A 60948-nucleotide genomic window follows, 5' to 3' on the forward strand; every position below is an offset into this window, starting at 1 on the left:
AACAAAATTACTAAAAGTTGAAAATTTGTTTTCCTTCTTGGTCATGTCAATTTCGTCCATTACTTTTAATGTTTTTTTTTTAACAGAAGTGTCAGTGTCATCAGATACGGTTCGTTTTCTCTTGGTCCTTTGTGGTGCTTCAGGTACAGGGCGAAAAAAGCTGTCACTGACCAACGTAGCGTATTTTCATCAAAAGTTCTTTTACCAGCTTCACTGTCTTCATCAGCGCCGTCTACAGACTTCTTCTTTTGTTTAAAATTGACTTTGCCTGCAGGTGTGTGAATTGTCGAACTTTCATGATTTTCTACTTAACTTCCTTCAAAATGATTACAATCTCATAATTTGGGTCTGCCAATTGAACGTTTTTTGGTATATTCATAATTTTATTTTGAAATTGAAAAATTGGAATTACCAAGAAGCCCGTTGATAATGAAAACTTCCCAGTGATTGGGTGTGACTGGATATTTGCCATTTCGTTTACTTTCGAGACTTATTTAGTGACGTCATAATTACGGCAAAAAACCTTTTTTCGTAGCTGTGGGTTTGGACAATTTAGAATGAAACGTCTTGCTGATTTCCAATGCTAAGGGCCAGTTTCATAATCTAATTTAAAGTAACTAAATATACCAAGCAGCGCAAACCTCCGCCATGTTTGGGTTTTTAAGCGCGCCAATTTTAAATTTAGCAATGTCTTATAATAGTTATACAGAACGAAACAGAGGTCAACTAAAATTGACCCGCTTTTTTTGAAAATCTACGGGTAAGTGTCTCTGTTTCGTTTTCGTTGACCTACCCTGTATAATAATTTGAAGCTCTTCTTGGTTTTACTAATGGTGGCCCAGTCAACAAAGACATTGAAATCGACATAATTCCAGAAGTTTGAAATTTTTGTGTAAGATTTTTTTTTCAAACAGCCTTTGCATTATCCGAGTTTTTTTTATCACAGCAGGGGCTGGTTAACCCTTATTGAACCCTTCACTGTCTTCTGTTGTTGAAATAGGTCGCTTTCTTGGGGCAATGCGAGTAAAATCTGAATCGCTATCAGAGGTTCTGAAGAAAATATTTACATACTATTATTTACATTATCCATTTTGTTAATATAATTATTTACATACCTGCCATCATCTGATGAAGATGGTAACTTTCCTCGAATTTCTTGTTTTAAAGTGCTATTTGAACTACTAAAATTTCAGAGTTAGAACAGATTTTTTGATTCACAAAATGTTCCCTGTTAGGTAGACTTTGTACTCGTCCCTCAACAAATACATCGCCCTGGTATTCTTTCTTACCGAAAACAGGAACCTACCTAGCGTAGTTTGGTGGAATGATTGTTGTCTCAACAGCGCATAAGGTTACATTATTCTCCTTTGGAGGGAATGCGTTAAGGGTTTCCACCCTGTTGGTGTTAATGAAAGACTGACCAATAAGGATGGGAATACTTTGGGTGTCATTCTTCATGACGTAGACGTCGACATCGTCTTCGGCTTGGTCGAGTTTAAGGTGAACTTTAAATTTGTCGAAAGATTCGCGTTGATCCATATTAAAGGTGCTACCTGGTTTATCAAACAAATTATATTTGTATTTTTCAAAAGAATATAAAAATCATCAACTTCTTTTCTGTTCAATCCTTGTGCCCTAAATTCATTACCATATTTTTCAAAGTAAGTGGAATATATGACAAATTAAGTCTTTTTTCAATTTTAACCCTTTGGGTACTGAATTATTTAAAGAGTATCATACATCTGAAACGTATTTAATTTGTTGCTATCTGAAGTAGTATGATAATGCAATATTTTGTATGTAACAAATTGTTTATTTTAATTTAATACATAGTTTAAATAAGATATAAGTTTATAATAATTACAGAATAATAATGATAAATAAAACAAACAAAAATAATAACAAGTAGTTTTCAACTAACAACTAAATATATCAAAAAGAAAATTACTAATAATTTTGCAAAGTGTGATATTTTTCGAAACATGTTGGTAAATGCAGAGGTACTTGGCATTGTTTGCACTGCCAGGTAGTTTCACTTCTAATTTTGTTTTTATAACAAACTCGGCATCTTTTTGTAGGGTGTTGTTTGGACTCTGTTGATGGAATATTCTCTGGAAAGTGTGCCCAGGTTTTTGCCTGTAAACGGTATGGTGTATCACTATGCGAAGGACGACCACGGCAATTATAATTTGGCAGTGACACTTGCTCTAATAGTTCTTCTGCAATATTCAGCCGATATGATACAATGCCAGAGGTTTTTGTGCTGTTTATTTTAGAATATATGATGTGTGCATTATAAATAGCCATGTCTAATAGATAAAATGCCATTTTCTTATATCCCTTTACACACTTTCTCATAACAGGGAAGCACGCCTAGCATTTGGTCATGTTTATCAACACCTCCCATGCCTTTATTATAATCAACAATGCATGAAGGTTTGATAATATTTTCAAAATTGCCATCCTTTAGTTTTCGCCTTTTGCCTGTATCTACCATTCCAACATTTGCATGTTTTGTGCTAAGCATATACACGTCTTTTCTGTCTTTCCATTTCAATGCCAATAAACCACGACAGGATAACATTTTATATTCCCCTTTCTTCAATTTGAATGAAGCAAGCTGTTTTGGCATATGCTTTCTGTTTTTTCGGACAGTTCCAACGACATTTGTATTTTGGCTTTGTAAAACAGAAAATAATTGTGGCGATGAATACCAATTGTCCATGTATAATGTGTAGCCTTTATTTAGAATTGGTTGCGCCACTTCCATGACTACACTCTCTGAAGCAGGTATATCAACACCCTGTACTTTATCTTTGCCTACGTATATTTTGAAACGCATGCAGTAGCCAGATGAAGATTCACAAAGTTTATATATTTTGATGCCAAATCGAGCTCGTTTTGATGGGTTGAATTGAATATAACTCAATCGTCCCTTGAACTTCATCAGAGATTCATCAATAGATACTTCATTATTAGGAGTATATAGATTAGAGAATGTATTATTGAGATAATCTACTAAATTTCTAATTTTTCTTATTCTGTCATTTTTACTTATTATTTCATTATCTGTAAAATGCAGAAAACTTGAAATGTCAAAAAACCTATCCCGAGGCATTGTGTTTGCGAAAATTGGTGTATTTATAATATTTCGTTTAGACCAATACATATGTAACTTTGATTTCTTTACTTGGGACATCAAAATGCATAACGCAATATATGCTTTCATTTCATCAGATCTTACAGGAAACCATCTTTGATTCCTTTTCTTGGCAAAACCTTCTTTTTCTATTTTTTGTCTAGCATACCTATTTGTTTCTTCTGTTATAATATCCCAAAAACTTTGAGTGAGCACTTGGTGTAAGACATTCAATGGCGAAGGACTATCACTTACTCTTCGCAGGCAAATAGGGTTGATTCCAGCAATATCGGAAAATTGTTTTATATTAGGTATATTTTCTGTTTCATTCCAAACCCATTCCTCCTGAAATGGTTGATCAGATGACTCACTATCACTACTCGATAAGAGTCTGTTGCGTCTTCGTCGTATGGGTTGTATGTCGCTATCACTATCATCTTCCAATTCGTTATTGTCTTCACTTTCCATTTCACTAATTGACGCATCTCTATCAAATTCTTCATTAAATTCTCGTTCATTATCACTTTCGAATAATGCAGTTTCAATATCTGACATTATGGAAGAGATAAAATATAACTAAATATCGTCAAACAATCTCAGTTTTTTACTCGCAAAGCAATAGGGTTAGGTGCTAGTGACAACTAACAAAAACAAAACCAAAAACAAAAAACAATCACAAATTAGCGCACGGCAAACTCAAATCGTTTTTACAGCCGTATTGCGCATGCGCCGCGCGCTCCCCGGCACCCGTTTAGCTTGCGTTATTTGAAATGACGAGTCGGACTCGTCAAATGTTATTACGCCAAAATTTCCGCATGACGAGCGTGGGCCGTCAAATGTACCCAAAGGGTTAATAATCAAATCATCATAAATTTTTGTAGTTTATTCTTAGCAATCATCCCAGATACATAGGCCGTGGCGACATCAACTGGTTATACCGGATTTGGAATCTCCACCAAGTTGCAAACTTGCTCTATCCGATGTTCAATAAAATTTTTGAGAGTCGAAACAATTGGAGCCAACGGAAAGGGGAGAAACAAGACTGTTAATAAGTAACGATTTGAATATAGAAGAAAAAGCAGAACAAATGGGTTTTCGATTGGGTCCGGCGTGGCTACTCACACAAGAAACAAAAATTTCAATTGGATCCTGATTGAAGGAACGGGGAATTAGATATTTAAAACCCTTTGCAGACAATTGATTCCATGTAACTGAAGCTTCGCAGGGTAAAACCCCATTTGAAAAAGAAGGAATGCGAATACGTTTAGAAGAAGAAGAGTCAGTATAGTACATAGATTCAAGAATGGGAATTGATTTAAACCAAAGATCATGGTGTTTAGAATTGGCAGAAATTGCGTAACGAAGTGATTGGATATTTGGAGGCCTCAGTCGACTACCAATCACGATATCAAAAAGATTATTAAAAAACATTAATATATCGCTTATATCCACTGCAGAAAGATCCAAATAGGTCTCGAATTCTGGGCATTGATGCCCTTGTCTCCATTGTGGAAGCAACTGTGCGACTAAAAACTTGTGTGCAATGTCGTACACTCATTTTTCGAATTCTAGTCGGCATAATAATTTCATCCGTTAACTTTACGAATTGACTATATTTATTTTTCCCATCAATTCTATACAATTCCATCACATGGTTCCAAGAGGCTCGTTTTTCTTTGCCATCTTGAGAGAAAAACTTGAAAACTTGAACATTTGTTCCACAAAGAAAATCCAAACCATTCAACAAACGCCGTTTTATTGGATGGCAAACTGAACAAACAGTCTTTGAAGGAGCCTATAGCCCTTCTTACTCTGCTTCATTAATGACAAAGCCAAAATTTTATCATCAAGTGTGAATCTCCTGCCTCTAGACTTTCAAAAGTTTCAAAAAATTTCAAAGTGGTTTTATCTAAATTTTCAAATGAACTTAACATTTGTGGATTATTTTGCAACAAGCGACTTTTTACTTCTCTGAAGATATCTGGCTTTTACCTTCAATTTCCGGATTGTCCCTTGTATAACCCTGAAGCTGAAGAGATGTAACAACTTATTTTATTGGAAATATATTCAGAGTGATAGGGCGAGCGCCCTCTTCGAGTCTGAAACTAAGAACTTAACATTTGTGGATTATTTTGCAACATTCTCAATTTTTGGACAAGCGACTTTTTACTTTTTTACTTTTTACCTTCAATTTCCGGATTGTCCTCTGCATAACCCTTTCATTCACCCTCCCTATCTTAACCCTAATCGGCCGAGTTTTCTTTCCGTGATGTATTCCTAAAAAATAATAATTCATTATATTAACCTTTTCGCTGCTCCTCATGTTTTTAAGAATTGTTCTGCAGTGCGCCGTTCGCAAGCTCGTACGTGATTATACGTTCAGAGCAGTTCACGGCTGTTTTGCTTGAACGTATATTTACGTTCCGAGCAGTGAATTGATCAAGTAATTTCGTAGATGGTCACAGTGGTTTATATTTTTCACGACGTCAACCAATTAGGCAAGATAAAGGAATATATTAAAAAGAGAACAAGAGTTATTACTAATTTAATACCTTTTCAAAGTATGAAATTTTTCGAAACATGGAAGTATACATAAGGGTGCATCACATTGTTGACACATATAACGTGTCTCACGTCTTATTTTGTTTTTAGAACAAACCACACATCGTTTGGTAGGATTCTTTCTTTTGGTGGTATTTGGCACGTGCCCTGGGAAATGCCGATCCGAAAGACGAATAGGGTTGTCAGCATCATTAGATCGTCGGCCTGCAGTTCCAGGATTATTATTTTGGGATATTGGCTGATGGTACTTTTCTAGTAACTGCCGAATGAGTTCTTTTTGGAAAGTACTTGAAGATATATTGTTTCCAGAAGCTGTTTTATACAGTATGTATGCGTTTAGCAAGGATAAGTCTAAAAAGTGGAAAAACACCTTTTTATACCACTTTATGGTTTTTCTTACTGATTCCAATGAACTTAGTATTAAATCAGATTTATCTACAGCACCCATATATTTGTTGTATTCAATGATACACAGTGGTTTTTTGATAGGTTCATTTGTTTCGTGGTCTCTTTTTTCCGTTTCTGTTATTTCGTTTTGATGAGAAGTAGTCAACATGCGAACATCACGCTTATCACGCCATTTCAAAGCCATCATATTTTTGGTTGCTTTGACATCTACTTCACCTTTCTTTAGTTTTTGGTCTAGACTTGGCAAATATTTTCTGTTGCTTTTGACAGTGCCACAGGCATTTGTGGCTCTGTCATGGAGAAAATTAAATAGCGTGGGACTGGTATACCAGTTATCTACGAAAAGACTATGGCCCTTTCCAAGATAGCGTTCCAGCATAGTGAGTACAATTTGTCCCGATTTTCCAAGTCCTTCTTCGTCAAATCCAGTATTTATCTCTGTTGTACTACCAGTATATATTATAAAATCGAGGATGTAACCCGTCTCACAATCGCATAGCAGAAAAAATTTGATTCCAAACCTGTGTCTTTTTGAAGGAATAAATTGCTTAAAAAACACACGCCCAGGTAAAAAGCAATAAACTTTCGTCTATGCAAACGTTTTGAAAAGGGTAAAACGAATTTTGAAATGTTGTCTTCATGTGGTCCACAATTTTTCTAATTTTTCTTAGAGAATCGTTTTGAATTATAGGCTCGTTCAAATCCATGAAGTGAAGGCAACGAAGAAGTACCAAGTACCTATCCCAGCTCATAATTTGAGAAAATATAGGGGTTCTTATTAAAAAATCGGTAGACCAGTAATCGTTAATATTTTTCTTGCGTACTTGAGACATCAACATGGTGACTGCAAAAAAGCAATACATCTCTTCCATATTGGCGTTTTTCCATCGCTGTAGACGCGAATCTTCGGTAGCACCTTCCAACAAATGTGTAGCATACTTGTTGGTCTCAGAAACAATGAAATTTACTATTTCTTGAGTAAAGAATACTTCAAAACATTCCAGTTCTGTAGGGGATGTATCAAAATCAACTAAAATACCAGAGTTTTGATGTCCCGTAAAATCATAAACGACCGGATTGAAATTATCGCTTTTCCAGTTAAAAGGATTTGGCAATTTTCCAATTTTTTTTCTCTTTGGTGTTGGTTGAGATTCTAAGTCGACCTCGTCCTCAGTATCTTCTTCAATCGCTCCTTCTGTTTCTTTTTCAATCTCTTCGTCGCTTTCATTACATTCTTTTGGATCGTCTGGATCTTCTGCATCCAAATCATCATCTGAGTCATTACAGATAAAATCTTCATTTTCACTGTCACTATTGGCCAAAAGTTCAGCTAATTCAGCTTCGGTTAAAGATTTCTTTTTGCACCATTGTTTCGCCATCTTAATAAATCAAATCTGCATTCAGACTAACAAGTAAATGACTTGGGCAAAAACGTGTCCAAACAAGTGCGTAGGTACCAAAACATGTGCAGTAGCGCTTGGAGTGCATTTTAGCCGCATGCGGAAATATCTGGCTTGAGCAGTCAGGGCGTAGAAACAAAAAAAAATTAAATTCGACACAACTTGTAAATTCGCACTCCTTAATGGTAGGTAATCCTATATACATGTCCATAAAAATACGCTTTGAGCAGTTTACTGCCTCTCAAGCCATGCGAACATATCCGCTTTGAGCAGTCTGAAAAAATTTCCGTTTTGCGTATTTTGGAGCAGCGAAAAGGTTAAATGTCTCACAAAAACATTAGAAATTGGACGGTAACTGCTGGTAATATGACCACACTAGTTTATACTAATTAATAAATTATTATTTTTGCTTTGCTTCATGACGTTAACAATGTGGCCATTAGACCTTCTTTTACCGTAAGAATCCACACATCAAGTTTACCATCAAATCTGATAGGAGAAAACCATAACCCTCAACAACCGCAGAAATAATTTATATTGAAACCTCCATCAAAACGCCATGCTACAAAGTTAATAATGATGTTTACCGTCTTTGATTATGAATCTAAGATATTGCTTAACTGCTTTGTAAATAATTAGCATTTTTTTGTAACTAAATGTCTTCTTCTAAGAATGTAAAATTATTATAAATAATATTTTTTGCTTACGCGATGTTTTAGTGAAGTTAGTTAGTTCTAGACCTGACAGGGACGGATCCAGGTTCATCCAGGAATGACATGGGCTGAACACCTAAAAATAATTATATTAATTTTCGTTGTAATTGGCCAATAGCAATAACAATGATTCAAAAGAAAAAAATTAATTCCCTTCGTCAAATGCCGTAGATGTTTGAGGCTTAAGGATCCACAAATACCTTCGCCTTTGATTTTCTCTCGTCAGACCTTGTTTTTGAGGTTAACGTTGAAGGTTGAGAATTCTCAAACAGTCTGGCCCTAGGCTCATACATCTTTGATGTGAGGTCCTTTTCGCCGCCATCCGAAGAGCTTCTGTAAAACATGCAAAAATTAATAAGAGAACTATTTTAATGTTAATATTTTATATTACACTCGAAGTTCTTTGGCGTAACCAATGTGACTTCTGGCGGAGAAAAAGAAAAGCAATTCTCTGCTGTGGAGTCCAATGTAAATCTTTTAATTCACTATTAATATCTTTAAATTTTATAAATAACATACAATTAATCAGGTAAATTTAGACTTGGCAAGTTTTTTTTTTTAAGCCTTCTAGCTCGGTGTCGATCTCGCACTAGGTCTCGAATGTCTGGCGGCAAGCTGTCACGACGTGTTCTTAGAGACACTGTGGTCGTAGCGTCAGTTTTCGCCTCTCGGACGCAGTTCTCGAGGTTTTCGATAGCTAGATCGATATCCTCCTTCTCCCAAATTTGCGGCTTTGAAGAAGAAGTGTAAGTGTCTCCTTACCAGGCGTAAACCATTCATTCGTGCTGGCAAACTTAACATCTTGGATAAATCCAAATGTTACCCTACCATTCTCACTTTCACACCACCTTGTCTGCCATTCATTCCACAAAGCTTTCGGTGAGCCCTGCCAACTCAGGTGTACCATCCTGGATCCCCAGCGTCAGAGGTCCAACTGACCGAATTCCTAGCCCCCGCTTTATCGAGAATGCGACCCCTCTTCGCAGAAACTCCAGATCCCACGGGAGCTCACGTAATAAGACTTGCATGGCATCAGTACTCACCGTTCTACCCATAGAATACTTGCCTTTAACATCTATTCACCATGTCCCTAGCATACCCATATCTCAAAATATCATACCAAACTCCCACACCATATGCCACCATTAACCCTTTATAAAGTGTTTTCAAACCTTTTCCTTTTAGTCCCCATTCATTTTTGAGCACACGTCTCATCATGCCCATGGTCTTTATAACCTTCGTTTTCAGTCCTTCGAGGTGTGGTCTAAACTTCAACCTTTGTCCGACGGTTATTCCCAGATATTTTATTTGATTGACTGTTTTTAGGTTTTGCTTCTCAACTTTGATGGGGACTCATGCAAAGCAGAGTACTGTTTTCCCTTTAGAGATGCTGACTCCTACTTTCTTTCCCCAAGCTGTAATTTCAGCCATAATTTCAGTGCCTTTTTTGCCTAAATCCGACTTGCTATTAGCTTCAACGAGGCAGAGTAGGTCGTCAGGATATGCTATTACTTTTGTGTTTTTTCCTTCAATGGTCTTTAATAGATCGTCCATCATAAGATTCCCGAGAGACGTGGGGTCCAGCGCATTTCACGCACCTGGTGGTAGCGTGACAGCCGCGCTGTGAGTGACCCCACTGCTGGCAACGGCCGTTAGACCGGCGCTTCTTCAGCGGCTCTGTCGACACCTGGAGGCCTTGAATCGTGGTTAGATCGTAGATGTGCCGATGTTCACGCGGAACTTCGACTACGACCATGTCCAGCGGTTTATGACTTTATGTCAGCCATTGAAGAGACTCCTCGTAGGACGACTTTTAACGGTTTTTCAGTTTTCAGCGAAAAGGAGTGGAATGGCAGTACTTGGCTGGATTCGTATTTCACCCACGACCGCTTTTGCCTTGGTGTTCTCGATGGTATTGATCCGAAGAATTGTGGACACCTCATTCCACGACTTCGTTGTTTCGTCCCTGTGGAGAATTACCAGTGGTATTTTCTCCAGACGATCCGAAGTCGTGTTCTAATCGCGAGATTCGGGGACGACCTTTTGAGGCTTTTTAGCCGACTTGAAGTTCCTCGAAAGGGTCTTTGTCGACAATTTTGCCTCGCGTTCGTCGTCCTCGTCGCTCTCGGAAGCAACCATTCCTTGTTTATTGGCCTTTCGGCTTAAAACGGTGGTGAATTGCTCCTCCTCTGGTTCTGATTCCTCCGAAAAGGAGAAAACCAGTTCCATGGATGCATCAGCCTCTGGGACGCCGCCGCCTACTAACACCTCCTCAGAGGTCTTTTCGGGAATTGGTGGCGTCGAGACGTCAGCGGACGTCGATGGTACGGCTGTCTCGGCCGTTTCTATCGGTTCAGGTGATTTCTTCTTGGTTTTTTCAATTTCTTTTTCTTCATCCATTGCTGGAGGAAGGACAGCGGGGAATTGCGGTTGCGCCTGATGAACCGCTTCAATGAGATCGCGACGGATATCTGAAAAGACTCCGTTCACTAGCGTCTCCAGCAGTTTGGCTCGCAATTTTTCCCCCAAGTCCGCGACGGCTTTCGCCACTGTTTCTTCGAGGAACAGCGTCCCAGACTTCTTGGATTTTCGTCTGTCCAGGCAAAGATGCCAAAAGTCAATGTAGACTTGGAGGACATTTTCACCTACAGTATCGGACAAAGTTAAAGCAACTTGACAAAAATCGATTTGTAATTTTTTTGCACACTAAAAGGAAGTGGGTAGCTATAGAATCAAACTGTTTAATAATAAAGCAACATCTACAATACAAAATTATATTTATTCCACTTATTATTTGCCAGAAATTAGAGTAAATGTATTCAACAATAATAATTTTGCGACAAAATTAAAGCAACTTCCCAAAAAATATTCAAAAAAGAGTAATATAGACAAACTGGTCAATATTTAGTCCAATACCCATTATTGGCTATGACGTCACGACATCTCTTGAGCATGGAAGATATTAGATTCGAAACAGTTTCCTGATTGATGCAGGTCCAAGCGGCCTGGACTTCAGTGAATATTTATTTTTTATTGGACATTTGTTTCTGACGAATTTGTCGCTCCACTATCTCCCAAAGATTCTCTATTGGGTTTAAGTCCGGAGACTGCGCTGGCCATTGTAATACATGAATATTATTTTGTTGAAACCACTCTTTTACACATTTCGCCGTGTGTTTAGGATCATTATCCTGTTGGAATATAAACTGTAGCGGCATCTCCCATTCAGCATAAGGTAACATCACAGATTCTAAAATGTTTCTATACACGAAGCGATCCATAATGCCTTCAATTTGATGGACAGGTCCCATACCGTATCCCGAGAAACAACCCCAAACCATGATATTACCTCCTCCGTGTTTAACCGTCGTACCAACATACTTCGGATGCAATCTTTTATTTTGAGGACGGTGAACATAGCGTGCTCCATCACTTCCAAATAGTTGAAACTTAGATTCATCTGAAAATAGCACCTTCTTCCAATCATCTTCCGACCAGTGCAAATGCCTATTCGCAAAACACAGTCTTGCTTCCTTATTTTTTTTTTTTACAGAGCGGTTTTTTTTGCAGGACGTCATCCAGGAAGTCCAAATTCAACTAGTCGACGTTGAACTGTTCTGCAGGATACATTAGCATTATCAATTTCTGCCAGAAGTCTGGGGCAAGAAAGCCAGGGATTGTTGTCGCTCATTTTCTTTATACGACGATCAAGTTTCTTTGTGGTTTTTCGGGGTCGACCTCCTCTTTTAAAGTTCACTACACATTTACGTTGCCGATATTTTTTTATAGTTCTGGAAATTACGCTTTTACAAACACTAAACTGTTCACTTATCAAACGTTGAGATTTTCCCGACTGATAGGTCTCTATTATTTTATGTTGCTCTAACTTTGTCCGATACTGTATGTTGGTGACAGGCAAAGACCCATTGTGGGTGGAGGACGAACTTGTGTTTAAAGCTGGACATGAAATCTTATGCCAGCTAGAACAGTTTGAAGTGTTAAAAATTAAGTGTCCTTATTTTGGTATTATTTTTAAAAGTTTTGTCCATTTTCACTGCTTAAAATTATGATCTTATAGGAAAATCCAACAGTCACGAAGCTCTTGCGAGCAATTGCTATTTTTTAACAATATGTAACGGCACTTGCGTCTTGAAACAAAAACATACTTATTATGCCCAGGTCCAATTCCAATATTAAATTATTATTTTACTGGAGGTAAAGCTAAATGATAAAAAACATCAAAAAACTCACCTGTCAACCCTATTTGTAATTGAAGTTTTGCAAACGCCCGTTTTTCCCTTCTCCCAGTCCAACAAAATTCTTTCCCCAATTTGTTTGTCATTATTCGTGAAAGGCATCTCTTCACACATTCATAAACACTAGTCCCACCAATTTTGGTGATAAATGTTGCCTACGACAATAAATTTAGGTCCTCATGCAATTACAAAAAATAATTTACTGAAAACTTACATATTTTTTAAATTCGATTTCGTGTTTTAAACAAGTTGATGACCAAGTAATATCTGTTCTTATTCAAAATCTAATGCAAATTGTGTTTAAAATGAGAGAAAAACCGCTGGTTCATCAAGTTACTTTTTAAAATTATGGCGGGCAGTGAGTGAGAAACTACACCAAATTTTCACAGGTCACTTGATTCATTTGTATGAAGGTCAGTTTTGACGCGAACGTATTGCACTTTTGGTCACTAGAAATTGTTAATTAACTTTGAAAAACCTGCAAAATAAAAGTCCACAGCATTTTTGACCTCCTCATTTGTTGAAAATCTTTGTGCACCTAGAAAGATTTTGAGTCGAGGGAACAAGTGAAAGTCTAAGGGGGGCATATTTCTTAAAACGGTCTAAACATTCTTGCGAAATTTCATTCGGACACGTTTTTGATCAATTGTGGTTGGTTTAAATAATAATGTTTATTCACTAATTAAATACTAAAACCTCTCGCCTAAAACCTTTTCTTTTTCTTCTCTAGGTGGCGTTTTCGTTGCCGTTGTTGTAAGGTCACTAGATAAAAATTTTCGTTTTATAAGGTACGGCCAATGATTCTGGGTGAGCAACTGAAGAGAGACAGATTGAAATCAGCGACTGCAGAGTAAAAATATTTTTTTAGAATAAAAGAACGCTAACTTGATTTTTGACATTAGCTAAAGTGGTTTTATAACCTCACTAAAGTTCTTGTGCTGCATTGGCTTACAATCAAGTAATACCCATCGTTCTTGCTGCAGTTAATGTGTTTATATCGTGTGATTCATTAAATTTCCATTCTAGGTAGGCCGTGTATTTTGGACGTGCGTTGACTTCTTGTTCGATAACTAGCAAATCTCGCAAATATTAAGTCGAAACTACTGTAATGGTGTTAGTTACGACATGAATTTTTTTCTCAAAGCCAACTGCAAATGGAAATTTAATGAATCACACAATAGTAATATTAGAAGACGCAGATGAAGAAGAAGAAGACGATTATAACGCCATTGAAAAAATAGATAATTATGCAGAAGAGACGGTACCTAGGTTTAGTAATGAACAATTTAAACAACATTTTCGTTTAAATCCTACAACCTTTGAGATCATTTTGCAAAGGATCCATTTAAGTGACAATAATGTTCATGATGGTCTTTGGCGAATTTAACTTGTACTTTTACAAAAAACAGGAGCAAAGCTTTCAGGAGCTGCGTGCCTTTTGGGTGTTACTGATATTGCTGGTTGGATTTAAGAACTTTAATCATTGAAGCAATATTCTGATTTAGAGAATCTAATCTTTGAAGCTTTTCTCGATGTCTTCTTTCTGCTGTTTCTTCCTTTCTTACTCGTTTTTGCGAAAACCTAGTTTGACATGGTTTTGCCTTTTCACTACTTTCACCACTTAATAACCGTTAATAACGAGACCGCTATGAGAACTACAGGTAGCCGGTGGCATTATTTCAGGTTTTCGTGCAAAACAGAATAAAATTCCCAATGTTTCCGCGGCTTTCCTGTGGTATTATTGTTTTCTTTTATGTTTTTTGTACGTATTTAGTAAACTCTTCCACTCTCCTCATTTCCTTCGCGATTTTTTCCCACACATGCTTTTCAACTTTTGAACTAAATTCGTTGTCGTATTTTTTCACGAGGCTAATCAAGACGAGGGTATTTTCTTTTGTCCAAAGTTTAGTTTCACCTGGCGTTTTGTGTACGTTTGCATCATGTTCTCCTGGCGATGACAGTTGATTTGTGATTGCTGTAACGACAATTTCACCAAGAAAGACTTTTGTTACAATCTAAAGCGAATCAAAGGTTAGATGACATTTGTAAGACAAGATGTTGACTTGATAAAACAGCATTTTTCTTTCAAATTTTGAATACATTTGCATTTACGTAAGTCGAGAAAAAATTTGACAGTGGTTTGACATTTGTCATTTGATTTAATTTCAATTGGTTTTCAATACATCATTGATTCTAAAGAGACACACGATACATTTTCTCTTATTTTCATAAAAAAATGAGGTTAAAGCAAAAACAAAATTTCACTCCGATATGACTTATCTCTCTTTCATGGCCTACCCTAAACAAAAATTTTGTTGCGCACATGTCTTTTTTCCTTGCCCTTGCCCTTGATTGACACTGAAAACTGGATTCAGTGAGTTTTCTTCCTCGTGGGGACGATATTTCTGAAATATTTTTCTTACGTTTTGATGGTGCAGTGGTCAAGTTGTTCTCTTTCGACTTCTTGCGAAATATTTCCATCCTAGCACTGTTGACATCGGGTAGATTTTTTAATGCGCACAAATGGCAGATGAAGATTCCATGGTAGGAAATAATTCTTCAATATCATAAGCTTCACATCCCAAGTTTGCAAATGCTTGTTGAAAAGTTGCCATCAAAATGTCTAAAGGCCTTTTTTGCCTCGTCTGTAAAAAGTTGGGTTGCAATCGCATCCCGTTAGCTGGTATATTTAAACTGAAATAACACAACTAAAAGTGGAAATTTAAGTAAATAGGTGCAAAATACAAAAAAGGTTTTTTCGCTCACATTTTTCGCTCATCTAAAATTAATCAGTCTCAGACTCACATTTAAATGTGCCAATTTTTTACAATTTCGGCATTGTAGCCAATCTCCTGTGCTCGATGAAAAGGAACCTGAACATACCAAACAAAAGGTTTCTTCATCAGCAAACCCTGAAGAAACATCTTTGATTACTTTTCTAGCTGGCTTTTTTCCTTGGTTTTGTTTTTCTGATGCACTAATGTTTTCTTCAGCTTTTGGCTAAGGGTGCGCTTCAATAGAACTACCTATATTTTCTTTTTATTTTGCTTTTCTGGGGAATCCGTCAATATTGCCGATTTCAATTTTCGTTTTCCGTCTTTTCTGGGTTTGGTCACTTCTGTTTTAGGTAGCTACTGAAGGTTGTTGGTGATGGAGTTGTGTTCCTAATTATTGCTGATTGTTTTGGTTGACTTTCCGGAGAAGTGATATGTTTTATCAACCCTGTCCTACTTCTAGGATGACTAGTGTGACCCCCAGAGGATGGCCCCGCTTGAGTTTTAAATATTTGTGATAGCGGTCTACATGTCACACTTGATGGGGCATAATCGCAATCATTAAAAATATGTCGATTTAAGGGTCATATGCCAGTGCAAGAAAAACCGGCCAAGATATTTGCTGGGGTAGTGGCCAAAGGAAGCGAGGCTTTTACAATTGAAGGCAAATCGTATATAGTCGATCGTTTGCCAGGGTTGTTTTTCATCCAATGGTCAGCTGCATTATTGAAATATTTTTTAAACGGACCATAAACTCCTCGGTCAAGAGGCTGGAGCTTATGGGACGTATGTGGCAGTAAGGAAAGCAAGGTTATGAAATTGGCTTTGCAATAATCAATTAAACGAATTGAAATATGTGATGAATGGTTATCAAGTTTCACTGGGTTGAACATGTCTAAGAAAATGTTGCATAAATTCAAGGAATTTCTTTTCTTACATCCATCCAGATTTATTTCCGCTACCTATACATCCGATGGGACCGTTTCTAATAAAGTGATCTTTAAAATGTAACCTCGGAAATAAAATCATAGGGGGGACCGTGTTTCTAACAGCATTGATAACTAAACACAATGTGACAAGTTTTCCATGTTCTTGAGATGTTATAGATACCACATGTTTCGTTCCCTTTTTGGCAATCACCTTGGTCGGTTTCTGAACGGTCGAAACGCCTGTTTCGTCAATATTGTATATATTTTGTTTCCATATTTCCGTTTTCATGTGTTACCCTGGAGGAAATTGACTTAGAAGACAAATAGAACTTGTTTTTTATATGTATATCAAAACGATAGTACACAATTAAGCATTTATTTACCTACAATAAATTAATTTTTATTGCAAGGCAAACACAATCATCATGTCATAATATAATATCATAATATGTGATAATATAACGGCTCGTTTTTTTTTTTGCCGTAAGAGACCAAAGTACTTTTTTTGTTGAAAAGCAAAAAAGGAAGCATTTACCGATTTTAAAACGGATGGGAGCAATTCTTGTGAAACAAATCTCTTATTTTTGCGAAGTGTACCGCATTTCATCTTTTTGTCTTCTCTCCATTCTAGTTTTAAAATTATCAAACCTAAGGAATCTTGTCAAAAATTTGAACCTGTCTCTTCTCTTTTTCTATTCAATAAATTTTGAATTTCTCTTTATTTATAGCAAAACCACTGGATATAGTCTGAAGGATAATATAAAATCTTCATCATTGCCAGAAATTTCTGCAGACACTTCAAAATTTTGAAAACATTTTCGGGCTACATTACCATCATTTCTATTTCCGTAGCCTGGTTTCGATTGGTCAACTATAAGTGACATTCCTTTCCTAAATTGGTCATGAAGAAATTTTTTTTGACATTCAACAATGGTTTTGTTCTCTTCATTAACACGTCTTTATGGGTAATTTATAGGCAAGTTGTAACAAAAATTCATAACTTTGTATCCAAGAGTGCAAAACTGAAATTCCAAATGATAATAGTATATTATGAAACGCGTTTCATAATGAACATTTTTTTAAGGCACGACGAGCGCAGCGAGGAGTGTCGTAAAGTAGTAAGTGCGGCAAAATGCATTATGAACAAGTATCATACGCTATTTTTTCTATTTCGCTTTATTTTAAACGAAAAAACTTGATTTCGAAATCTAGGAAATTTTAGGGTAGTTGGCATTTGCAAAATGTTCGGGAAAAAATTTGAAGTAGCCAAATCCAATTTCAGTCAGTTTGACAGGTGTGACGTTTTGAGGTCATTGGAGCGCAAGGGAGCCAAGAGAGCGAAGATGTTGATCATGATCATGATAGTTCTCTTGCATCCAAAGAGTTTTTCTCCGATGGATTATTAAGCCAAGTACAACAAGAAATAATGGTGCATTCATCGATTTATCATGGTTTATCAAAACCAAAATCTAAATTGTCAACGTTGACGGCAGGTTGACGGTTTGTCTGCTGCAAACCTAAGAAAAATATATTCTCTTGGAAATATTGGCACGGGATTGGTCCATTACGATACCGAAATACGCTGAAACGCGTATCGAAATATCTTCAGTATGAACGCGAAATAGAAAAAGTACTATTATTTACAGTTCTCCAGCATTTAAATTATTAAAATCTTTAGACGTGGCACCGCACAAATAGCATCTAATAGGGCTGGGTTTTTCCATCTTTATTTAACTTACAATTTGAATTAACTAATAGTTAACTACCACGTAAGTGTTTTTCCATTGTCGTAAACTAATAGGTCTTACTTAACTCTTAATTTATTTTGACCAGTACATGAAGTTCGAGTTAACTTGTAGTTTAACGGTAATGACATTAATTTACAAATTCTACTTCAAATGTCACAACAGATGATTGTTATGATATAAATGTGTACAGTGATAATGAGGATTATTTACCTATGAGAAAACATCGTTTGTTACAACGAGTAAACTATTTTGAAAAATTGGAGGCAAATGAATTTTTCCAACGTTTCCGTTTCCGTTTGCCACAACTGTGCTAGATATAGCAGACGAAATTGAAGACACTATCAAATATGATTCAGATAAGTTAGAATTTGAATTTAAAAAAGTGCTTTATGCTTTTAAAATTTATATTTTAGAAATTGTGCTCTAACACCAGAAGAACAGCTATTGCTGACCCTAACGTTTTATGCCACTGGTTCTTTTCTGCGGGTAGCAGGGGACTTCTATTTCTTCTTTTTTTGTAGGAAAAGTTCATGTGTTCCTTTCTTACACGCCCATGATTTTCGTTGGCCTAAAAAATTGTACCAATTAATTTAGTGAAATCATTTGATAAAATCATTCAAACTTCTTTTAGATCGCAATTTTCATTAATTGGTCGTTTTAATTTCTTGATACTAAGTTGTGACCAATCTGCGTCTTTAAAACGGTCTTGATCTAAAATTTAGGAAATTTGTAGATACCTCTAGATTCGTTATCAACATTTTTACTTTCATTGGATCATTGGATTCATTTCACTTGAACATGAAGCAGGCTGCATCATCGCATCTTCCATAGGACTATTCTGCACCAGCTCATTTCCACTCGATTCTAGTTCTTCAATTTGAGTGTCTGATTTTAAAACTCAACAACTTATCATGAATGTCTGATAGAAGAAGTTTTGGTTTTCTAAGAATTTTATATTTTACGTAATGTTGAACCAGAAAATTCTTCTGATCTTCTGTTAATTGTATCTAATTCAAAACTTACCGATTTCCTGAGCAGCATTAGCATCGGCATCAAAGACTAACTTATAGCTAATTTTAATTATTAGTTGCAAAACTATAAGTTAACTAAAAGTTGGAAAAACCCAGCCTAAATGAATTATTTTTTTGAGTCACACGCGTATTAATTTAACTCGTGGATTTTTTATAAATTGTTACCATAAAAAAATTGACTTTGAACATGAAAAATGTACTTTTTTGTTTTTGGAAAACTGCCTTTTCAAAAAAAAGACATTTTTTTCGAATATCGAAAGGAAATTTGATTATCTAAGTGTTTGTTCACTTTTAAATTGATATTTATTGATTTGCAAGTTTATCATATTTTCACGTTGTAATTAAATATGTTTTTTTCCAAACGTCCCAAAAAGTCACTATTTTTTAGGCGTTTTTAGACAGTAAAGCAGGCAATTTTGAAAATGAAAGCGCTCGTTGGCATGGAAACACTTTTGCTGCCTAGGCAAAAAAAAATACTCTTTGAAACCAATATTTTTCACAGTAAATGTCATCAATGACAGCTACATGCATAGCCATCCATGTTTATAATTCAACTTGCGTTCACTCATTGTCGGTCGTGGAAGTGAATTTAACATTTGGAGAAAAAGTAGCATTTGTTATTTGGCCGAAAAGTAGGCCTAAAAATTGACTAATAATTGACAACTGGAAGGTTAAATCTTCCAAATTTTCTTCAATATCTTCAGTATTTTGAAAACACGAAACAATTGAGTTGACAGCTGTTGACAGTTCAAGTTACGTCCAATATCGATCAAGTTGTCACAGCGGAATTCATCACAAAAATTATCTAAAGAATAGGAATAAATTGTAAAAATTGCAGAATTGTAAAACTGAACGACTCAGTACAATTTCAAATTATTAGCATTCATTTTAATAAAATTTCCAAAACGCATTAATGCCGGCAAATGGCGGAACTATAGACATCATTAATCGTCCGATTAGATTTTGTTTCAAACGCAACTCGATTACAAATTATTTTGCTCGCTGGATATAAGCGTTAATTGGTCGGTCAAATTTTTTTATTATTTGTCTTTTGTTACCTTAAAATAAGTAAAAAGGAACGTAAGTTTTTATTGAAAACAACTGTATGTAATAACTGCAATTTTTAAACTTGTGAAATTGAAAAAGCCTAGAATTGAATGAGTTTTTTCTTTTTCGGTTTTTGCTGGCGTTCTCTTTTACGGCTATTATCTTTGTGTGGAATGAGCATAATATGGCTAGGCGTGAGTTTATAAACATTTTCAATGCTTGGAGATTATTTAACTTATCCAGTGGAATATTCAGTCTTGTATTGTGTAATTTTGGAAAACATTTTTTTTTGTCTGCTTAGTTGGGATCGGAAGTTTTTTCAAACGTTCGTCGCCAAAACTAAGCTTGCAACAAGATTTACCAGTTGGCGGAGTGCAAATCGTTTTTATGTCAGTGACTACAAGATCTCCATTGGTTCTTCCTGGTCGAATTGAATTGTAGACCATTTTTTCATCAATGGCAAAATTTTTCAAGAAATTGTAGCTTATCATTTTAGATCTGTATGGCATTGACTTTAATCTTTTAGCCCTAGAAAGTACATCAAACTCACTTGGTCGATGCACAGAATCACATTCTATCTGTATTGATTTTTTTTCTAAAATCTTTTGAATGATTAGCACATTTCTCGAGATACTTAGATGTAACAGTGCAATCAATGGACCATTTGTCGACTGTTCATCATGCTTATTCACTTTGTTTTATACAGGGTGTTTAGTAGCAGAGCACCAAACTGTAACAGCAAAGTTATGAAGGTGGTAGTAATTGAAATCTCGAAGAATTTTACTGCAGCACTTCTTATTAGCAGTGGAAGGACGTAAAAGTAACCAATCACGTCACAGTTTGTAGAAAAACAATAAAAAGAAATTTTTCACGAAGACCTCTTTCTGTAAACCACCTGATTCTAAGAGTTGGTGCTTTACTTATCAAACACCCTGTATAACACAGAGCGACAATCAATGGGTCAATTATAAAACTCATGGTCTTTTCTTGTTTTTTTTTTTTAATGTTTAGCAAGTTACTGAAGCACTTTTGTTTTAGTAATTGCTAAATTACTAAGTTCATCAGCAAAAGTTGGCTCCGTTAATAATATGCTGTCTTTTATATTCATGACCAAATTCGCATTTATTAAGATGTAGCTGTTTGCTGTTTTCAGAAAGTAAACAACTGCAAAAGACCTAAAATTCTTCAAAAATCACTAATTTTTATACAACTCAAAAGTTAGGATTTCGGCTCGGATTTCAACCTGCCATCAAAGGCTGTAATAAAGCCATAGCATTCGTGGTATCTTCAAAATTTAATCGGATTCTACCGATTTTGCCAAAATTTTAATGAAACTAAATATTTGTCACATTAACAAATGGGTTTTGTGAAATGTAATTAATGACAAATCGGCAAAACGAGACGGAGCAGAAACATATTCACTGTGAAGACGTTGAAAGCAGATCAAGGTAAAAAATCTCTTCGGCCTTTTCACCAGCTGGTCAGGATTTTAAAGGCTTGCTTATATACTTGTATTATAATATACTTTTAAACAACTACTCTTAAAAGTTTTCTTTTGTGGTCTGAATTTCAAGACATTTATTTAAGTAATTTGTCCTACTGAAAATTGTTTCCGTCATCTTCATTTAAGTCTGCTATATTATGCTGAATACATAAGTTGTGTAAAACAACACATGTATTCACAATATGACCAGCCTGTTGAGGAGAATAGTGTAAAACTCCTATTTTCTAGAACTCTTACACCGTTCAATAATGCTCTTTACATGTTTCTTAGCAGTGTTATAGTTATTTTTTGGAGTATTCGGAGCAGGTTCTTCATCCAGGGGGTTTCAAACAACAAGGTGGCAGATCATAACCAGAATCTCATAAGAAAAAAAAAAAAAACGTACCTAGTAGATAATAAGTACCACGTCTTCTTTCATAAATTCTTCTCGTTACTAGCAGCACATTTGAATTATTCCAAACAAAAGAGTACCAAAGGGGGAAATTACTAGTTTTCAATCGTTCATTAATTTTGCCAAATTGCAATATTGTAGATCGAAGGACACAAATTTTAGAAATTTTTATTTTCAAGGCGAAGCTGAAATATGAAAGATCCTCCTCTAAAATTTGTAACTTTAGTAATTTTAGTGCTACACCTATGAAATTTAGAGAAAGTACTAGTTTTCAGTCGTTTATTAATTAGCATCATAATCGAACTTGGGGGTAATGGCTATTTCATTAATGAGGATACAACAGTGTCATTAATTTTGCTATTCTTATTGTGTATGCCTTCATCAAGGTCTTATCGCTCCACTGAGAACCTTTTGCTGTTTTTCGCCTTAGGTATTGTTCTTGATCGGGATTTAAATAAGGAGAAAGTCCTGTTTCAAGCCTAAATTCTCAGTTCAGCTTTAAGTTCTTCGTTTTCTTTCTTCAATTTCAAGTTTTCTTCTCTTCTTTTCGTGTGTTTACAATCAGTACTTGTACAATCCTTCGCTGACGTATTGAACATAAAGGAGAACTAATTGAGGTCAAACGGAAAGCTTTTGAAGGGCCAGGTTTAGGATAGTTGGAGCTGGGACTTACAAGTGTAGGGAACTTTCACACTGTTAATCAAGGAAGAAATTGGAATTGTTGCAATTTTATGTTTACAATCAGCACTTGTACAAACCGCTGGAGTTCAAAGGAAAAGCTCTTAAAAGATCAGATTTAGGATAGGTAGTGCTGGGATTTAGAAGTTTAACGGACTTATGCACTCTTAAAATTGGATTATCTAGATAAATTTTAATTAATTGTTTAGTTTATGTTTGAAAATCCTTTATTTAGAAAGCCTGCACATTTACAGAAAGCACATAATAAGTAACCTATGTATACAGGCTGTCCCAGAACGCTTGCACTTCCTTTTAATGGAAAATTCTGCATCAAAATGCGGATTGTGGTTGTTACAAAACACAACCTTGGAAGAATTTTAACGGCGATAGTGACAGATAGACGGAATGTCTCAATGTGCTTTCGTTTCAGTTTCTGGTTACATTGTTTTTTAGTATTCCACTGTTTTTCCTAACGCTGTTTCCCCTAGTTTAACTTTGCTAATAGCAATTATGGTCACATCATTGTTATATCAAAGTGTTAAAAAAAGTAACGGCACTCGCGGAGGCCTTTATAGTCTTTTGGTAGGAAAAATTTACGACTTTTCGTATTTCTGCGTTCTCCTTCATTATTTGTTCTTCGTTTTATTGCCACAAGCTGTTACTTCTTTTCACATACCGTGTGAAATTGTTTAAAAGGCGGGTGGAAGATAGCAGATAGTAGTAGTAACTTCAACCTCGATACACCTAGCGGATAAAAGAGAATCAAGAAAAGTCGTCAGAAATCTACATAAAATTGATCATTAATTTAAACAGACTTTAACTTGGAACGGCGCGCGGCATCGCGTATTTTGGCTTTTAGAAAGTTTCCAGGGCGCTCTATTTGGATTTTACGCTGCTTCGTTACAAGACATGTGCTTTCGTTTTGATTGCATTTCTGGTCCAAGCCTTCAGGCTGTCTGCGTAATCTTAGCGCAGTGAAGTGGACAAACATGTCGTTGGCAAAAGTTTAGATAAGAGTAGTTAAAGTTGCAATTTATTAGAATTAGAATTTTGGAAAAATGGTACTATTTGAAAGATTATACTTTCCTATTTAAGAATTTCTTATTCATACCGTCGTGCACTCATTATTCAATAAGTTTTCTGGATTTTTAGTAAAACTTAAACAAAAAGCAAACATGCAGCATTTAAGTACATTTGATTAACCAAAGAATTTTTTCTTTTTAATAACGGGTGCTGCCACCATTAGCCCTAATAACCTCTTCCATACAGTTAGGCATGGGTCTGATCAGTAAAATAACTTTTTCTTGAGGGAAACGGTTCGACTCTTTTTCGATCGCAACTTTCAAACCATACAGTGACTGTGATGCAGGATTTCTGGCTCAAAACCCATTATTTAAATGATCCCATATTTGTTCAATCGGATTCATACTGGTACTCCGTGCCGGCCACTCCAAATCCATAATTTCATCCCTATCAAAGTATTGTCTAATGATTCATTTTCTTCAATTTCGACTCTTTTTTTCATGTAACTATTTAAAATTTTCAGTTCTTCGAATATGTTGTCTAATGTAGAATTTGTTTTGCTTGAAATATCTACAAGTCTGTTTTTTAAAGTTTTTTTTCCGCGCCGTTTTGTCAGATTTCTCTAAGACGTTGGTTGCTTGAGGCTCCGCCGAGACGTTGAATGCTTGAGGCTCCGCCTTTTTGCAACATAAATTCTACCGGTGGAGCAATGATGTTGGGATCACAGATATTCGTTCCTTCTATAAACACAATAACATTTTTCTTCTTAAAATTTATATAAGAGCTCATTTATACCGCTATTTATAACTTCATACGATTATGGCAAACAGTGGCATGAGCATCGATGAGTTGAAACGTCAGGTGGGATGGAAATCTACGAGTGAGGCTAGTGGCTATATTGAAGAATTCACTTCAAAAAAAATAGTTGTCTCCAAACGCATTGCTGGTGTTCTGAACACATCGGTTGCTAAATCAACTTCATCAAGAGCTATGAACGTCCAACAGAAGAATGAAAATGAAAAAGCTTCTACTAGTTATGAATTAGAAGCAACAAACAACAGTAACCAGCGGCGAGCTTTGAAATTTCAAACAATAGTACTTGTTATTTTCATGTTTATTTATATTCTATACTAGAGCTCATCAAGTCCATTTAGTTTTTCTTATAAAAGGCTTCCTTTTTTCCAATGTTCTTCGCAAACATTGCGTCATTGTCGTCGTTTTGAACAAGTTGTTGCCTCGTATTACTCTTATCTGTTATCTTAACTAAAGCAGTAAATTATACCTCAATACTGGAAGGCTGCTCCTCCTCTGTTCCTCCAATAGTCTAATATTTAGAAAGCAGCTCAGTTAAGATCACTTTTTGGTAAAAATTTACAACTATGACACTTTTTTGATTTCAGTAATAACAATTATTTTTCAACAAAAAAGTCCAAAGTAACAGAATGTATCTACATATTTTTTAAGAGACTGGACTATTATTGTTGGAGAGAACAAGACTGGAGTAATGGAAATTTGTGGCGATTGAAATGTGGAAAGCAACAAAGGCTATAAACTAAGACTCTGTCGCTTCAAGCAAAAGAAGCAGAAACTACATATGAGATTTAAACTGATTTTTCGACTTTGCGGTTTGTGGGTAAAATTATTCTTTCTAGATTTGGTTCAGCCGTCGTTGAAAGAATTAATTTACATACTTCACTTCTGTGTTATTCGCACGAGAAAACTTGATTTATGATTAGCCACGGATTAAGATATTTACATATGGACTGACATGGTTTTTCATGTTGTAAATGTGGCAACATTTTGTCAATTATTTCAGCGTTTTTTTAGATTATTGCCACAAAAACATCATTCGGATAAATTAAACCCCCTCATGCAGGGAAATTAGTCGCAAAAGGGGCCCTGGAGTGGTTGTAGACAGTAGAGGAGCTTACGCAGAGATCGCAGTAGAATTGATCTTCTTATTTATATAGGATGATGAAAAAAGCCGCCCATGAGTGGAAGTATCATGTCCTTTAAGTTAAACCATCTTAGAAATCAAAGCAAAATTAATTTAAACCTATTTCTTTTTACAATGAATTTTTTTCAAAGGAAAAACTTGGCAATAATGCTCAACACTGTCTTATAAAATTTTACATTCGGCAGCCTCCGTAACTAAGCAATTAATAATTAAATTTTAATCATTGCTCTGATGATGGTAGCATTGCTATCGAAACGCGCGTCAGCATTTTTTGACGAAATTTGGTATTTGGGAGTAAAAAAATTTTTTGTCTACACCAAAATTTGGTCCAATAAATTTCTTTGGACACCAAAAGGTCTTGAATCTACTCATGTTAGAATTTTCAAAAAAGTTGATCGAATTAGCTTATGACCCATTGTAGAAAACCAAAAAATAAAAAAAAAATTCACCGGTCTGTTGTGTTCTTGCGATTACTCCGAGAATATCTTTATGATCCAATGGACGATCTGGAAAACGCTGAGAAAAAGTTTGTGCAGCCTCTTAAGCGTTTCTTCCACACTCGCCATAAATGATCATCGTTCCCACAATCAGCAGGCTGAAAACATGATTTTTCCGACGATCTAACATTAAAGTGACTTTATTTGCAAGATTTCTTTTGAAAATTAATGTGTTAATGTATCACTTTACCAAGCAGATATGTCATTTGTATTTTACCACATGCAACTGTCAATTCATTTTGATGATGACTCTGATCCCAGCGCTGTACATCGAAATATGTATATGTATACATATATCGAAATCACTCGATCAATTCACAAATTAATCAAAAATGAGTTATCTCTGTACAAATTTTAGTTTTTAAAGCTTATACAAAATTTTTATATTTTTTGATTTATCAAACTGAAAGTTCACCAGAACGATGATACGTAATAAAGTGTATTAAATTTACATCGATTTTCTTTTCGTTATTAAATATACACTTCAATATCGATATAGCCATCTTAATTCTTCTTTGTTATTTAACCTAACCTAACAACCGGCTTCTGTGTGTTTTTCGTTCCGACAACAAAAAAGTGTGTTTTCTTTGTGTTCTCTCGTTTTTAGTGTTTATTTTATAATAATAGATGTCGACACGGACAGTGACAATGAAATCTCAACAACACCACCAGACGTTGCAGAAATGCGAACATCGCAACAACAAATCTCTTGCCGAAAAAATCCAAACCGAAGTATGAAAAAACATATGAAGACTTCATGTTATGGTGCAAAATCAAGAATGTTAAACATTGTTCAGAAAACATTATATTAGCATGTTGAAGTCAACATTAAATATAAAACAAAACATTGATATAAGCAAAAATTATAAAATAATTTCCTTTAAAAAACGTCAAATGGAAGGATATGTTCCAAAAAAATCAAAGGCCTTGGAAAAGCATAAAAATAGAAAAGTCCATTTCTGAAGCTCCAAACTCAAAATTTTTGTTGACTAAGGTATGTTCTTTTTTCATCATAACAAATAGATATAAATATACACATTATTCAGGTGGCGTTAATAATTGAAGTAGCGGCAGCGTGCCGCAAAGACGAATTGTTACATTGGACAGTAGACAGTATTCAAGACCTTAAAACCAAATTACTTATAACAGTACAGAATACTAAAACTAAAACAAACCGTTTATTCACTATTGTGGATTATGAGAACTTGCCAATTTACCTACAGGAAGTATTCTGCCCTGCGTCCTAGACACACTCCTTATAATAGGTTCTTTATTTATTATTGCAAAAATAAATGTTCAACCCAGCCAGTAGGGATAAATACTCTTGGAAAAATTCCCCAGAAGATTGTGACCCACACCAAATTTATATACAAGTCATTTTTTTCGCCGATCTTCTGTTTCCATATTGTCCAATGCAGGGGCCGATTTTGCAACGATCAAGAGACATGGTGGGTGGAAATCGACTTCAGTAGCAGAAGGCTATACAGGGTCCGGCAACACTTGTGTCCACCCCCAAAATCGTCTTTAATTTTAAAGATTAAATTTTGACAATTTGCAAACGCTCAAAGTTGACAAAGTTCTAGAGGCTGACGCAAAAATTTGTTTTTTATCACTAATAATTTTGGCGTCGCGACGCTTTAAAAATGTAATTTATAGTTAATTGTGAGGGTTTGTGATATCAACCCCTAACTTATTTTTTTTTCAATATAAATGTGTTAAAAATATCTCAGTTGTCATTTTAGATTCAATGCAAATTGTCTTCAAAATTTGAGAAAAAAATGCTGTTTTATCAAGTTAGTTTCCAATTTCATTACGTCAAAATTGGGAACTACGTTTACACCCATCTGTCAAGATCTTGTGTCACAAATGACTATCCTATCCTATCCTTTGGCTCGCTTTAGATTGTAACAAAAGTCTTACTTGGTGAAATTGTCGCTCTTAACGATTAATTAAGGATTTCTGGTGTCCATAAAGTGCAACATGCCCGTGTTAATCAAAATGAACCTTTATAAGAGTGAATGAAGTGACTTGTGAAATTTTGGTGTAAACGTAGTTTGCCGCTGCGCTGTCAGAATTTGGAAAACTAACTTAATAAAACAGCGTTATTTTCGCAAATTTTAAAGACAATTTGCATTAGATTTAAAATAAAAACTTAGATATTTGTATCACAGTTATGTTGGAAAAAAATTGAATTCGCGAATATTTCCGCAAAAACTCGAAAATCGCTAAAAATTAAATTTCTTAGACGTCGCGACGTCAACCAAACGGTATAACGCATATAAGCGTATGCAAATTTTCAAAATTGTAACTTTAAAATTAAAGACGATTTTGGGGGTGGACACAAGTGTTGCCGGACCCTGTATAGAAGCATCTATTGAAAATAAGGCTAATGTTGCAAGAACAATATTGGGTGAAGGTGGCAGTAATATGAACACCAGTTTTAATACATCAGGGCCACGATTGCCAGTGGAAAACATGCGTATCAAAGAGGAAACTACAAAATCAGTCCTAAATGTATCTTCTTCTAACTTAGAAAATGTTGATAACATTGATACCAGCAATATGTGTACCTTGAATTCATAATATAATTGGAAACACTGTGAAATCCAAAGACAAATAATAGTATATTACGCAACGTGTGGGGTAAGAAGCCAATTACGCACGAGGGGAAAAATTGTGCGCGAGGCGAAGCCGAGCGCTATAATTCCACGAGAGCGTAATTGATCTTACCCCCGAGTGTCGTACTATACTTTTTCTACGACTTGCTTTCCCGCAGCCGTGTAATTTTTTTCGATTATTATTGATAAATGAAGAACAAGAACAAAGAACAATTTTCACAAATTATGAACAATTTCGCACTGTTTTCAACTCCTGTTATAGTAAACTATGAATTACTTGAATCCATCCGATTGTCTCATCAAGTATCCCCGTAATTTCTCGTAATTTGCAATAGTAACCACGTGTTTGAAGGTTAACGTGGTTCTCAACATTGAATAAGAAGCCCAAAGGTCGACAAGGGCTCGAAATCTTGTTTTAACTTGCCAAAATACTCCCGGAGAAGGACTGCACTCCGCTGTTCGCCCGTCAGATCATGAACTTGCTATACACCGACTCATACTGCTCTTTTGACATTTTCGACATAAGACCATCAGTTGCACTAACTGCTTGTGCCGGAATTTTGGTGGTGTAGCTTGGAGTCACTGATCATGATGAAACACACCAATACAAATTGCAAATGTCAATTTTGACAAATTTTTATGACATCCACAGCAACTGCTATTCCTCTGTACTATTATGTAATTATACACCGTGGTCCACGAGTGATAATGAGCCTGACCAAACTCAAACTGCAACCCAACATACATTTTCATAGTTTTCATAGCTGTCGTAGATATTTGAAATGAACGTCAAAGTTGACAAATTTTTTAGAACAATCTACTCACGCTATTATGGTTTTAATTTATGAAGACTGCTAAGTTTTAGCATTGCTTTTTCCTGCTTAACGTTTCGTCGGAGGAGATGCCATTCCACATGCGATTAGAAACTGTCTTGAGTGAAAGAATTTGTCGAAACTCTGACAGCTGTCTTGTTGTAAATACAAATTTGGCAACGAATGCTATGAAAATGTATGTTGGGTTGCAGTTTGAGTTTGGTCAGGCTCATTATCACTCGTGGACCACGGTGTATATCGCGACCTGAGAACTATAAGGTTCTAACTAACATTTGCATTAAATTGATCAGTGATATCTCTTTAATTTATTAAGCATTTATTTAAAAAAATGGTAGGATATATTAAAATCATTTTGGCTTGTTAAAATATTAACTCACTTTTTTTTATACATGAAAATGTTTAAAAAAATCGCAAAACAGACAATTTAAATTTTCACAAAAAATCACTTAGAACCTTATAATTCTCACGTCGCGATATACAGGGTTTCCCAGAACTCGCGCCCCAGAGAAAAAGGGCTTATGGAGGCAACAATTCTGAACCAAAATTTTGAAATAATATTTTTTTAACTCAAAAAATAACCGAGATAAGACAAAAAAACTGTAGCCAATCCCGAAGCCGAACAGAATTTGAAAATTGGTAACTATGGACACATACTATCATCTATTGGCCAGTTAAGCATTAGACTCTCGTTGCCTAGGAAATTGTGATGGCCATTTACTCCACTTCTCGAAAAAGCTTTTGGGATTGGTTGTTAACTTTTTATCAGTTCTCGAATACTATTAAACTTAGTCAATTTTTGTTTTAAAATTTACCATCTGTATTGCTGTTGGCACCCTCCCTTGCTCTCTGGGGCGCGAGTTCTGGGACACCCTGTATGTATTACCCACTGGTCATTACATTGCAGTGTGTGTAACCATGGATTTACTTAGAAGGACAATCGTTTGTAATTTATAGATTACTATAACAGGAGTAGAAAAAAGTTATTATAGAATTTCATCTAATTGAATCCAAATTAAAATATGAATGTTGATTGTTGCTACGATCGTTGGAAAAATGTTGTAATCAACTCGTTTGTTAATGGGCGATTAATAATCTCAACTATTAAAGACACTCACTCGCTGACGCTCGTGCGTGCTTTAAACTGTTTCGATTATTAATCGCCTTCATTAACGAACTAGTTTATTAAATAACTATTATCGTTGACCTCTTATTAATGTCGATATTAATGAATCAGTTTGTCTGAAAAAGGATGCGTTAATGGGTGTCATTAACGCTCTCTTTTTCATTATGCAGCTCTTTTTGTAATTTTGACATTTTGTCATATGCAACCAGAAATACACACAGAAATAAAACAAAAACTACGGCATTATCTTCAACTATGTTTCTATTTCTGAATATTTACAACGAAATTATTAATACTACAATTATTTAAGGTTAAAAATGGAAGAGTTATTGCGCTGTGAACATCATTCACTTGCACTTTATCGAATTGGTTTGAGGTTATGTTCAGTTCCACTGAAGAAGTGGCGTTTTCAGTTAAAGGAATCTGGTCCCTGAAAGAAGTGGAAGTTGAGGTGGACGAAGTGGCTGTGTGTGTAGAAAATAACTGTTTTGAAATGTTTATTTTATTTTGGATCGAATCCTCGATGTAGCCCTCCGCAACTTTAGTTGATTTCCACCCCCCATGTCTTTTTATGGCCGCAAAATCAGCCCCTGAATCTGACAATATTGAGGCAGACGATCTGCGCAAGCAATGTCCGGTATAGAGTTGTGGTTGATCAAGTTTTAGAAATTGTGCAACTGTACATGGTAGTTTGGAAAATGTGTTAATGCCCACAGGGTTAGTGCTGCATTTATTGTTTCTGTAGTGTACAAAGAATCGTGTGTGTTTTGTATGCTTTGGTCTCAGTGTTACATATTTTCTGATTAATTTTAAGAATGAATTTTTATCGCTATCCACAATTGTAAAAATTCTTTTCTCTTTTGTTTTTGTTCTTAATCCTGGGATGGTAATTAAAAATTTTGATTCTAGGTCTTCAACATTACTGGTTTGTAACTCCAGAAGTTCATGCTTTCTTAGCGCCCCTGCTATTCCAAAAATTAGTGCGACCTATAAAGTGGTTTGTTATTACAAATTTAAATTTAAACCCTTTGTTTACCTTTATCATTAAGAACAGATTGGAGATTAGGAGCTTCTACAATGAATTGTAATACCTGTTCTTTTTCTAAAATTTTAGATTTTTTTGGTACATATCCCTCAGTCTGCCTTTTTATATACATTATCAATTTGTTAAAGTTTCCAATCTCAATATTGTTTTTTATCCAAAGAGTCGATTTTAACATCGAAAATTTTGGCCAAAGGCTCGCTATCAGACCTTTTTTTGCAATTTCCGAAAAATATGCCAGGAAAACGGGCTCTATGTAGTTGGTTATATCTTGCTTGGTACACCAGTCACAAAATTGATTGTAAGTCTTTTCGTAAACATCCCGACTTTTACTCGGTAATAAACTTGAACATGCTTTGGACCACTGCAGCCGGTAGGGTATTATCACAATTTTCCAGGTCCATAATTACGACTTCAGCAACAACTTTTTCAAAATGGTGACACTTGTTGATAAAATTTGCATGTCATTTTTTTCAATGGTAACTATGTTTTTTTATCATAATGATTTTTCCGTGAAACTCTTGCCCATTTTGTCACCCAAATAAAGGTATTGTGTGGTCAACGATAAAACGTTGTAATAAACTCGTTTGTTAATGGGCGATTAATGATCTCCACTATTAAAGACACTCACTCGCTTCGCTCGTTCGTGCTTTAAACAGTGTCGATCATTAATCGCCTTCATTAACAAACTAGTTTATTAAATAACTATTAAACTACAAGTTAACTCGAACTTCATGTACTAGTGAGTTAACTCAGAACTATTAATTTAGGACAATGGAAAAACACTTATGTGGTAGTTAACTATTAGTTAATGAAAACTGTAAGTTAACTAAAAATGGAAAAACCCAGCCTAAGACTTTTAAAAATCAAATTTTAAGTGAGAGTGACAATCGATGACAGTAGACACTTAACCAGTGGGCCAGTTGATTTATGAGTTTTTTGCATCGAGAATGAATTTTTAAGTATCCTAACAATTTAACGAAATTCTCCGCAATACAAATGCTCATCTAGCGTTATTTGTTGTTAGCCCGCTTGTCCTTTGCGTTAGTTAGACAATTTAAGTTTTCGAATATAATATTTTTATTGGCTGACCACGTGTGTTCCTGCAGTTTCCAGGCCTTAAATTGTATCGTCATTCCGACTGCACGGCATGTCGTCCATAATCAAAGAGCATAATCTCTCTACAGGCTTTTTTAAGTAGGCCACTTCGGCTAACAGTGGCTCTTTAATTAAGTTACCTAATAGTCCTTTATATTCTCCTACAAATCTTGAAATTGTGGTCCTTAATGGTAGTTTCACAAGATGTGTACGACAAAAATTGTATCTTTTCGGCGAACAATACCTCCAAATAGTACACATTCGGGCTGTCAATTCGGACCATTTTGGTACTGTTTTGGTGTAATTCTGAAGGAGGTCCAAAACAAATACTGCTTTTTCTTCTGAGTTGTTAACAACCAAAGCAACGATGCTCCTACTTCTTTGGAGCTGTTGTATAACATACATAGGTTATTAGGGATTATCTACTACTATACAGAGTGTTCCAGAACTTATGACCCAAGGTGGAGAGTGCTGACAGCAATACAGATGGTAAATTTCAAAACAAAAATTAATTAGGTTTAATAGTTTCGAGAAAGGATAAAAAATTAACAATCAATCCTGAAAGCTTATTCTTGAGGTGGAGAAGAGGCCAGCCTAATTTCCTCAGCGACGACTGTTCACCTGTCCATTGGATGTTAGTATGTGTCCACAGTTACCGATTTCAAATTCTCTTCAGTTTCGGTATTGGCTACCGTTTTTCGTCTTAACTCTATTATGTTTTGAGCGGTTTCGAAATTTTGATTGAGAATTATGGTCTCCATAAGCCTCTTTTTAGTAAATCAGAGTTCTGGTATAGCCTGTATTATACCTTCTTTAAAATACACATTATAAATAGCTATTATTCTTGGTAATTTATTATTAGGGCGTAATTTTACGTCAGCGGTCATTGTTGTGTTAAGTTGGGAGTCATTTGGCGGACTGAATATGAAAAAATAAAAATAAAATACAAGGGCTTTATAAATGTTTCTAGCATCAAGAAATTTGCCGCTCATTATAAATGTGGGTTTAGATTTTTCAACTGACATTTGTAGTTCACCTCAATCATAGAGATTTGAGAAAAAAACTGTTCTAGTTGTGGTTTAAAACTTGAAAATCAAAAATTTGGGCACAAAACATTATAAATAATTTTCAAAATAGTTATAATTACTATGAAGACAAAGCGGCAAAGTAGTGCACGGCAGGAATTCCAAAGCCACCCTTGATGATACAACTAACTGCAACTGACTTTTTATTTTTCCCCAATATTGCCATTCTAGAGCAGAATGTCGCTCAAACTGAACCTCATTTTTTCGTTGTCATACATTTGTAATATTTTGTGTGTTTTGAACACCAAGTCAACAGTTTTATACTACATAATTACATACTCGGAACCATCGTATAAGATTAAGACAAAATTGCATAGTTCACCAATTATTTCTTTTCCACCCACTAATCGAAGTTACACATCATTGAAAGTTCTGAATCGGAATATTCAGAAACATTTTTGCAACGTTTTAAATATTACTCGCGATTTTGAAGTTTTGTTACTGTCAAACTGTGGAATCTCCATGTTAGAAGAGAACTGCTTGTCTGAAAAATTACGAAAAGTTTCCAAAAGACTTGACATGAGTTCTAATAAATTGACAGTGATTAAAAAGGGGACATTTACAAATCTAAAATTAGAACATTTATACCTCGAAAAGAATTTCATTTCGAGGATCGAAGATGCTGCTTTTGTCAATTTAACGAATCTAGTTTGGATAAGCCTTGGTTTCAACCGGCTGGTTACTTTTAATTCGGCGGCTTTCATCAACATTTTACACCTCAGCGTCTTGTCTTTGCAAAATAACTATATTTCTACTTTATCTAAAGGTTTCTTTGGTCATCTGCAATTTCGATCTCCGCTGCTTGAGTTGTTGTGTAACAACATTTCTATAGTTGATAAAAATGTGTTTGATGAATTTAAAGTTGATGGTGTTATTCGTTTACAATTACAAGGTAACAACATCGAGGAATTGCCAGACAAGTTTTTTGATAACTACAATTTTTCCGATGTTAATTTAATTTACAATCCGTTGAAACGGATTCCTGTTTGTAGTCATAACTGTTCTGTGCAACGTGTATTTCACGATTGCAATTGCACGATGGCAACATTGCAAAATGATGGTCAAAATGGAAAAGTTTTTTTTGTAAAACGTGTTGGTAAAAGTATTTGCTCAAACAGACAAAGTGGTCAAGGGGTCATGTTGGAACATAGCGCTGTTATACATTTAGTTCTACTCGTTAACACTTTTAACATTTTCTTATATTTTTTTTAGGTGTTATTGCACGTGTATCTCAGGATTGAGCAATGAAATAAGAGGCTTTAATGTAAACTTCAAACAAAAAATGAACAGCTTCATTCGAATATTAGAAATCTGTTTTTGTATTAGGGGAAAGTCCTCCTATTTGGACCGGTTGCACTTTTTTCTAAATAAAACAATCTGAAAGTAAAAGACTTTTAATACAACTAATGTGGATTAACGATATTTCATTGATTTTCAATGTTGCGTAATTTTTTCACACTTTTAAAGCATCAAAGTTACTTGAAGGAGCACAACCAGTGTAAAATTTTGAAAAAATCAATTATTTTTTTTGCATACTTGCATAGTCCACACGTTTAAAAATAACATACAAAAATTTCAAATAAATATTTTAAATGGTTTTTCAGTTACCGCTGCTGATTTTAAATGGAGCACTTTGCATTTTTGAATTCTATATGCAAATTGAAGATCACTGTCTGTATAATGAGCTATACCTAAATTGCATAATTTCTGCAATATCTCGATTTTTCAAAAAGAATAAATAATTTGCATTAAAAAAAAAAAATATTTTTAATTTCCACAAAAAATTTTGTTTCTATAGACCAGCAAATTTCTGTATAAAGAATCCACATAAAATTTAATTGTTTCCATTCCAAAACACACTTAAAAAAATTGGAAACAAAAGAGTGAAAACACTTTTTTTTCTGTAATTTTAGTAGGACATAAGTGTTCAATACATAAAGCAAACGCAAAATTTAATTGTGCATCAGTATTATGATTATTTTCTAATTAACGTGGCGATTAGATTATAGGGTTATTTTGGCAAGAAAATTTTACTTCCGTTGTGCAATTTTTTTTAGAAAAATTAAAATATCTCTGAAATGGTTCAATTTAAGTATAGCAGATTATTCATACGGTCACCCTTAATTTGGATGTAGAATCTAAAAATGCAATAATACAGGGTGATTTTTTAAAAACGGCAGGCGTTGTAGAATTTTTAGTTATGAACCGATTTCAAAAATTTTAAAAACAAATTAAATGGTTTTTAATTTACTATAAACTGATGATTTTAGAATTTTTCTAATCGTCTTTTGCGCGATATTCAACTTTCTTATTTTAAATTGGCACCCATATTTTTTTGTTCATAATTTGAAAGATATTAATTTTCTTGATTCAGAAATATGTAATATTTTCTACTTTTACAAAAAATACTTTTAAAAAAATTATCAAAAATGAAAAAATTTAGGCAATAAAGTTAATAAAATCTAGGTGCGTGGTGTCAAATAACACAATACCATTATTGTAGTGTCAAAAAGCAGCAAATAACAGAAAGCATTGGCAATCTTTTTTGAAATTATTGATAACAAAAGACAATAATAATTTATTGGAAACTAGAACCAAATTAAAAGTTAAACTTTATGACTTTTTCCTGTTATTTCTTGAAGATCTTTCAAATCTATTCTGTTCTCATTTTTCCAGGATTATATGGAATCCATAATATGTAATATATTATATGAGCATATTATGAGACCTCTTATTTACATGGTTGACTTGCAACACGAGCGAGCTTGCGAGCATGTGGAGTAAAACAACCGAGTGAATAAGAGCCTTATCATGCGAGTCTAAGACTATGCTTTATCTACGACCACAAAAAAGTAGACTCGAACCTTATATTATTTCTGCAAGAAATTTAGGGTTATAGCTTTTGTCGGCTCCGCAATGTCCTTCACTTTAGAGTCCATGTTGTTGTTCTTGATATATTCTAACGCTACATGTTGTGTTGTTGTCATGGCGATCATAAAATGTACCCGAATAAATTGCAAAGATTTTAACCCCAATATCAGAAACCACTGTAGATAACAATTCTGCAAAAAAAACGAAATTCGAATGGGGCAAAACCCCCTCGGATTACGCTATTCGACGCTTATGGCACCGAATTCACCAACTATTTCCCAAAGACTGCAAAAACCGTTCGAACATAAAACGTTTAAGCTCGCTCTTATCATACTTGTTTAACTTTCGATTAATTAATGGTTCTAAAAAATTGCTTATTGCAAAACATTAATTTGTTTGAAATAAATTGGGCCTTCAAAAGGGCCGATCTTTATTTTGATTGGTTTAGAAGATGATTTTTTCCGATTCTCTTTGTGGATCAAACTGAAATTTCAATTAGAAACGAAGTAATGAAAAAGTTACTTGAAATAATAACGAAAAATGATCAAATGCCCTCATTAGACGATCCAATATAGTTTAATCCGTATAGAAAACAGTTTTTTAAACCTTTATTATTCACAACACTTCTGAAGAAAGCACTGACAAAGAATAAAAAAATCTAACTCAAAATAATCCAAATTTGAACATTTTGTCACTGTTACACCCACATTTCTCTACCACGATTAATGTTAAACTGACTGGAACTGAAACTGGAAGACATTTTTTGCCAGTTGTTTATTAGCGTTTTTATTCTCAACTTTTTGATGGCCTGAACTGAACTTGATAATGAACCGGCCTACCATAATAGACTTCAGTGGCGCCCACGAGTTTCTGCAGAAAACTTTAATCATTTTTTTCTCGGAAACGTTGACGTTTTGGAACGCGAAATCTAGCTTTTATGTCAAACTGCGTGGTCTGATATTGGAATTGCACTTTATTCTAAATATTTACATAGAGATATGAAATCAATATGGTGAGTTGAATTCTCATAAAAATATTATAAATTATATAAATTATCTGACAAATTCCCGATTACAGAATTATTATTATGATCTACAATCTCCAAAATTTTTAAAAGTTTAAAATTTTTCAGATAAACAAAACAGTCTTTGCGAACGTTTATACAAATTCAGGAAACGTTATATTCCTTAAATTATCAGAAACAATAAAATGTGAATTTATTTTTGAAAAATGTACATACAAATCCAGCTCCAGAGTCTTTTGCAAATTTGAGCATATGGGCGATTTGACTTTCGTAAAACTGCTTTCAAGATTCCTAAAAAACTTTCAAAAGGAAAACAGCTGAGTTCATTTAGTACATTTTTAGTGTTTTTAACATCATCAGTGATGTGAATTAAATTATGAACATTGTATAGGCAAGATTGTAAACCGTATATTTCAGCACATTTTTCCACAAAGTATTGAAGCATTTGTCTGGACGTGTCTATAAATGATGTGTTCAAAAAAGTTTCGTTTAATAAAATTCTTAAGCTACAGTGAAAAAGAAGACAATGTTTCTATTCGCTGCCCTACACGCAATTTAACCTTAGGTTTTTCTTCACAACCGGTAATCCAAAAATTCAACAATTTTCTCATCGCATCCAAACAGCAAAGATGCATATAATCTAAAACAAATTGATTCATAATATTAAAATTGGTCAGTTGTAGAAAAGGCGAGTCTGAAATATGATGTCCAGGGAAACTTTTTGCAGAAAAATTTTAGTGCGTTTTTTTTTCACTGTTTGAATTCAAGTATATGAGACGTCTGTTAATGATTTCTCCTAATTGAACACATCGTTCACATCCATGTCTCCCATTATGGCCTTTAATACATTTAAGAAACGCTCTTGCTGGTGCATCGCAAGATATGCATAATATTTCTACATTTATTTTTGTTTTGTATTTTCAACCTGCAATTTGACTTAACAATGGATTCAACAATCCGTCCTTTAATACAATCGAATAGTCTGAATATGTTAAAGTGCTCACACAATTCATCGATGGTAGTTTAAAGTTCAACACTATCAAATTTTGGGAAAATTTTGTCATCATCGCAAATCAAAACTCAAGGCGGGAATTTATGAAAGTAAATGTAAAGATTGTGATCAGAAAGATATTAGGCAAACAAGGTCAATTTTGAAATGAGTTAAAGAACCTCAAGCTCACATCAAATTTGGAAGGTTCGAAAAATCATGCGTTGCAATACATGTTTTTAAAAACAAAATCAAAAATTTTAATTAAAAATGTAAACAATTGTAAATTTCTAACATTTACAAAAGTCTAGAAATATTAGGAACAAAAATGTATTAATGAATTCACACAACGAAACCATCCCCTCCTCCTCCCTCTACTCCCTTCTACTTGCTCCAAAGGTGAGGGGTCGACACGTTTTTAGTATTATAAGGATGAATTATTTGTTAGTTTTGAGTTTAATCATCGCTTTGATAATTGTTATCAAAACGCACGTCAGCATTTTTTAACTAAATTTGGTGTTGGGAATAAACTGTATTTTTGATAAGCCTTAATTGTTGCGAATTCAGATCACTATGAACGCTGGCGTCGATTTCGTTATCTTTACCATCACTCTGCACGGTCCCAATATTTATTCAACTTTTTTCTCCTGATTACACGTCATAGATTGATGCTTGCTATAAATTGCCCTCACAAAACCAAATCAAACATATTCATTAAAAGTGTCTGAGTAGAATCAGAAAAATGAGAGGTTGGGTGCAACAACCAGGTAAATAAATTTTTTATGAAAATGAATTAGTTATCACTGACAGTGAGTGGTGCATCCGTATGGTTTTGGTAAATACAGTATGTTAATTTTATCATCAACTAGACCTCCAGAAATCTAGATGAATTTTTTTAATTTACGTCAGTCAATCGTTTTTTGGTCAGCTAATTTTATCGCCTTTATAATTATTGTTGTTAGATTTATTTGAAAAAATTTAGTAGCCATCTAGTTTCTGTACCAAACTTTAAAAAATCGATCTTGTTTTCTTGTTTGTTTTTTTTTTAATTATTAATTTCACCACCTTTGCTTTAGCTGAGATTGGTGAGACGACTTACTCCACGCACTTCCCGTAAATTAAATGCGTTTCAGCTATTTCGCCCACAGAAAAACCGTGATAATTCATGATGGAAATCAATAATGTTCCCGAACGACGACAATGAACTAAAAAATCTATTGTGTTTTTGCATGAGTTCAAGAAACAGAGCGCATGAAACTTATCGCAAATAAACATTTTTTGTAACACAAGTGAAATTTTGATGGAATTTGCTTATCAATATCAATTTATGAATGCATAAACAAACGGGCGTTCCCAAAAAACATAGGATCTCAAAACTAAAATTATTCTAGCTCATTTTATTTATGTACTTTTTAAATATGGCAGCGATAATCCCAAATGCACAAATTGTGTGCTTTTCGTGATAAGGAATAGATGCTAAATTTTGTTCCTCAGGTCACTACTGGCGCGATTTCTGTGGTGAAATTCCAGTAGATGCTGTAATCGGTGGAGAATACGAAAAAGGAAAAAACGTTTATATAATACAAGGATATGTTCCAAATGGAGGAAATATAGTGGGTGGTCTTGTTGAAGGTGCAAGTGATGTTTATGTCCAATATAATGGAGAAATACTTGTTAATGACAGTAAGGTACACAAAAAGATGTTGTTTTTGGGGTGTTTTTAATACATTTGTGCAAATGTAGGTTCTTTGTGGACACCAGCAGAACTTCGATTGGATTTCAACAAATCGAAATCAGCTACGGAATGATCTAAGAGGCAGAAATCCCGTTATTGGTGGGCATGAAGATGAACAAAAATACCTGTACGTGGCACGACGTGTGGTAAATGGAAAAACTTACATAGGGAAAGTCGGGAGAGATGAAGGTGCTTATTCAGAACTGTTTTATGGGGTAGACAATAACCGCGCGACTATTGTTCAAGAGGATTACGATATTCTTGTATATACAAAATAAGTCAAGGTTTTGTCATTTTATCTGTCTTTTGGCATACTTTTAAGCCTTACAAAAATTTTAATATTTCATGTATAACGTACACTATAAGCATAGAGGTTAGGAACCATTTAAAATTTGAAGTAAACATTGCACGGATTGTTTTACCATTTTTAACAATTATAGAGCAAAATGTGTTTCCCTTGGTAGCTCATATTTTCTTGAAGTTTACTTATTAATAGTTTATTTGTAATTTATGTAATAAACAACATGTGAAAAAATCTGAATTTAAAATAGTTATGATTTTCCGCTCTTTTAGAAATTAACGTCAAAATTACTTTCTTCTGGTTATCTCCTGGCAAGCAGAGACGAGATTCAAATTTAAATTTCCCGGCACGGAGTACCCTCCAAATGAGAAACTAGAAATAAGAGAAACAGACAAATAAGTTGATTCAAGGAAACTAAAAATTTGAAATCTGAGGAATTTGCAGATAAAAAATTTAAAAGAAGGTAAGAAATTGAGAAAATAAAAATTATATCAATATTGAAATAATAAATAATAATTTCAAAATGATAAAATGTTTAAAAAAGCAGAGTAATAACATCAAAAGAATGCGGGCAATGGAGAGACTAACTTTCTAATTTCTGTCCTTTTTATCTTAATTTGTTTTTTTAGTTTTCTAGTGCTTGTTTATGCTAGGTTTCGCAGTAATTTTTAGTTTTTTAGATATTTATAGTTTTTCTTCTTATGGCAGTTACTTTTGCACTTGTTTTTAAAACAATGTTTCTTCTGAGTTTTAAAACTTTCTTATTATATTCTGAATTATTTACTTTTTTAATTAATTATTCAGTTCTTTCATTTTTTCGGTTTTATTCTAGGGTCTCTCAGGACTAAAAACCTAAGAAACTAAGAAACTAAAAGCCAGTTTACACAATAATTTAACTGAAATGAAGTAAATCTCGCAACTGATTTGATGATTGCTGACAGTTGATTGGCGGAAAAATGATCACATGTGACTTTAACATGATGTAAAGTATTTAATCGAAATTAACGATTTAAGTTAGCTTCTGTAAATCGGCCTTAAAAGTCTGAGAAGCTAGGAAACTGTGAAACCGATTGTAAAACAAGAAAATAATGGTTTGCAGATGGAAATTGGTTTTTATGGTAGGGTTAAGTATGCCGCAGTTAAGTATGCCAACAATGGAGCAATACCGCAAGTATTATATACCATATGAGCAAAAATATTTTAAATAAGGGGAGGCTGTGCGCAAGCTTTTGTTCTGAAAGCGTCTGTCGTGTTATCTATTGACACAACTAAAAGATTTAAATGGAAAAGTTTACGCGCCTTGTAAACGGTCAGTAGTTGCATGGTTGCAAATGAAAAGTCCCTGTCGTACCAAAAGTAACAAAACAAAAGTTAAAAAAGTTAACCTAAAAAAATCGTTGATTCAATTGTGATTTCATTTATTTTATTTGAATTAATAACAAGAAACATTAACTGTTGAAAATGGCCACCATTTTCTTGCAAACATAAATTAACTCGCCGCTTCATGTTTTCAAATGCATTCTGAAGCATCAGCGGTGTAATGAGTGCACATTCTTCCGCAATGCGGTTTCTTAATTCAGGTAATGTTTGTATGGGATTTCTAAAAACTCTGTTCTTCAAGTGGGGAAAAACAAAAAAATCCAAAATAGTGAGATCTGGAGATCTTGGTGGGTATTCGGGGATGCAACGTAAGCTAATGAGCCGATCGTCGTAAAACTCTCGCAAATAATTAAGTGTTGCAGGGGTTGTGTGGGCTATAGCACCGTCTTGCTGGTAGAAGCCTTCTTGCAACTCGTCATCGTGGACTTGATTAACAAACGCATTGAAAATCTCTTCCCGATACCTTTGCGCGGTCACCGTTTGTTCAAAAAATATGGGGCCTATTAGCCGCCTACGTGAAACTCCAATCCATATTCCAATTTTTAAAGGATGCAGAGGGGTTTCTCGGAAAGTGTGTGGATTGTCTGAACTCCACATACGCATAGTTTGAGAGTTGATGTACCCTGACAGGTGAAACCAGGCCTCGTCCGTAAAAAACGTCAAGTCCAAAAGGTCGTTGTGATTTGCCATGTGTTCATTAAACCATTGACAGTATAAAACACGGCGATTAAAATCTGCAGGCAATATTTCATGGTAAGACTGCATCTTATATGGAAATAGTCCAAGGTCTTTTTTAACAATTGTTCTGCAGGTTCCATATGATAAACCGACTTCCTGGGACACTCTTCGTAATGAAATTGTTGGTCTATCGTTCATGCGTGCTTGGACATTTTCGATGTTTTCGACCGTCCGTTTTGTTGGTCGACCAGAACCTTCTCTACGATGTACGCTTCCTGTTTCTTCAAACAGTTGCACGCAATTTCGCACCATATTAAAATAATCAGCATCCAAAAATGCAACGCCGGGAAACTGCTCTCTAAATTCATCCATAGATGCTCTTGTGTTGTAAATCCAATCCCCATTTACGCGAACACCAGTGCGAAAGTAGGATTTAATTGCAAAGATCTTTTGTTCTTGAGTGAATCCCATGTTTAACAGTTAATCACAACAATCACACAAATTAATTTTAAAATGTCAAATTTTGACACACTATTTTATAAAAAGCATACGAATTAATCAACGACAAATTCATTTGTTTCCCATGGCCTCCCCTTATCTAAAATATTTTTGCTCATATGGTATTATTACATGCCCTTGGTCTTGCCCAGGTCCGTATTGTGCAGTGAAGCGTAATACTAACACAAAATTTTAAAATTCTCGTACTTTGAAAAATTAAGTAAGTTTTTGTAATCTAGAATCATTCATACAGTTTGATCTTTGGATATGTGATATGTAGGTACTTTAGAGTACCTATATTTAACCTATTGGTTCTTAATTATCTGATAATGCGTTTAGAAATATTAAATATTGTCGTCATCAATCTGTAGCAGAATTTATTGTGACAAATTTTTGCCGTTTCACTTTTATCTGTTGAATGATGGCACCAACACTTCCTATTACAACGTAATTAGTAGTACTCACAGTAGGTAAACAATCCCGGCCCTGTGGAATATCGGAACAATATGATCTATTGTGGGTACGGTCAGTCCTCGGTGGTTTGTGGTAATGACTAGATAAGTTTGCCATCAAAACCAATCTCTATCTGCAAAACTTTAAAAAACTAAGCAACTATGTACTAATAAACTAAAAAACGAAGAAACTGAGAAATTACCAAAGTGGTGTGAGAAACAAACTCTGAAACAAGACGCTTGCATCTCGTATACAGAATGGTCAAACTGGTAGCTAAGACAAATTCAACGCATATAGCACTTACATATGGTCAACACATTTTTTTCCACGTAACGACTAAACGAATGTTTAACGTTTTCATAACGCGTTCATTATTGCAGTCTGCAGTGCTATGGTTTCTTGCGAGATCAATGCTTGTGTGAATCTTCACAGAAAGCCTTCAAATCGGCTTTTCGCAACAGCAATCCTGCTGCTTAAAAAGGTCGATAAAAGCTAAGCGGGCGCTACTCCTCATTTATTTTGAATACCATATTTCAAGGTTATATTTTGTGAAAATTGTGGATACATTTCAAAACAAAAATAGAATAAGTTTAATAGTATTTGAGAACTGATAAAAAATTTACAACCAATCGCGAAAGCTTATTGGAGAAGTGGAGTAAAAGGCCAATGGATGATAATATGTGTCCATAGTTACCGATTCTGCTATTCAGAGTTGTCGGCATGATCAAGATTTTTGATACATCTTGTTTATAAAAAGAATAAGAAATTTTTATGTCGACCAATGGGTGGACTTGGCCAAGTTCGACTTATTTATCAAATAAGTTAGGAACAAATGCTCAAGTTGTGACTATGAAACCGTATGTGCATAATAATTTTCTCTTCTAATAAGATTTACAGTAGAACTTCTATTATCCGGAAGCTGGATTATCCGGAACACTGGTTTAAAAAAAAACACGTGGTGAAAGGTTTTCTGTTATCGCTTCAGATTACTGGTCTTACGTCAATAAAAAATGCATACATTGTTCCTATATATACAAGTTTAACTTTAATAATATGTATAATAATCCAAGTTTTGCATAATTTTTTGTGTTTTTTCATATATTCTATTATCCGGATGACTTCTGCAATAATTAGTTCGGATAATCGAGGTCCTACTGTACTTCATTAAGTTTGTTCACATGAGAATTACTTTTTTTTCGACTATGAATCAATAACGTCGTCTTAAGCAATGTCAGCATTGAAAACTGGAATTGTATGATTATTATTTACTTTATTTCTGCAAAATTTGATGCCGTCAACAAACGCGAATGAGAGGCAAAATTAAAAAACGATGAAATGCCAAAATTGGACAAGTTGCAAAATTTTATGGCCAATCGGTAACCAGGCGTTTGAATTAATGGAAGTCATTGCACGCGTTGGAGCAGACGAGTCCATGTGCAAACACGGCAAAAATTAATTACTTAATGGCTAGCAATAATTTAAATCCGCTTGTCAACTTTCCAACTAGAAAAGACAATCAATTGTACATTTTAACAAATATAAATCAAAATTTCTGTAAAAGAATTCCTGTAGATCAGATGTTATCGAATCACGTAAGAATTTTTCTAGAATTAACTATAGGTCAGTCTCCAGATAATAACAAATAGATAATGTATTTAGGCCTATAACAACTAATGATAAAAATTTGCTATGTTACCTACTATCAAACATTGACTGGACACTTATAGGTAATGTTGCTGATAATATTGAACACAAATTTCAATGTTTTATTAAGATAATAATTAGTGATAACATTGTTCTTACCTCTCTTGAGCGAAAAATAAAAATAAACTTATTTGTAAAAGTTATGAGAGGTTTACATTATCTTACAATTATAGATAAAGCTCTTCAAATCGAGGACCTGTACATGTTGACATCTTAACCCTTAACTAACGCTAATTATTATTATCGTTTTCAACCTATAATAGTAATGTAGCCTGATAAAATTGATGTCAAAAAATCACAAATAAATTGCTGAGAGAATTCAACTCACCATAAATTCGACCAATCAGAGAAATTTCTTTTTTCAAATAAACCAATTACAGCAAACTTTTTTTGGTGAGAATTCAACTCACCATAGATTCGACCAATAAGAGACATTTATTTTTTCAAATAAACCAATCACAGCAAACTTTTCTTGGAAATTTTCACTAGTGAAGTTTCCGTGGCAATTCCACGCGAAAATACCACGCAAGCTGTCAGTTGCTTGTCAGTTCGTTGAATTCTCATGACGAATATAACTCGGGAGCCCGAAATTGTGGGAAATTGTGGGAAATTTCGCGCCCACTCGTTATATTACTTATGACAATTCCACGCGGAAATACTACGCGACAGAGTTGCTTGTCAGTTTGTTAAATTCTCATAACGAATATAATCATCCCGTTTAAGAAAAGTGGACGAGAATTTGATAGAATCAAATCCAGCCGTTCAATTTTTTTCTAATTGATGACAATCTTGGAGTTGAAATCAAAACAACAATTTTATGAGTCGTACAAAAATAATCTTATGGGTTATCTACCATAACGTACACACGATCAATTCTAAGCGGCAACTTTCCGATTGGGAGTTTCCGAAAAGTATTCATGTCATCTGTCTATAATTTCAGTCTCTGTCGCTAAAATTTGAATCTTCTATACACTTGATATTATGGTTTTTATCCTTCTTTAAGTTTTTAATTGTTCTGAACAATAACTTGGCGTTTCTTTTGCTATTTTCTTCCATTTTGACGCCAAACGTTTCCCACTTCTTTGTCTTGACTTCTTGTACTTTTTCTTTGACCTTCTTCCTTTGTGTTTTAGACATCTCATAGTTGCTGTTCGTTTTACCGCTAAAGTACATTTGCCACAATCCTTTTTTTTCCCGGATGTCTGCTTTTAACTCTTGGCACCACCATGAGGTACATTTAGCACTCTTCTTACTTATCGATCCACAAACTTCGTCCGCCGCCCAGCATACGTTCTCTTCAAATATTTTCCATACCCTTTCTATGTCTTCCACCATCCTCCAATTTGTACTTTTCAGTTTATTGTCTAGCTTGTTTTCATATGCTGTGCAAACATCGCGTTGCAGTAACTTAGGTACTTTTATAGTTGGTTAACAATAACTCTCTATTGGTGTGAATTTTTATTATAAGTCATGATCTTTCTTTAGTTTTGCCATAATCAAATAATGTTCAGAACCAATTTCAAATCCTCTTTTGACAATTACATCGAAAATATTTTTTTTATGTTCATTTTGTACACGCACTAGGTCTATCATAGACTTCTCTCCACGGCTATTCATTACACGTGTATATTTTTGTACCTCTTTATGATCATTTCATATTATTGTTGTTACAACATTCTATGACTCGTTGACCGTTATTATTTTTATGGGTCTCACCATATTTACCCACGGGGTGACCAATGTCACTGCTGGTTCTTACTCTACCGCTAAAGTCACCCATTACTAAAACTTTGTGGTTAATACCATTCATTTCATCCTGTAGATGATTCAGAATATATATATTTTTCATTTTTAGTTTTAATTTCTGAAGGTTCTGTTGTCAGGTTGTCCAAGGTCTATTATCAGTGCCCTTTCTGAGACATGACATATTTAGTGATTTGATGCATATGTGATTTACGTATTATGACATAAGATTTGGGGTCGACTGATTAAAGCCATGTGGTTTTAGGCTAACTGGGGGTTCGAGGGTGTCGAACCGCCCATTATGTAAATCCTGGGTGAACCCAGGGCAAACATAGGGGAGAGGGTAAATAAGTGCGAACAATGACCGTCTTTTGTTTGGTAGTATTTCAAAAACACCCGGTATTGAATACTTTGTTTACCAATTTCTAGGTGCAAAAATGAAATCCTAAAATCCTCATTGCTGCATAAACAATAACTCCATTCCGTACGCGTTGAAATTGACAAACCTCTTTCCTAATATACAGGGTTCGGTAATACTTGTGCCCATCTCCAAAATCGACTTTAATTTTAAAGATAAAATTTTGGAAATTTGAATACTCTCATAGTTGACAAAGCTTTAGAAGCTGACGTAAAAATTCGTTTTTTATCTCTGATAGTTTTGGCGTCGCGAGGCCTTAAAACTGTAATTTTTAGCTAATTGTTGAGGGTTTGTAAAATCAACCGCTAATTTTTTTTTTTCAATATAAATGTGTTATATTTCAGTTGTCATTTTAGATTTAATGCAAATTGTATTGGAAATTTGAGGAAAAAATGCTTTTTATTAAGTTAGTTTTCAATTTCATTCCGTCATAATTGGGAACTACGTTTACACTCAACTGTCAAGATCTTGTGTCACAAATGTCATCGAATCTTTGATTTACTTAAGTTTGTAACAAAAATCTTACTTGATGTAATTGTCGCTCTGTCGATGCTCGTGATAATAAAAATGGATCTTCATACAAGATAATGAAATGATTTGTGAAATTTTGTCGTAAACGTGGTGTAATGAGAACTATTTTTTGCGGTTTCTTATAGACCTCAGTGGCGCCCACGAGTTTCTGCAGAAAACTTTAATAATTTTTTTCTCGGAAACGCTGACGTTTCAGAGCGCGAAATTTAGCTATGATGCCATGTAACCCACTTTGCTCCTCGAGCCACGACTACCCCAGTGAAGAAGGGTGGGTACGATTAGCTGGAAGGGTGAGCGCCACGAGTTTGAAGCGTGACCACGAGTCCAGGGAACTACCCAAACCCGAAGGTAGTACGACACGAGGAAACAAAATAAAATAACTTATTATCAGCACAACGTGTATTAAAATGTAGGCGGGTGGTGATGGGAAATAACAATAATATCCAAGTGATTAATGCTACTAACAAGTCAGAAACAAGGACCTAATCTCGTTGGGCGAACTTACGGCGAATGCGACACACGCGGACAGCTGTCAACGAACGCAACAGATATTCCCGAGCAGATGGAGTACCGCTCCCGAGATTACGCTTACAAGAAAATAATCAAATTAAATTTACGACCGAAAAGTGCGGGCATACGATATCTACTTAACGGTTAAGTTAGTGAACGGTGTCGAAGTCCCTGGCAATGACGTTCCTAGGACGGCGAAGTCCGGGTTGTTCCTAGGATAGCGACGAACCACTAAGAGGTCTATTTTGTAACTCATAACGATCTCGCTAAAGCATCGTTAACTTACGATAATCGTTCCTATAACGATTTTGGTACCTAGACCAATTTTGTAAGATGTATCGTCTCGTTAAATAGCGATCTTATCGTTAGAATGTCATTGTTCCAAAACGATAGGCCCTAGTTCATCGCTCAAAGTGTTAAAAAACGTTACATGAGAATGGAAAGAAACATTTTAGCGCAAATATTAGCGGAACTAGAGAGAAGGTAAGTGTAATAATGTATTTTTTGATTTGGTTGTTATAATTATTTTATTTTAGGGAAAGAGCTAGAAATTTGTCACGACTTTTGAAAGACATAAATGACCCTTTCTTCATTCCAGAAGAAACTTTTAGGAGAACCTACCGGCTATCAAGAGAAGCGGCGAGAGATGTATTCCAAGAAATATTGCCGCGAATGGAACGAGGAAGAAGAACAACAAAGACTCCTTCAGTTGTCAGATTTATGCTCTCACTACACTTCTTTGCCCAAGGAAGTTACCAAAAATCTGTAAGCAAAGACCAACACTGTCCAGTCTCGCAGAGTGTGGTAAGCAAATCTCTGAAGGAGGTCACAAATCTTTTAATGGAAATTGCTCCAAGATATGTACAGTTTCCTAGAAATGTACAAGAGATTGTTGCTGTGAAAGCGGGATTTTACGAAAAGTTTGGATTTCCCGGTGTAGTAGGATGCATTGACGGGACCCATATTCTGATTGCTCCTCCTCCCGCAGAACATCCTATCCATCCTGGCAGAGTATACGTAAATAGAAAGAATACTTATTCAATAAACTGCCAGCTGATATGCGACTCAAATTTAAAAATTTTAAACTTCAATGCTCGCTTTCCTGGATCGGTTCATGATAATGCAATTTGGATGATGAGTGGCGCTAAGGAAATTATGAGAAACAATTATATGCAAGGCGATAGAACAACATGGCTTTTAGGAGACTCGGGATATCCTTTAGTCCCGTTTCTGTTGAATCTGATTATTGGAGCTAAAAATAATACCCCAAAGGGCCGATACAACAGGGCACATACTCGTACGAGAAATTGTGTTGAACGTTGTATTGGTGTGTTAAAGTCATACTTTCAGTGCTTGCACAAAGACAGAGTTCTGCATTACTCACCAGAAGTTGCAGGAAAAATTATATCCTCATGTGTTGTTTTACATAATATCTTGCGCATCAGAAATATCGAAAATGACGATATCAACATTGTCTATGACGATGAGAATAATGAGAATGACGAACTTCAACACGAGGAAGACAATTTACTTCACGAAGGGCGTATCACAAGAAATAATTTAATAAAACATCATTTTCAATAATGTATTTATTAATCTATTTTTTCATTACGTTACATTAAAAGTCAAAAACTACATCCGAATATTTTAATTTTAATTCTATTTCTTTTAGAAGCACTTCTCGTTTTTTTAAGGCAACTAATTCTTTTAAACTATTATTTATTTCAATTAAATTGGTAGTTTTTTTTGGTGTTTTTTTCCACAATGGATTTTAATGAAGAGGTCAATGTGGAATGTTTATTTGGAAGTTTTTTGGGAGCGGGTTTCATTTGGTTTTTTTGGTTTTGTTTTTTTGGTGGTTTTTTTCCACAATGGATTTTAATGAAGAGGTCAATGTGGAATGTTTATTTGGAAGTTTTTTGGGAGCGGGTTTCATTCTGGAAGTCGAAGGAAGTGGCTCGGCAGGCGGTGTTGTTAAAGCCGACAACGCAGGAAGTTTTGGTTCAACAGGATTAGGGTCTACACTGATATCAGATTCCTCATCACCTAGGGCTTTGGTAAAACAAATGATTAAAAAACGAAAAAGAGCTGTTATATCTCTTTGGGATCAAATTTTGAATCAATCGGTTCTCATACTTACATTGCGGTACACCTAATTCTGATACAGCTTCCAATCCTGCTACAACAATTTTTCCGGTTATACCTAGAAGTCGTTGCTCTAGGTTTGTCAAACTCGCAGCAGCTTCCCCACCTCCAGTTCCTCTTTCGTACAATCGTAAGTTCCGTGCCTTCTTCCGAACATTAAATTTCCAATCGGCAAATCTCTAGATCCACCAGTAACATTTTTTTAAATATGTAGTGTTCAAATGACTAATTACACAACCTCCCTCCATTGCTTAACACTTTTCTGTGGTCCCCCCATTGAATTCAGCTTTTCCGCTAACGCGTTCCACATCTCTTCTAAAATGTCTGGCTTGTCTGCCATAAATTTCTGTGTCCTAAAAGTAGCGTTTCCTTCCAACTCTTCAACATATAGTTGGTATTGCTGTTGGGTTATGCGTTGGGCCCTTTTGCGTTTATCCATAATCCCGTTAACCTATGGAAACTGTATTTCGCGTCAGTATGATAATTTTTATGTTTTTCATTCATAATCAATGAATACTTACATCTTTACGCTACCAAATTTTAACCGGCAAAACACTGTCAACTGTCAATAATCACGTGTCAAAACAAATTCAAATACTACCAAACCTAAAAACGTTAGATTCATCGTTATGTTAACGATTTCAAGACTTTACGATTACGATAGTGTTTATGAAATTAAAAAATGTTACAATCTCGCTAAATTGATTTTACGATTGCTTCTAACGATAATTGTTTAGGAACGAGATCGCTCTGGAGCGATTATTTACAAAATAAGGATGCCCACGATGACGGAAAAACAGCACAGCTCGTCCCAAGCCAGAGCGACGCCGATGAAGTGGGGAAAACGAAGAAGAAGAAGAAGAAGAGGAAGAAGCCTGAATAACCAAAAGTGCGATCAGCGCTGTGTCCCTTCAGTTAGAAATATTCACCTTTGATGGAGGGCGGCTTCAAAGTGGGTGAAACGTGGTGTTCCCAAAAATCACAAAACCCAAAATTGGGCCGCAGAAATCACAACCGGCTTGTGCCGCAAGTGAGCCTCCGTATAACAATTTCCAAAAACCACGAGGATGGCTCACATAACCACCGATTTCTGCACCCACAATCACCACCACTTGTTAGAGTACCAAAACTAAGATGACTGCCGATCCGGTACTCATTTCGCGCCCTCCGAAAACCTCTATAAAAAAGGGAAAGTACGTCACGACGGACGGTACTACCAACCTTTTATAGCCAAAAGAACTAGTTGACTCAGATGACAGTAGTCAAAAGTGAGGTTATAGGGTTTGTTTACAACGCGAAAACACGACACAACTAAGGTATAACCGGAAATAAACACTAAACGAAACCAAAAGAACACAACCAAAACATGGACACTAAAACTGAGGTGACTGGTGTCCAAGCAGCCACCCCTGGAGCGGGTAAAAGAGGAATGTGGTGGTTGCTTGGCTCCAACAAACAACTTCCCCAACTAAGCCAAAACTAACCGCATTGTTTCAGCGCTGGAGGATTCCTGGATGATGCTGGACCTCTAAAAGTAGTGTTACTTTGGGAGACTTCTACTCCCGCCAGAGTTTAGCGTCGGCGCATTCTCCAGTCCCGCCAACAGAGCTTAACCACCCTAAACTTAAGATGACGCTAAAAATCCCTTACACAAATTCGTACCGTTACAGCCAAACTGCTTTGTCTGATATTGGGGTTAAAATCTTTGCACTTCGAGTACATTCGAGTACACCCTGTATAATAAATAAAAAAAGTACAAAGGTAGCATAAATCCTCTCAAATTTGCCGTCGAGCTCCACAATTTTCACAACTTATGACCTCGATCGGTGCGATTTCAAATAAATGAGTAGGTAGTACTTCTCATTTATTTTGATATTTCAAGGTCATAGTTTTTGAAAATTGTGGAGTTCTACGGCAAATTTGAGAATATTTTTGGATTGGATTAAACATAAATGAGAACTTTAACACTCCAGTGACCAGTTCGTGCTTCAATTCAATACATAAATCCTCTCAAATTTGGCGTAGACCTCCACAATTTTCACAAAATATAACCTTGAAATGTGGTGTACAAAATAAATGAGGAGTAGTGCCCGCTTAGCTTTTATCGACCTTTTAAGCAGCAGGAATGCTGTTTCGCAAAGCCGAATTGAAGGCTTTCTATGAAGATTCACACAAGCATTGATCTCACAAGAAACGATAGCATTGCAGACTGCAATAATGAACTAGTTATGAGAACGTTAAACATTCGTTTAGTCGTTACGTGCAAAACAAATGTGTTGGCCATATGTAAAGTCCGTTTTTTTATTAAACCACCAACACCGCACTCTCCCAGCACTTTACAACCGGCAACACCGTCGATGGTGACTTTTGGTGATAAAATCAAATAGGTTAGTTGCCTAATTGACAATTTGATAACACAAAACGGCCTTTCAGGCTGTGCAGAGTCTTTTCACCATTAAATCATTTGATTTGCAGTCCAACAGGCTGTAAAAGAAACGTTTTTAACGGAAACACTTGTGACGCAATCTCAGGCCTAGCGCGCGTTTTGGGTACCGGGGCTTCAAGAACCAAAAAAATACCAGAAGGGCGCCACGGGTTTTCGGTACCAAAACTCAGCGCCACTAGGCTTGTTAAAAATCCGAAAACTTACCTTATTAGTGTATAGGTGGTTGAGAGGAGGAACAACAGTAAACAGAGATTTAACAAAAGTCTATATAATGACTAACGAGGTTGAAGTGACAAAAGAACAAATGTGAATCGTTACAGTCTAAACAAAATACTATAAAAACAATGAATTATCAACAAAAATACAAAATATTCAAATTAACGCAGTTTGACCGGTTAGCGCTTTGACTGCTCGGCGCAATCACCCACCGTTTAGGCGCACTTCGCGAAAATCGCAGCTGCAAATTTCGGCCTCCGCTCGCGCCCGCGACAAACAAGTGACAAACCGGCTCGGCAATCAATCGATCTTAACTACCCCAAATTTGAATACCTGTAAGATTTTACTGTCTGAAGGACAAAGGAAAAATTAAACTTAACGTCTGAAGGACCTAACACACAAAAAGAAAGAAAGATTAAAACTAACGCGTCTGAAGGACGAAATCAAGTATGGTGTTCAAAATTGGCCTTATCTCAAATCTCGCTGGGACGTCTTCTGGCGGATGCGTCCGGCTGGTTCGACTCCTCGCCCTTCTGCACCCACGGACCACTCCTGGAATCGGTGGAGCCGAGATGGAAGATATTCAACGACGTTGCCCAGATAACACGGAGACGAGATAGATACGAGATACAAGGGTGAGAGAGAGAGGCCTGTAATTACAGAACTTACTTCTGGGTCCACAAAAAAACTATAATCCTATCACCGATCAGAACACGTGGACACGAAGGAAAAACCAAAACCGGCACAAAAATATAGAATTACGAAGAGTGGACGATCACGGAGTGCTTACAATGGGGATGATTTTTACCTTTGGATGGTGGGCGGCCTCAAAGATTTACTGTCTTGGGGTGGTTCCGGAACGCTCAAAATCCGACCGCAGTCGAGGGCACTTCCCTGGCCCAAACTAGGGTATTCTGCTGTTAAATCCGACGTCGTCGTTTGCCACAAAAGGTCTTCACTACACACAATTAGTACTTTTAAGGCTTTTCTACAGCGTTTCTCCGGATACGTTCCTTCCAGTACGACCACCAAAACGGAAAAGAAAGAAGACCAAGGTGAAACCTCCCACTCACGATACTCCAGAAAAAGTATTGACGATGATCACAAAAACTCTCCACCTTCGCACCTTGGTTGCCTAAAATTTTCCTTCTGTCCTTCCTCCTAAATTTGACTGTTACAAACCGCCTAATTTTCAGAAAGGTCAAAAATTTGACAACTTTTTTCTCACCAAAAATCTCCCTAGGCAACGTTGCTGGTTGTAATGCAGGAGAAGATTGCGGTGTTGGTGGTTTTAAAAAAAAAACGGACTTTAAGTGCGTTGAATTCGCCTTACCTACCAGCTTGACCATTCTGTATATGAGATGGAAGCGTCTCCTACATGTGTTCAAGCACATTAAAGAACATTAACATTAACAAAATTCCAGTATTTATTGTAAACCAACATCCCAATTATAAATACAATTCTTATATTAAACAGAACACTTCATTACATTTAATACATGATATTTTAGTCTTCTTATATTATTGTTATTATTATAACAAAGTTTAACCACAAGTCTTTTGTGTACTTTAAATGTAAGTACGAAAATTAAGTGGACAAAACACTTTTATTTCTACGTTGCAATGGAAACAGCAAACATTATCGTACTTTTTCATGTAGCAAAACCCATATAGTGTGCCAACATCAGTGGATAAACATCTTGTAAGTGGCCTATCGTGAAATGTCCACAACCAATCTTCAAAACACTTCATTTGTCTCAACGAGTACTCGATAATATCTTTGTTGCTGCCATGTTGGGTACATTTTCCGAAAAATTGACAGAGTGAACTGACCTTAGAATGACCTTAACGTAACTTTGTTTCAGAGTTTGTTTGTTTCTCACACTACTTTGGTAATTTCTCAGTTTCTTCGTTTATTAGTTTATTAGTACATAGTTGCTTAGTTTTTTAAAGTTTTGCAGATAGAGATTGGTTTTGATGGCAAACTTATCTAGTCATTACCACAAACCACCGAGGACTGACCGTACCCACAATAGATCATATTGTTCCGATATTCCACAGGGCCGGGATTGTTTACCCACTGTGAGTACTCCTAATTACGTTGTAATAGGAAGTGTTGGTGCCATCATTCAACAGATAAAAGTGAAACGGCAAAAATTTGTCACAATAAATTCTGCTACAGATTGATGACAATATTTAATATTTCTAAATACATTAACAGATAATTAAGAACCAATAGGTTAAATAGAAGTACTCTAAAGTACCTACATATCACATATCCAAAGATCAAACTGTATGAATGACTCTAGATTACAAAAACTTATTTAATTTTTCAAAGTAGGTGAGTTTTAAATTTTGGGTTAGTATTACGCTACGGACCTGGGCAAGACCAAGGGCATGTAATAATATATAATACTTGCGGTATTGCTCCATTGTTAGCATACTTAACTGCGGTATACTGGGACCCTAATATTAAAGCCAATTTCTATCTGCATAACTTTAATTTCTTGTTTTACAGTCGGTTTCACAGTTTCCGTTTTACAGAAGCTAACTTAAATTTTTAATTTCGATTAAATACTTTACATCATGTTAAAGTGACATGTGATCATTTTTACGCCAATCAACTGTCAGCAGTCATCAAATCAGTTGCGAGATTTACTCAATTTCAATTAAATTATTGTGTAAACTGGCTCTTAGTTTCTTAGTTTCTTAGGTTTTTAGTTCTGAGAGACCTTAGAATAAATCAAGAAGAATATAAGAACTGAATAATTGATTAAAAAAGTAAATAATTCAGAATATAATAAAAACGCTTAAAACTGAGAAGAAACATTGTTTAAAAATTTAAAAACAAGTGCAAAAGTAACTGCCATAAAGAGAAAAACTACAAATGTCTAAAAAATTAAAAATTACTGCGAAATTGAGCATAAACAAGCAATAGAAAACTAAAAAAACAAATTAAGAGAATACGGGAAGAAATTAGAAAGTTAGTCTAGTTAGATTTTTTCAACATTTGAACATTTTGAATTTCTTCTTTATTATTTCAATATTGATATACTTTTTATTTCCTCTATTTCTTGCCTTCTTTTAAGTTTTTTATCTGCAAATTTCTCGTATTTCAAATTTTTTAGTTTCCTTGAATCAACTTATTTGTCTGTTTCTCTTATTTCTAGTTTCTCATTTGGAGGGTACTTCGTGCCGGGAAATTTAAATTTGAATCTTGCCTTTGCTTGCCAGGAAATAACCAGAAGAAAGTAATTTTAAAGTTAATTTCTAAATGAGCGGAAAAGCATAACTATTTTAAATTCAGATTTCTTCACATGTTGTTTATTTCATAAATTACAAATAAACTATTAATAAGTGAACTTCAAGAAAATATGAGCTACCAGGTGAGACACATTTTGCTCTATAACTGTTAAAAATGCTATATAATGTACGTTATACATGAAATATTAAAATTTTTGCAAGGCTTAAAAGCATGCCAAAATACAGATAAAATGACAAAACTTTGACTTATTTTTTATATACAAGAATTTCGTAATCCTCTTGCATAATAGTCGCGAGGTTATTGTCTACACCATAAAACAGTTCTGAATAAGAACCTCCATCTCTCACGACTTTCCCTATGTAAGTTTTTCCATTTACCACACGTCTTGCCACGTACAGGTATCTTTGTTCATCTTGATGTCCACCAATAACGGGATTTCTGCCTCTTAGATCATTCCGTAGCTGATTTCGACTTGTTGAAATCCAATCGAAGTTCTGCTGGTGTCCACAAAGAACCTACATTTGCACAAATGTATTAAAAACACCCCAAAAACAACATCTTTTTGTTTACCTTACTGTCATTAACAAGTATTTCTCCATGATATTGGACATAAACATCACTTGCGCCTTCAACAAGACCACCCACTATATTTCCTCCATTTGGAACATATCCTTGTACTATATAAACGTTTTTTCCTTTTTCGTATTCTCCACCGATTACAGCATCTACTGGAATTTCACCACAGAAATCGCGCCAGTAGTGACCTGAGGAACAAAATTTAGCATCTATTCCTTATCAAGAAGAGCACACAATTTGTGCATCTGGGATTATCGCTGCGATATTTAAAAAGTACATAAATAAAATGAGCTAGAATAATTTTAGTTTCGAGATCATCTGTTTTTTGGGAACGCCCGCTTGTTTATTCATTCACAATTTGATATTGATAAGCAAATTCCATCAAACTTTTACTGGTGTTAAAAAAGGTTTATTTGCGATAAGTTTCATGCGCTCTGTTTCTTGAACTCATGCAAAAACACATTAGGTTCTTTAGTTCATTGTCGTCGTTCGGGAATATTATTGATTTCCATCATGGATTATCGCGGTTTTTCTGTGGGCGAAATGGCTGATATACATTTAATTTACGGGAAGTGCGCGGAGTAAGTCGTCTCACCAATCTCAGCTAAAGCAAAAGTGGTGAAATTAATAATTAAAAAAAAAGAAAGAAAACAAGATCGAAATTTTTTTAAAGTTTGGTACAGAAACTAGATGGTTACTAAAACTTTTCAAATAAATGTAACGACAATAATTATAAAGGCGATAAAATTAGCTGATCAAAAACGATTGACTGATGTAAATTTAAAAAAAATCATATAGTTTTCAAGAGGTCTAGTTTTATGATAAAATGAACATACTGTAGTTACCAAAAGTATACGGGCGCACCACTCATTGTCAATGATAACTAATTCATTTTCATTAAAAATGTATTTACCTGGTTGTTGCACCGAACGTCTCATTTTTCTGATTCTACTGAGACACTTTTAATAAATATGTTTGATTTGGTTCTGTGAGAGCAATTTATAGCAAGCATCAATCTATGACGTGTAATCAGGAGAAAAAAGTTGAATAAATATTAGGACCGTGCAGAGTGGTGGTAAAGATAACGAAATTGACGTCAGCATTCATTGTAATCTGCATTCGCAACAATTAAGGCTTATCAAAAAAACCGTTTATTCCCAACGCCAAATTATTATCAGAGCGATGATTAAACTAAAAGCTAACAAATAATTCGTCCTTATATACTAAAAACGTGTCGACCCCTTACCTTTCGAGCAAGTAGAAGGGTGTAGAGGGAGGAGGAGGGGATGGGGTCGTTGTCTAAATTCATTAATACATTTTTGTTCCTAAATATTTCTAGACTTTTGTAAATGTTAGGAATTTACAATTGTTTACATTTTTAATTAAAATGTTTGTTTTTGTTTTTAAACACATGTTGGGCAACGCTTGATTTTTCGAACCTTCCCAAGCTAATCGAGCTTCAATCATCAATTTGCAATTATACCGAATATCTTCAACATTACACTGCTCATCGGAAGACATCTCGATGTAAACTAATCAATATGATGATTGGAACCATTAATGACCTGACCTGACCTGACCTGAGCTAACCATTTAACTAATACTTTATTTCCACGTCGTTTCAAAACTTTTTCCACCAGGTATATGTCAGAATTTTTTTTTCGTAGAATGCCCCTATATAGGTTTTTCTTCCATAACTTCTAAAAGATATGTGGTAGGGTATGAACTGAACTGACCTGACCTGACCTGACCTGACCTGACCTGACCTGACCTGACCTGACCTGACCTAACCATTTAACTAATACTTTATTTCCACGTCGTTTCAAAACTTTTTCCACCAGGTATATGTCAGAATTTTTTTTTCGTAGAATGCACCTATATAGGTTTTTCTTCCATAACTTCTAAAAGATATGTGGTAGGGTTGGTAATACTCATTTTAACAACTTTGGAAAACTTCAGTGGTCCAATTAGGTGTATAACCTTTATCAAAAATATGTTGGGTTTTACTTGTCCTAACAATGTCTGCAACTTTAATCTCATTAAATGATGATTTTAAAACAGGATCTTCATTTGTTTTGTTTACACTAACGGGTTTTACATGTACAGACCGTCCAAATTAAATATACTGATTTCCATAAAAAAAGCAACACCTAGAAGCTGTAAACAGATTTTGATGAAATTTTCAGAAAAGCTTTACTTCAGCATAAAATTGAAGTGATTAAAATTTCATCTACATATTTCAACTGGTTATGTTTTTCTGAGGGGTTCTTGGTGGATTAGAAGGCCATCCCAATTTCCTAGGCAACGAGAGTGTAATGTTAATTTGCGTGTCTTAACTCTATTATTTTTATGATTATTTTTTGAGCAAAAAAATGTTTGTTTCGAAATTTTGGTTCAAAATTGTTACCTTCATAAGCCTTTTTTCTCTGGGTCATGAGCTCTGGAACAGTCTGTATGTGGTTTGTTTAGAAATGTAAAAACTCAAGAAAGTCTTCGCAAATCACACATCTGAACTACAAAAAGGATTAAGTAGCACAGAATAGTGGTTCTTTTATTGACAATAAATATTTTATGATCGCCATGACAACAACACAACATGTAGCGTTAGAACAAATCAAGAACAACAACATGGATCCTGAATTGAAGCACACTGCGGAGCCGACAAAAGCTATAACCCTAAATTTCTTGCCAAAAAAATTTAAGGTTTGCGTCTACATTATTGTGGTCGTAGATAAAGCATAGTATTAGACTCGCATGTCAAGGCCCTTATTCACTCAGTTGTTTTACTCCACATACTAGCAAGCTCGCTCGGGTTGCAAATCAACCTTGTAAATAAGAGGTCTCATAACATGCAACAATATATTACATTTTATGGATTCCTGGAAAAATAAGAACAGAATAGATTTGAAGGATCTTCAAGAAATAACAGGAAAAAGTCATAAAGTTTTTAATTTGGATCTAGTTTTCAATAAATTCGCGAACAGCATTCTTTCTTAGATTAAGTAGATCTTTATTTTATTGTCAAATTCAAAAATTGATCGAATGACAGAAAAGTACTAAATCTACGCGATAAAAAGCGTACCATACCCGCGAAATTTAAAATTACAAAATAAACCAGAGAGGTGATAGATTAAAAAGAAGGCATGCCTATCTCTCAACATGTAAATGTTGCGCGCAGGTTGGATTGACAAGGAGCACCGATGTTTTCTATCAACAAGTTTTCGTAGACCAAATGCAACCAAAATGGTTCAGAATCTTACTACGCTCCAATCATCAATATGTGCGAGTAATTTAAAAGAAGGAAAACATTTTTATTTGATTAATACTTGCATGATGTCACAATGACTTTTTAGGAGTTGTTTCAAATCCATCATCAACTAAGCGCTGATTTTTCCACCTTTAGTTACTACTGATTAGAAATTACGTATTGATGTTCTTGTTATAGTCAAGTACTAATCTTTAATAAATACCGAGCTCAAGAGTGTTCTCACATTCTTGAGAAATAGGATGGTAAAAAACAAAGAGGAATCAAATTTTACTATTTATATTTACAAACACATTAACTTATACACCGTGGTCCACGAGTGATAATGAGCCTGACCAAACTCAA

At 35.1% G+C, this 60948-nt stretch overlaps 2 protein-coding genes across 2 annotated transcripts; one reads left to right on the forward strand and one right to left on the reverse strand.

The window, feature by feature from the left end:
- Positions 1-39391: 39391 nt before the first annotated feature.
- Positions 39392-41015, forward strand: LOC148167662 (uncharacterized). The gene is made up of 3 exons (XM_088046425.1): positions 39392-39506; positions 40234-40427; positions 40483-41015. Exons 1-3 carry the CDS (start codon positions 39482-39484, stop codon positions 40750-40752), a joined length of 489 nt encoding a protein of 162 aa, XP_087902551.1. The 5' UTR covers positions 39392-39481; the 3' UTR covers positions 40753-41015.
- A 15867-nt stretch (positions 41016-56882) lies between these two features.
- LOC148167663 (uncharacterized) lies at positions 56883-58346 on the reverse strand. The gene is made up of 3 exons (XM_088046329.1): positions 58252-58346; positions 57333-57526; positions 56883-57277 (listed from the first exon to the last, which is right to left on the reverse strand). The coding sequence occupies exons 1-3, from the start codon at positions 58274-58276 to the stop codon at positions 57008-57010; spliced, it is 489 nt and encodes a 162-aa protein (XP_087902455.1). The 5' UTR covers positions 58277-58346; the 3' UTR covers positions 56883-57007.
- Between the last annotated feature and the right edge of the window lie 2602 nt (positions 58347-60948).

Source organism: Gnatocerus cornutus, chromosome 9 (assembly GCF_029298725.1).
Source record: "Gnatocerus cornutus isolate USDA-ARS CGAHR chromosome 9, icGnaCorn1.1, whole genome shotgun sequence".
In the NCBI taxonomy this organism is placed as follows: Eukaryota; Metazoa; Arthropoda; class Insecta; order Coleoptera; family Tenebrionidae; genus Gnatocerus; species Gnatocerus cornutus.

Bases quoted from the DNA above. Each gene is read 5' to 3' on its own strand.
- LOC148167662 (XM_088046425.1), top strand. From the start codon at position 39,482: ATGAGAGGTTGGGTGCAACAACCAG. The intron at 39,507-40,233 runs GTAAATAAATTT...TTTGTTCCTCAG, and splicing joins AGGTTGGGTGCAACAACCAG to GTCACTACTGGCGCGATTTC. The intron at 40,428-40,482 runs GTACACAAAAAG...GTGCAAATGTAG, and splicing joins TACTTGTTAATGACAGTAAG to GTTCTTTGTGGACACCAGCA.
- LOC148167663 (XM_088046329.1), bottom strand. From the start codon at position 58,276: ATGAGACGTTCGGTGCAACAACCAG. The intron at 57,527-58,251 runs GTAAATACATTT...TTTGTTCCTCAG, and splicing joins ACGTTCGGTGCAACAACCAG to GTCACTACTGGCGCGATTTC. The intron at 57,278-57,332 runs GTAAACAAAAAG...GTGCAAATGTAG, and splicing joins TACTTGTTAATGACAGTAAG to GTTCTTTGTGGACACCAGCA.